Below are 64,208 nucleotides of genomic sequence, written 5' to 3'. Positions count from 1 at the left end.
ATTAGAGCAGCCCTGAGGAGAAGGACTTGGGGGTGTTGGTTGATGAGAAGCTCAACATGACTTGGCAATGTGTGCTTGCAGCCCAGAAAGCCAACTGCATCCTGGGCTGCATCAAAAGAAGCTTGGCCACCAGGTCAAGGGAGGTGATTCTGCCCCTCTACCCCGCATCCAGCTGTGGACCCCCTAACACAAGAAGGACATGAACCTGTTCGAGAGAGCTCAGAGGAAGGCCATGAAGCCAGGCTGAGAGAGTTGGGGTTGTTCAGCCTTGGAGAAGAGAAGGTTCCGGGGAGACCTTATAGCGGCCTTCCAGTACCTAAAAGGGGCCTACAGGAAAGATGGGGAGGGACTCATTATCAGGGAGTGTAGTGATAGGGCAAGGGGTAAGGGTTTTAAACTGAAAGAGGGTAGATTTAGATTAGATGTCAGGAAACACTGCGAGACACTGGCACAGGTTGCCTGGGAAAGCTGTGGATGCCCCATCCCTGGAGGTGTTCAAGGCCAGGCTGGACGGGGCATTGAGCAACCTGGTCTAGTGGGAGGTTTCCCTGTCTATGACAGGGGGGTTGGAACTAGGTGATCTTCAAGGTCCCTTCCAACTCTATATTTGCATATGCCATGTTGAAACACTTCTGCAGCCTTCTCCAAAATTGTGCTGGGCTTCCTGGGGAACAGAAAGGGCTGGGGCCCTCTGCAAATCCCTGCAACCCTGGCCTTGGGGCAGTTTCCCCTCTGCAGCAGCCGCTGATGAAGCTGGGGGACCCGCAAGCTGGAGTGGTGCTGCTGTGATGGCAGTGAAGCTCCGCTTCATGTTCAAGCGGTGGTTGTACTGCTGTGCCCAAGCTGCTGTAGCAAAGGGCTCCAGTTAATGAAGAAGACATGGGGTTTTTCTCTGCCTGGCCCTGAGTCCTCCCAGTACCTGATAATAACCTTCATATTTTGAAGATCCTAAACATCTGCCTAGGCACTGAATTATGTACTGCTGCTGCTATGCAAAAAAAAAAAAAGTCCCATATGTGTGAAATGTTTCTTAATTAGAGGAAGGTTTGGATCTGTCGCCTTTTGCAGAAGTAGTCTTGGTTCCCCTAAACAGCTTTGCTTTGAAGGAGGGAGAATGGAGAAAGGGGGAGGAAACAGCTGCTTGGGATGTTTCTGCAGCTGCTGTTCCCCAGTAAAATGGGGTTACCAACTCACTTTTAATAATGCTTCACCTACTGCTAACCTGATCTGCACACTTGATTCCTGTGATGGTTTGCCCATCCTCGAGCAGTCCAGGTACCAGTGTTATGCCGCTATGTTTTTTTATTTTATCTTCAACTGAGCTGAAGTTGTGTGTGGTATTTTTTTTTTTCCTCTCCCTCCCACATTGCCTGGGGAGTGATGGCATTGGCATCTTCTGCAAGCATAGCTCACTTCCCACCAGAGAAGCTCCCCTCGCCTCCATTCCTACTTTAATATCCTCCAGATGTTTCCCTGCAAAAATTTTTCATTGCTTGTACACAGCAGTGGTCGGTGCAGTGCTTCCCCCCATGCTGGCCCTGAGGGACATGTGAGACTGCTGGATTTCTAACCCATCCACTTGCTACGCCTGAGGCCAAACCCTCCTGATTTCTCAGCTCTGTGAGCTGGGTTAAATGATACTAAATCCTGCTCCCATTCCCTTGGGCATGAGCCTTTGGAAAGCCCAGCTGGGCTCAGCACCGGGGGCTCTTGTGTCCAGCTGGTGCTCTCCTGCCTGGGTCTGGTCCCCAGGAGGTGGGGAAGACCCTCTGTGGTCACCCCTTTCCCCTTCTCTGCTCTGCTACTTCTGGGTGGCTTTTGCCCATCTGGCCTTTTCATGGGGGTTTGCTGATGTACTCAAAGCTTTTGCCTGCTGAGAAATGGCATCCGTCTGTCTGTCCCTGGGCAGCTGTGGGCTCTCCTCCCTCTGTCTGGGTGCCACCATGGGAGGATGCTCGGTGCACCAGCCTCAGTGTTTTCCAGTTTTTCTGTGAATCATGAAGGAGTAGTGCAGAACATGATATCAATCCTGAAACATTTTTAAATCCAGTCATCTTCATCTCAGTGCCTGTGTGGATACATGCGTACACAGATTGTCTCCCAACGTGTATGAGCTTAACGGGGTCTGCTTGCTGAGGTGCATGGAAGAGGTGGGTATTCCTGGGTAGCACCTTGTGGTACCAATTTAAGATTTAGAGGCAATTTTCACCACTGGTTTTGCCTGTCTATAGGTGGCTGAATTAAAGGGGACCTCAGGGAGTTGGGTCCTGTGATCGGAATGAATGATAGCAGCAAAGCCAAGCCTCCCTGCATTAGTGTGCCGCAGTATAGTGTTGTGTTGGTAGAGTCCATTTAGAACATGATGCTGAATTCAGATTCAGCAATGATGACAATGTTGTGTGAGAAATGGGCTGGGACCTAGAAATCCTCAGCTTCCCTGTTTGCTCCCCCTTACCTGCTGAGGAAGGAGAATGAGTGGGCAGCTGAGTGGGAGTTTTTCTGTTAGGCAAGGCTAACTCACCACACTCCCTAGGGGAAAAGCTGTGCCTGAGCATCTCTGAGCTATAAAGCCTTGGCTGCAGATGAAACCAGGCTACCACCTGCCAAAAGACAAGCTGCTGCCTTGGTGCTTAGGCAAGTGGCAAGAAAAGCGTGACGGAGAGAAAAAAATCCCCACAGCTGTCAGGCCAGAGAGCTGATAACATTGCATGCAGCATGAATCAAAATAGGGGGATTACTCTTTATAGCTTTTTGGTGAGTACTTCATGTTTTTGTCGGGACATCACTGCTTTGAAGAGATGTGATTTAGAGATGCAGTGGGGTCAGGCTTCAAAGGTCCACATCTGACCTGCTTCGGTGGCAAGCAAAAGCACCTGATACATGATGATGAAGAGGGGTCCAAGCATGCTGGGGTGCAGAGAGGTTGGTGACCTTCTGCACCCATGGCCTACTAGGGTCAAGTCAGATGTTAGATCAAGTCTTAGTGCATCCTCACCAGCATGGAAGCCACTGTGGTACTTCTGGCGCTGGCAGAGTCCCTGCTTGACTGGCCATGCTGAGCAGCATGCTTCGTTGGGGTGGGATAAGCTGCAAAAATACCAGTCTCCATCACTGGGAAGTTTCTTTGGGCATGAGGAATGGCTGCCAGTTGTCTTCCTCACCTGGATTCATCAAAGAAGGTTTCTCAGTGTAGGTCTCAGCGGGTGCCTGTGCTGGTGCATCTCATGGCTTCTGTTTCTATGATGGCTGTTGTGGTGTGTGGACCCTTTTTTTACTTGATTTCTTTAGCTTAGATGTGCAGAGCACACCTCTCAGTACCTTGAAAGAAACCACAAATCCCTCCCCAAAACACTGGTTTGTTAGCTGGCATGAGGAAACCTCCCCCTGCCATGAGCAGTGCTGTGCAATGTTTCTCTCCTTGGAAAGCTTCATGTAAGCAACCTGAGAATACAAGCTCAAATGTTTCAAAGTTCTCATTTGGAAGGAACTTATTCTTCTCCCGGAGGGAAAAACTGATTTTTCTGCTTTGGAGAAGCCAAGGCCCCAGTATTATGGTACTGAATGCAAAATCAGTGTACTCTTTGCATGTACATAAGATATTTGGACCACTTTACTGCCTTTGTAAGCAAACCTATTTAGTGGCACCTACTATTTTCTGTTCATTGTGAGTATAGCAAACAGTTTATCTCACACCACGGCTGAGCACAGTATGAAAGATATGGTTGAACGGCATTCTTTACCCTAAGAGAAGTGTGCATGCTGGCATCCCTTTCACAGTTCATGTTTAGCCACACGCGTTTTGCAAAATTGCCCTTTTAAACTTTACTTTTTTTATTTTGTTGGGATTCCTGTTCATCAGTAATGCTGAGCAGATGCTCAATCTTTCCATTCTCTGGCCACTTAAACTAAAAATTGATGCCCATAAGACCTGCCTGTTTAAAAACATGCCTTTAGTGAGAAGAATAACAAAAGAATTAAGCTTAGATCTTTCCTTGTTTTTTACCAAAACCTTTTGGATGCAGCATTTGAGCTAGTGGCAACAGAAGATGTGAAAAATTTGCAATGCAGATGGCTTTTCTAGTCATATATGAATGCAAACCGTGCGCTGTGTGAGGTTACTAGGAGGGTCCCACAACACACCAGTAAGCTTTTCTTTTCTTTCCTTTCCCCTTGAAGTTACTCTGGGCCCCTGAGGAAGCTTTGGATGGATATAGTCTTTCAACAAATGTCGAGGGAGGAGGGGTGAAAAAAAAATAAATCAATGCTGAATTCTCAGGCAAGTACATATTGCAGTTCAATATAATAATACAAAAACAGGGATGAAACCAAACACTACTGAATGCTCCTATGAGTTTGTGAAGTTTAACTTCCAGTTCCATGTGAGTAACTGGTGAATAGGCTCAAAACTGAGGGAGCCAAATAATCATTTTGGTCAATATGAAGACCAACAGTTGGCATTTTTACACTCTTCACAACTGTTGTGCTCAAACAGAGGACCCCATTGTGAATTGGAGTCAGGGAAGAGAGTTGCCGCTGGTCTGCAGAAATCATTGTTTAGCTGATTCTGTCGCCCTCATATCCTGCAGCCTCTGAGCTTGCAGAAGACATTGATCAATGGGTGAACCTAATGTATTATAATTAGAGGTGAGCAAACCTTCAAAAGATTGATGAGCTAATGGGCAGTTGCGTGCTCCAGAGACAACAAAGTTCTTTGTAATGCTCAGTATTATTGCAGGTCTCAGGGGCCTGATTCAGAGAGCATTCAAATCCTGGAGTAGTTAATCAGTGTCCATCTAAGTCTGCTTCAGCTTCTCTGGTTTTGAAAAACCTTCTAGAGTTCTCTACGGCTTGTTCATAATATTTCTTATTGCCCTTATATTCCTTGTGCAAATAAATCAATCAATGTGTTTTCCACTCTTCCACATGCACACACGTATGCACATGCAAATGCAAGTTTCCAGCCCCTTCTGTTTTCTAGCAGAGGTGAGTGAGATCTGAAGCTGCATCTTCCCATTCCGAAATGTGCTTTAGTGTGAGATGAGGAGCTAAGAGGAGGGAAATCCTATTCCTCACTATGCAACCATTCCCTAAGACACCGGAATCTGCCGGGCAGACCAGCTAGGCTGAAATCGGGGTACTGTGTCATTTCTGCAACATCCTTCTGGATTAGCAGGCTGGCAGCACCTTCCCCAGCACTTTCTGACCAATATTTTCTATCGACACCCATGGAGAAGGATGTGGAACAACAGCTTTTGCCTCCTGAAAAAGGCTGCCTCATTTCTGACTTTTCTCAGTTAAAGGACTGTGTATCTCTGTGGACAGAGGTGGCAGGAGAGACAACTGCAGCTATGTTGCACCAGCAACTCTCTCATCAAAGAGGCAAGACATGACCTTATCTGTGAGACCCAGCTCAGAGAAGTGTCCTTCCAAGACCAGGAAATAAATCTGGTGAGCAGCTTCCCACATGAAGGCTCCTTGGGAGAATGAGCAACCCTGATAATTGCAGCATGCCTGGGAACAGCCAAACAGACTTTAAGCCACACGCCAGGGATAGCTTTTTCTACAAATAACTAATTGACTCTTCTGTATTTGAAAGCAAAATGCAATGTTTTAATTTTTAATGAAATTCTGAATTCTCCTTTTGGTTGACTCTCACTTGTATCTCCTAAGGTACTTCTCTGGGGCTCTGTTCTGTGTTATAAAGCACAGACATCAAAAACCAAGCTAGGTCTCTGTCTACAAATAAGCACAGCACAGTGTTTAAGCTCTTAATTCCAACAGGGAATTTTGTTGGTTCAGACTTGAAAAAGGGAATATTTTTCCCTATCTGCTTCACATCCTATCTAACTAGACCCCTTTGCCCAGCTCCTGCAAGGTGGACGTTCCTGCACTGAAGGTCAAATGCTCTGTGCTCTGTCAAGCCATAGAAGAGAAATAAGTTAATGAGTTTCTGGTGGGGAAAATTAATTTAGTAGGAAAGTTCAAGGTGAGAACCTTTTAACCCCAAATATCTCAGCTGTAGTGCAATTGTTACAAACTATATTTGCAGATTTGTTTTTACTAAAGAACATGAGTTTATTTTTTACAGAAAGTTTTATGAAGAACAACACATGTGAACCTCAAATCTAAGCTGGCTGGGATGGGATTGCGTCAACAACAGGAACTAACTGTTCGTGTAAAGGAGCAGGACAACCCAAAGAAGTCCTGCCATGGAATCCTGGGAAATCTTAGACCTTAGCTCTGTAGATGTGGAAGATATAATCCTTAAATTGCACCAGAAATTTCTAACTAGTTAAAATGGGAAAATAGGCCAAAGCACTTTTAGTTTCTCAATTGTGCTGGGTGGTGTTCCTGAATTAGAAGTTGCAGGGATTGAAATAATGGTTCAAGTGACTGTTAACAGGCTATGAAAAGAGGAGCAGAGCAGGAACCCAGGGAAAGCGGTGGTGAGATACACAGCAGGGTTGAAACAAAAAGATGAACGTCTGAAGGTAGTAGGCTGGAGGAAATACAGCTGACAAAACCTCCTCCTGTGCTGGCCTAGTAGGAGTCCTCTACTCCTAGTAACAGCTGCCATGCAGCTGGGAAGGGACACTTACTATTTTAAACAAATACTTAATTCCTCAGGTTAAGGGACAGAAAAAAAAAAACCAAAAAAAAAACAAAAAAAAAAACCCAAACCACCCCACCTTTGTTGAAATGATAGGTGAACTCACATTGCTTTTTATTAACTGAAGAAACCTTTGAAGGGAATGACAAGTGCTCATGCCACAGAGAAGGCTCACCGTGCTGCTGTTTGTGGCCACAGGGTTGTGCCCTGTATGTAGTAATTTAGCAATGCCAGATGATTTTCATCCTGACCTTCTCCTGTCTCCTTCATGATCAAAAATCAGCATGGCTATTAAGGGTTGCAACTCCAAAATATTTCTAAAAAACCTGATTTAGATAGAGCCAGCGTTGGACAGATGCAGCTCATCACGAGTGGATGACCAGAATACAGTAATCATTTCCTACTAAAACTGCGGCAGTTCATGCAGCACCTCTACTTTAATGTCAAAAAGGAGAAACATCACTGAGCTTTATTGAGCAGCATGTGAGTAGCCTGGCTGTCCTCTCCCTCTTCCAGGAACTGGTCCCATTGGGTGTCCTCTTGGCCTGGGCTGGCCAGGGTAAGGTGGCCGGACACCCAGTGTTGGTGGCTGCGTCACGAACACATGCGGCGGAGGGGTGAATGCTGCTCCTCTCCCACTAGTCATGGGGCTGCCATCCACAGCTGCTGGTTTGCCTTGTTTGCCGTCAGGGCTGATTTTATTAGGAGACTCTATTTTCTTGTCTAAAGCAAAGATTATGAGTGTTATTTTCCTGAGAGCAAACATTGTCTGCCTTCCTTTCCCCAGTGGCTGCTGTTTCTTCTGTGTGCAATAACCCAAGCATCTGGGTATTTGTGTTTGAGTGAAGAAACCATAAACAAGACCGTTAGCCACTGGCCAACAGCCGGTATGTGTCTCTGCTGCCTGAGGCCTCTTTGCAGGTTCTTACTGATGTGTTTATAAGAGGTGATAGTCCTACCATGCTGGTACACATATAGTCTTGTGCGGGTCATGGGTAATTGCTAATTTTAGTCTTTATTTTCAATGCACCCATAACGCTGCCATCACTATTTCCATTTAAATGAGTGCCGTGGGTCTGCTCTGGGGGGAACATGTATCAGGTTGGCCTGAACTTTCCAGCTCGTCTCAGCCTCTCTGACAGGCCCATATAAATGCAAGAGGGTTATTGTGGCACTAATTTGCTTTTCTCATCTGCATCAAGATAAATTCAAAATCTTCAGCACATGTGGCTCTGTTGCTCACAAATGAGAGCAGGAGGCTCTGGTGGTCAGGAAGGGGCTGGTTCAGACCGAGCCTGGAGGATGTATCTTCCTCAAGAGTGCCTGGGCCCTGGTGCCAATGACTCCTCCCACATGTTTCTGCCCATCCACAGACCCCCTCGGCAGAGCTTACTGCTTGTGTTTATTTGCCCTGAGACCAATGCAGTCCTGAAAAAAAAAAAAAAGCTGTCTCATTCATAATGAATTTTCCAATGAAACCTCAACTTGGAAAAAGTGTGTATCTGGCTTGACTCATCAAGCCAGAAAAGATGCTGCAGTTTCAGCACTGTTTCCGGAATAAATTGTTGGTTAAAACAATCATGATCAGCATGGTTGATAGCTGGGATTTGAGTCATAACTTTGGATTACAATTCCCACATTGTGATAAGCTTGTGTGAGACATAACCCAGTCTAAAAACACGCCCTTCCTACATGTCCATTGGTAGGTGGGCTTTTCTAAGCTCACATAATCTGTGCTAATTAGACTCATCTGATCCCTTGCAAATGTGTATTGCCCCAGTTTCTTAGCCCTTCCCAGTCATCATTTGCTGACAAAAGGAGCCTTTTCAGGAGGGTTGAGGGGTGGTTGTTTAGTTTTTACCTTCTCTTTGTTTGGGCTGACTTTCACTCTTCATACTTGGTGTAAGTAAATCCTCCAGATCTTGCAGCACGGGGTTAGTGCTGGCTTTGTTGTTTCTCTTGTTTTTCTCCTCTTCACGTTGCTGCATCAATAAGAAGCACCGGTTTTAGTTTGAAACTGCAGATGTAATCCATGAAACGGTGGCCTGGTGTCATGGTTGGCCTGGCGAGGTGTTTGTTGCTATGAATGTAATCTCTCTGCCAAGTTCAGTGTTACTGAATCTTGGTCTGGTGACCATGGGTTTTATGGAAAGAAAGCACATCCCAGATGGCACTGAGAGCCTGGGAAGTGACAGTTCTGTTCCTGTTAGGGCAAAACACTTGCTGATAACATGGTTTAGGTCTACCAGGCTGTCTCTGTGTTTCTGCTACTGCCAATCTGCCCTCCCCAGGGTTTTGGTTTGTTTTAAATGTGGACCTCTTGGGAGGAAGGATGCCAGTGATAAATGCCAGAGAAGGAAGGCATGGCAGGGCCGGGATGGGCTGTAGGGCTGTCTTTAGTTTTATTTGTGTGCATTTAGATCTTCAAGAGACTTCCTTTTGGATGGCAGAGAGAAGAAAATACCTGGGGGCTGTTTTTGCTCAGGACAAGCATGCTGGGTGGGGACGGGAGAGGCTGCCCTCTCCTATGCAGTAAGAAAGCTTAGATGGACTCTACTCCGGCTCTGTCCCCCCTCCCAAAAGGGTGATCTGCCAGTGGAGGGGAGCTCATGGCCTTGCTGCAGCTGAGAGGTCCAAACCTGCAAAGCAGCATCCATCTGTTTTCAGCAAACCTGGCAGACTTTGGGGGCAGTCACAGCATATGACTTTGAGCTCAACAGGTCATTGCGCAGGGGGCTCTGGTGGGCTTCAGCTGCTGAGTACCCCTGCCGTGACCAGGCAGCTCCCATCCCTCGCTCCCTAAGCAGCGGGGCTGTGCTGACACCCTCCCTTTCCCCCTGCCCTGCTGTGTACACCTCCTCTCGTTAGGCTTGGCTGCCTCAGCAAAGCTACAGGTGCCTGTGCGACAAAGATACGCAAGGTCTGTGCAAAGGCATGTGCTTGCCTGGAAATATTGCTGTTCCTTTGGGTAGTGCCTGGCCTGGCTTTGTGGCCCTTCCATGGGGGTTTGTGCTCCCTCAAACCCTGATTACAACCAGTGAAATAGATTACGTGCCCATAAGTCCAAGTGTGCTGTAGCATGTGTTCAACTCTCGCAATACTTGAGGATGCCCTAAGCACCAAGACCCCTTTTTTAAGCCATGTGCATGAGTGATCAGTTCTGAACTGGAGCATTCAGATGTAATTTATGGACTCTTATTTCTCAGTGCTCACATTCTTACTTCTAATGTTGCACCGATCTCTGCTTTATGCAATGTGTTGCTTGATGTGCCATTGCTTCCTTGGCTTGGATCCTGCCCTATACCAGTAAAATGGCTGATAGCAATCCTTTGATGGTATTATCCTCTCCTGATGCAATGCTAGATACTTTGGACACATCTACGTAGTACGAAACAGCACAGGGTTAGAGACCCACCAGAAAAACTCTGGGGGACACAGGGTTAGAGACCCACCAGAAAAACGGGGGGGAACTGGTGCTGCCAGACCAGCACAGGCCCTGGTAGCAGGACACCTTTGCTGTTTCTCATTGAGACTCATTATCTGAGCAGAGCTGCGCTTTTGCAGCAATTCTGCTGCCAGACCTAACTTATATTAGTTCAGGGGTCCCTGCTTTATGGTCCTCTGCATGTTGCAACCTCTCCCAGTTCTCAGTATCATGAGGTCCAAATCCTCCCCCTGCTAATTTGAATCATTGCATCACCTATATCTTGCTTTTCTCATCTGCGTGGCAGAGACAGACACTGGCCTCCCTTGTAAAGTGCTTTGAGAATTACTGGTAAAAATCGTTATTGCCATGTTGTTGTTTATGGCTCTTTGGTCTTCAGCTTGAACAAAATCTGGCTGTGGTTTCAACAGGCTTATCATTGTGCCTGGGAGATCTTAGGTTCCAAAACATTACTTGAACTTTAAGGTAACTTATTTTTGTAGGTGGAAAGTACAGTTTATGGGAAAACTCACTGTAGTTTTGATGTATGAAATAGCAGCCTATTATGGGATGCAACCACTCTACAGTTAGCCATTAAATGCCATCAGAGAGGAGTGAACAAACATAAAATGGGTCTTTTCCTTTTGTCACTAACGTGTTCGGAAGTGAAGAGCAATTTAAAAGTATATGTTGTACACTAAACTTGAAGTGCGTAGTGTTTCAAAGATGGCTTTGCCAGATCAGTACGTACCATTTGCATTTTCTTCTTCAGCTCTGCATTGGCGCGCTGGTACGCTTCAGCCACAGCGTTTAGATAATAGATGGCGAGGCTACAAAAACAAATGTGTGGCTGTAGTGATAAGATCAGGGGAGAGAGAAAGTTTCACAGGGAGCATTTCATTTTTGCCTACCTTCGCATACCTAGTTTTCCCACCAGCTGTCTCCAAACTTCCTTTAGAAGTTCAAGGCTGAGGAAAAATTCAGGCTGCCTTGTGGCACAGTCTGCTAAGATGGGCTGAGCCAACCCAGTAGCTCATTTCTGCTCAAATAGAAGAAAAATTATCATCCTTCCCTCCTGCCTCCACCTTGGCTGGCCATGGGCTCCCTCTGCTTCCTTTGCACCAGCTTTGGCCCTTGGATCTTTCCTTGGTGGTGGGCCCGTTCAACTCAATACATGGATGAAAACCAACTCAGCTCATAAAACACATGGCTTTCTCAATGACTCAAAGAAAAACCAAAACAGACACCAGGTCACACAGGGAACCAAAAAAAAACCCCAAAACAACCGACCTAGGAAACAAGGAAAACAGTGGCATGGAACAGTCCTCAAGGCACAGTCTGCCTTCTCCCTCGGCCAGTACTGGCTGCCTCCTGCATCCTGGGAAAGGGCCGTCAGGAGCGAGCAGAGATGAGAACTGAGAACAAGCAGGAGCCAGGTTGAAGCAGAGCCACTGGCTTTGGTTTCAATCCCTTCTTCTGCAAAAAGGGCATGCCAAAGCCAGGGGAAAACCGAGCCAAGCTGGAGGGAACTGAAAGGCGAGCGGGATGGGAGAGGGCGTGCTGGCAGTCAGCCTTTGGCGCACAGAGGGGCACGTGTTTTAAAACCTGCCCAAGCGTCTGGGGCTGTCTTGTCGCTGCTGCCACTCGCCAGCCAGTAATATTTTTGGTTGTCAAAAATGTCTCCTGCTTTTGTAGAGTGCTTTTATTCTTCTAAATTATAAACATCATCTGCTCGGTAACTCTGAGCCATTCCCAAGAAAAGCACCAGCTGTTCAGTTCATCACTATAGATTTATATTATTTTTTTTTTTTTAAGTAGAAAATTCTCTTGTAAGGGGGTGGGGGGGAGAAAAGGAAAAAAAAGACTGAATAGAAGGTTTCCTGACAGTTTGTAACATGCTTGTGGGGGTCCAGCCCAGTTTCAGCATCCTCAAACCAGGCTCAAGGATTTTGTCAGCAGAGTGCCTGACTCTAAGCCCAACAAGGCACCATGTACCAGCATATTGGTTTCCAGGCAGGAGATCAGGATGGGGTACTTTGGATGACCTTTCCTTGAGGTTTTTTTTCAAGGGTCTGTCTGGAGGACACACATTTGCTTCCCTTTGCCTAGTATTAACCCAAAACTCAGTGAGTTTGAAAATTCTTATTTTTGATCTTCTCTAAGGATGAAATAGTTTTATTACTTCTACATTGTCAAACTTACTGCACAGGAAATATATTGCTTTGTACTGCTTTCATAAAGATAACTGGATCTACCTGTTCAAAGCCATCTGGCATGCCATGGGTTCTGTTTCTGAGCTGCCTTTTCGAGTTCATTGAGTAACTGAACAAATCCATTCCAGTTCCTTTTTCAGTCCTTTCTCACCCTCCGCATTAGCGGACAGCACCATCTCCAACCACCACAGCTTCGTCCCCTGCTGACCTCTGTGTTTAATGGGAAGGCTGTCAACTCACCAGGTCCCTCTCCCAAACGTTGTGAGATATGAGCCTGCTTTGTCTGCAGGCTAAGCCTGAGTTTCCTCTGTCCTTGGTTTACTGCAGGTTTATTGCCCAAGGGAAGTTGACTGTGTCCAAGACTGAATTGCCCTTAAGAGGTCTTGGGAGGGAAAGAGGCAGTGCCACAAAAGGGGGATTTGGGGGGATGCCTTTGCTGCAGTTCAAATCTGCAGGTAGTCAGGCAGATTTGGACTGGGTTGTTCAAGCCAAGACTCAGCAATGCTGAAGCAACCTGGGTGGTCCTCCAAGGTGCATGCCAGTGTCCTGGTAAGGTCCTACAGGTGTACTGGATTTTCTATTGTGTTCCTGATTCACACTGCTAGTGCTGGCTCCCAGAAAAGGCAGAGCAAAGCCATGTCCTGGTCTGACTGTAACCAGCAGCATGAGGAGGTGTAAACTTTGCTGGGAACTCAAGTGAGCATTAGCAAATAGAGTTTACCCACTTCTAATGGGGGGCTTTACATCTCCTTGCCTCTAAAATGAGCCTGGGGATGCACCTTTATGCTTGAGCTGCTTAGCATGGATGCTGCGTGGCCCTGGCACCCCTCTTCTCTGATTTACTGCTCCCTGAGAGCTGGGGAGAGAGTGTGGGTCACTGTCCTTCTCTAGCCTGCACAGTAGTTCTGTATCTCTTTCTCCTTCCCCTTGATGCAGTAAAGCGCTTGTAGCTTCTGCCAGGAAGCTCTGCAAGCCATGGCTTGAAAACCTGCTCCTAACCCAAAGGCAACTAGGTTATACACCTATGCGCAGAGTGCCTCTGATGCTTCTTGCTCTGTTTCCTTTTTTTCTTGTCCTCAGGCAGCTAGAAACATGACAGTAAAAGTTTGACACCCATGTCATCTGCTGGACCCCATTGTTGTCTGGGACCAGAAACCAAGAACAAAAATAAATAGAAAAGGCATTTTGGATTGCACCTGGAAAAAGAGAGGGGGTTGTCATGGCTTGAGAAAATTACTTAATTTAGTCTATAGAAGCAGCAAACATGCTTTTTGAGTGTCAGCCATCAAAATCAACTGACTGTCCATTTACGATCCACCTGTTGCTCTTTGTAGATGCTATTTGTTATTTAGGCTGCATTGTAGATTGCCTTGCCTGCTACTTCAAGAGCTGCTGGCTCTCTGCTCATCAGGACCAAATGAAGCTCCAGCAGTTGCATTTCTGTGATTTTAATCTCTTGGCAAGCTGGATGAAGATCAGCATAAGGACTGGCTGCAGATTGACCCTGTCTACCTGTCTGCACCACGGCAGAAGTAGCGGCAGTAGCTGAAGACTTTCAAGGAGAGGTAGGAAACCGGGGGACTTGTTTCTGGTTTATAGTTATCTACTTTCTGGAGAAAATGGTGAAAGCAACGTAAATGAAAGTTTCTGGCCACTGGTAGCCATCAGTTACAGGACTGTAAACAAAACGAGTGTTGTCATGCTGTTCTGGCAAAATTTTAATTGGGGTGATTAGATTCTGTCTTCTTGTGTACTTAGGTCATTTTTGTAGGCGTACAAAGATGGTTTGCTAAATTTGAGTTCCTTAATTGTAAATTTTCTGAGACGACAAAACGAACCAAGCCCTAGGAAATGTCCTCGTAGGGTAGCTGTAATTTTGTCTGGGATTATCCCAGACATAGTGAGCACACATAGCGAGCAGTGCTTCTGCAAGACACCTGATGCTCTGGGGACATGTGAGAGTTACTGCCGAGGGGCTGTTGGTCTGATTTGTCCATGCAGCATGGGGACACCTACTTTTTTAGGCCTGTGACTCTCTCGGTAGCTGGATGACTGGAAATCGCATATATCTAATGTCGTCAAAGACCGCACAGGCAGTGTATCTGGACGTGAAACAAGGATGTTTCAGGTAATGTCGACATAGTGTACCTCTCAGTTTGCAGAGGTGATCAGGGCAGAGGCAAGATGGTTCCTCGAGGAGAGACGGATGGATGAGAAGGCTGTTGTGTGGGAATGGCCCAAACTGGGAAAGGGTGATAAAAGTTGTCTCTTCAGCAGATACACCGTTCTTGTGTTGTTCCCTGTCCTGGCTGTCAGTGGAGGAAAGGGCAGGAGACTGTCACTGAACAAAACATTATTTTCAAAGGTCTACTGCTCTCCTACCACCTTTTTTTTTTTTTTTTTTTTTAGTTACATCAAAGCCCCAGAAACCTGACCTGCAGACCTTTTGTAAAGGTCATCCATTTGGCTTGATTAGTTCTGTGGTCTTCATCTCGTGTTTTTGTTAGCATCTGCTAGTGCTACTGTGAAGCCCGCAGGGATAGAGCTAATAACTCAATAATATGCTTGGCTGTACTAGGGATGTAGCATGAGACTTCTTGTTTCCTGCATGTATCTGATCTGATTCTTCTAAGGGTAGGATCTGTCTGCGTGATTTATAGTATCTGATCATCTTTACTTAGGTTAAAATGAGTAAGTAGTTTGAGGCAGGTAGAGGGATGACAGGTCACTTTCAGTTTAATTGGAACTTTTCTCGGGCTGAGAAAAATTCAGGCTGAGAAACTTCATAACATGGGAACTTGTATTTGATTTAATTTAATACCATTATCTTTGGTGTAACCTATTCAGAATGAAGGATCACAGTGCCCAAGAGTGGCTGTACTGGATCAGCCCAGAGGTCCATCTCCAATGTGTGTGGATGCCCAAGGAAGAGTCTGAGCAGCCAAGCATATGTAATACGCTCCCCAGCTCTCTCCGAGTCTCCCACTGTTTAGTCTGGAGTGTTCAAAGCTGCCTGAAAATTTGGCCACAGCTCTCCCACTCATTTTGATAGCTATGGAAATCCTGAAAACAAAACCAAAAATATCTCTTTAAAAAGGAAAAAAAGATAACTGTCCTGGTCCTAGTGCTGCTGAAGGTGCTAGGAATTAAGTGTGGTTTCAAAGTTGAAATGATCAGATAGCACTGAAACAGATTCCAATGTATTATTCAGGGGAGGTGGGAAGGGGAGAACCAAAAACCCAAGCCAAAACCACATATCTTCATATTTTTTAACACCCTGGTTTGGCAGTGCTGTAAATACCACCAGCTGTGACAGAAATTGCTTCTCCACAAGGCACCAGGCTGAGACTGTCCATTTATTTCCTGCTGGCTACAGAAAACGTTTCATATGGAAGATGTGATGGCTTTGATATCCACGAGGCCTCTGTCAGTAATGTGCTTCATCTACAAGGTTGTGTTTAACTGGGTCAGCAAATTAAATTTTGGGAAACTGGGTTGGGCAAGGGGAGGGCATGAATGGGTTAGGGAGCATGTGTCTGCCCTCATCCAGGCAGTTACCTCAGCAGAAGATATAAGCAGACCTCGCTAACATCCCAGCAATTTTTTCCAACCTCTTCCTCCCAGCCAGGCACGTGATATTGCAAGGAAAACTTACATCATGAGCAGAATTGCAGGTATGATCAGTCCTGGATTTGCCACATAGCTGAAGATCTTGGCAACAAAAAGTGGGAAGTCAAGCTCGATGGTCTCTTGAATGACTTCATACATCCTTTTCTTTCCACTGGAAAGACAAATGTCCAGTTAAGGAGTGTAGGTATTTCCTGGGGGGACAAAATAGCTGCTAATTTAACAATGCTAAGTAGCATGTTTCCTCTCTCTTACAGTAAGTGTCAGCTTGCTGTCGGGCACCAAGGATTTTGACAAAAAATTCTACTGGAATGACTTCATTTTAAATTATCTATTGGTTCATCCATTTCCCACGTGCCCCCCATTGATTATAAGAATAATCTTTGCTAGGCCAACTTGCTCCTGGAGATAATACACTTATTTCCATGTGTGGCTCCTTTGAGTTCTATTTACTCCTCTGAAATATATTAAATACTACAGATTGCTGTAACCGTACATTTCTGATCAATATCTTGTTAAATATGGCCTTTTCATGGTAGAGAAAACTTTCCATACGCAAATTCTGGCTTTCTGAAATAACGAGTCAACTCGAAGAGCTGCTAAGTAATGACAAAAATAGCAAGCTGTGATTATTGCTTAATAGCAAACTCAGAGAAAGAGTAATTTCAAACCGGAATGATAAAACAGATGAGAGTATTCTGTATGAAAGGAGCATAAATCTGTAAAAGGCTGGATTATGTAATTGACCTTCTTCTCTCCCCAGCATCTCTGGCTCTGTGAATTCAACCCTAAGAGTGCCATTCCTCATCTTTAGGCTTGTTGCCTCCTGGGATCTCGCAGGATTCTGCTCAGGAAGGTGTTGGACTCTGTCCTGATGATAAGAGTCAATAAAGACAAACTTGGCTAAACGGTATCCCAACTTCATCAACTGCCTTAAGCCCAGGAGAGCTGAGCTTTCAGTTGAGCTGAGAGGTGTGCCAAGGGTCTGAATCAGGCTGAGTGGCTTTTGAAGGGTTGATTGAGAATTGAAATAGCTCTTTCACGTTGCAGATTAGTCATCTCCAAATGACAGGGTGTGTGCAACAAGTTTCTTGTCACATCTTCTGACATTGCTCGTTGACACCTGTCCTTGTTACAGAACTGAGGGAATTTTGGTCTCTTGCCTTCTCCCTGGAGTCTTTTAGCTTTCTATTGTCATTCTCCATTAGCAAGTGGATAACCTAAAACAGTGCATCTACAGGAACAATTTGTTCCAAGCTGGCTCCTTGCTGAGTCAGACTCAACGGGCACAGGAAATAGCGCTACTCAATCAAATTAGACTTTATTGGCATGTTAATCTGGTCCACTGAATGCTCTGTGCAGTGCTGATTCTGTCCTAATTTAAAAAAAAAAGCATTAAAAAAACCCCCAACAACACAGCTGCAACTCTTCAGGCTTAAACCTATCAATTTCCTGCTATTTTCTAATAAAATTCAACACATAAAATATATTTCGTGCTGTGGGAGTTCTTGGCTCTATGGAAGGTCTTAGAAGGAGGCTTTGTTCTTGAGAGCCTTAGGGGGTCCTACTGTTGCTTTTTTACTGGGGACTGCACCCTGCTGTCCCACCCCTGCTGTCCCCTAGTGCTTTCACAGGTGTGTGTTGCCCACGGCTGGGCACGGCCCGTCGCCTCACATTGCGAAGGATTTAACCAGATGGAGAACGGAGGCACTTCACCATCCCTACTGGAGTCCAGGCCTTCTAACTTCATGAAAATAATCCCATGTATCACAGCAGAAAACTGGTGTTTGGGGTGTTTTACTAGTACCTGAATGGTCCACAGTCAAAGGAGGGAGGCAGGGACATGATGGTATAAGCCACTGGCAGGAGGCTGAGGAACAGGATCAACAGCAAAAGTCCCATGTAAAAATTATTAGACTTGGATGCTTTGAAGACTCGTTCATGAGGGACATTGCTACTCATGACTGCCCAGCACTGAAAGTACATGGAGGTTAATAAGCGCAGCACGTTTATACCCACGAGCCCTGGTGCATAAAAGGATCCCATCCTGAAAAGAAAAGGAGAAGGACAGGTGCTATTTTTTGATGGACTGGAAGGGTTTTTTGCATTTTCAGAAGAAGGAAAAAAAGTGTTCATGTAGTGGGAAGTTTACCCATAAATAAGCATGAGCATGCTGGCTTGTGCTATCCCTGTGCTCCTGGAGGAGAAGCCACCTGCATCCACGTTGGGGTACAGTAATCATACATTGAGGAGCAGTGAGGTCTCAGATCCCTCAGTGCTTGGAAAATATCAGGCAAGTGTAACCAGCAGGGAGAGACCTCCCAGAGTCTGCAGAGATGATGTAGTAGGGGAATGGCCAGAAATCATTAGTCTGTGGTAAAAGAAACCTTGCTTCCAGAGGAGGTTTTGTGGTCTTGCCTATTGCTTCTTGTGCAGTTGTAGCAGGGCAAAACAGTTCCTGGTTGCGGTCACATAGAGCAGTTTTGGGACGTGTCTCTCCTGCCCAATCTGCTGAGCTGGCTCCATGCCCACCCTTGCACTGACATGTAAGCTCATGGTGCCCCCAAATCCCTTTCTGATCTCCTCCCACAGCAAGTGGACCATCTTAGTATGTTTTTACCACTGGGAAAAAAAAAAAAAAAAAAAAAGGACTCCTAAAAGTGAGAGTGGGGCAGGGATTGCAAGACTGTTCTATGGTGCAGTTCTGCCACTGCTAATGTTCTCGGATGAGCAACTTGGTGTTTTTAAATTTCCACTTCTATAGTCAAGCACAGAAAGCCAAACAATCAGAGAAACCAAAACCCAAAGGTTATTCTAGCTGGCATGGAAGATTTCTAACTCTGCTGGCAGGTTTTCTAAATAATGAAAAAAAAAACAAAACCCACAACCTCAAAAACCATGGAAATCTTACCAAATCATTCCCTGGTTGAAGACCAAACCCAAAACGTTGCCACTAATGTCGAACTCAGCATAGGATGGCTGCATGGGGAAAGAAAGGAGAGTTTGTTTTTGCTAGAGGTACCCGCTGTTGTTGGCTGCTGGGTATAAGGATGCTTGTTTAAAGCTGGTGTGAAGGGATTTCTGGGAGCGCTCCCGCTGTGTGCGTACGGCTTGAATGACCATCAGCAGTGCAGTGAAAGCAAAATTGGAGCTACTGCGCAGTGGGCTGCTGCTTCTCTTTTGGCTTGCTCAAAATTGGAAAGATGTATGGAGGTGCTTAGATTTGCTCTGTGTTTGTGTCTTCTCCCCACTAATATAAAGGCAGCTGTGAGCAAAGGAGCCATGGCGCAGCACTGGGTTTTACACTCCAGCTGGCGCATCTGGCTATGGACTTGCAGTTCTACCCTGGTAAAATATTGAATGTTTAAAAGGTGATGATGATGAGCTGGAGGGCAATTGCTATGCCAGATACATCCACATCCTCAGGTCTTGCAGCAGCACACTGCTGAACAACAGAAAGAAAGGGCAAAAGGAGAGAAATATGAAGGAATATATGACCTGATGGGTATCTGGTGGCTTTTTGCTCTGTACTAGCTAGTCATTAAAATACTGCTTTTTATGGAGTAACCTGTCTGTTGTGGGTGCTAATGGTGGTACATCCAGAACAGGCTGCTCTAATCCGTTGATAATATTTGTTATTTTATAAATTATTATTCCGGTAAATTTGCCTATGTTGAACCTGCTCTTTCTTCTACGTATTTTGTGCACGCAAAACTCAAATGAGTTTTTGGCAGCTTGAACTATGTGTAAAATTTTTCTTTTAAAATTTCTTGAAAAAAAAAAAAAAAAAAGGGCGGGTTTTTTTTTTTTACTGCAATGCAGAAAACATGGTTCTAAGAAATGATGGGTGATGCCTTTATATGTTTGAGTTGTCCTGTGCAGTATGTCTGTTTTTCACCCTATTTGCATGTACTTAATACTGTCAGCAGTTCATAAAGTTGAGGTTTAAGATGTTTGTCGCTTATGATGAAAACTTGAAAGGAGCCTACTCAGAGTCTTGCTTCGCTGACTGCTCACAGCTTTGGGAAGGGATGGGTGCAAACATTGTTTGCTTTGTTCTTTTGATTCCAGTCTATTTCTACCTCAAATCTTTAGCTAGAGGTTAACATTGCCTTCTTTTTCCCATCGAAACAAAGACAACTTTTAGTGCTTGCTGTCCTATGCCTCGAGTACTTCTGTGTGAGAAGGCTGGGTTAGACAAGAGACTTATTCACTAAATGCATTAGAAAAACACGTATACAATTGTGCTGGTGCCCATGGCTAGGTTGGGTTAGATGGCTGTTGCCAAACCATCTTTCACTCCTTTTTCATTCCTGGGCCAGGGGAAAAAAAACAACCAACCCCTATGTGAGCACCAGCGGAGTAATACACTGAATACATGAATCTCCCAAAGATGTAGGAGAAAAAGAGGAGGGAAGCCCATGGTGCTTTCTTCTTGCTGTTACTACTGTGGGAGCTGCTTGGCATGAAAGGAGAGTTATGCCTTTGCCCGATCACAGAGGGCGAACCCTGTAGTGCTGCCCCATGTTATGGGCTGTAACTTAACACTGCTAATAAACAGTAGTAATAAATAACAGTCCTAATAAATAAGGGCCTTGCTTAGCTCCTTGGGGGCTGGGTTGGACTGCTCGTTTGGAAATACCAACCTTTTGGAGCATGTTAGTCTGGTCATCCCCTGACAGATGCTGATTGCTGTTTGTTTCTCAGTGCAAAAATCACCTCACAGCCTGCCTGGGCTGATGCCGAATGCCACAGGAAGGGAGAGAGGGAAGTGTGGAATAAGCCCTAAAGCAGCTCTTTTAAATTTCACTGAGAAGTAGGGGATGGATTTCCAGGAAATGTACGAGGGCTTTTTTTTTTTTATACATCAAGGATCGCCTTCAGGACAGAAGATACTTCCACCTATTTGTGCAATGGAGATCTTAATAATGAAGAAAAACCCCATGTGGTATTTCTAAAGGTTGTTTTGAAGAAAACATCTAAAAAATCAAAAGAAATCAAAGGCGGCTAACAAAGTGAGAGGAGGACATGGCCAGGAGGAGGAGGAAACCAGCAGCTTCAACAAGACCGTGATCTGTCAGCACATGCAATGGGAGCAATTGTGTGCTGCTTGGCTGCCAGGGGGTTCCTCCAAGCTCCAAAATTCCTCGGCCACCCTGGGAATATCCTCTGCCTCCCTCAGAAGAAATGCAAAAATCTCCATGAGCAGCAAAATGCCTGCTGTGCCCTGCTTGCCCTTGCTTGACCAGGCCCCTGTAGGCACCTGCAAGGCCCACCTCTGCTCTTCTCCAGACCCCTCCTGGAAACCCCCCCAGTACGACGGCTAGGCAACTGGTGCACTGATATAATTGTATTCTTGCCAGGTATTTCCATCTCTGTCTGAATCCATCCGTTTTTGTCGCTTTTTATATGAAACAATGGAATATATATATATTTTTTTTTCATTGTTTTGTTTTGTATTTGTGCAGCTTCAGGACTGGCTGCTTTGGTAACATAGCCTGTATGAATACCAAAGAGTCCAGAGCTGTTGTGTTACGCATACGGGAGAGAGGAAGGAAACAGTCCTTGCTCCACTGCAGCAGAAGTAACACCAGCTTCCAGCATCGATCAGAAGACGATTCTGTGAGTAAAGCATGCTACTGTCTGCGGGGTGGGCAATGATCAGGAAGGTCTGAGGCTTTGAGAAGAGGTATAGAAGGGCCCAAAGGTTTGGGGTTCTAACAGCTGCATGAAGATCAGATTAATATTTTTTTTTAAACTCAACTTTGTGTTTTAAAGTCCTGAGGTGGGAGAGAGAACTGAATTTCTGTAGAGTTTTTTCTGGGATGAAACTGGCTGATCCAGAGAAGTGATGCACGGACTACCTACGCCAATTAAATTATCAGTCAAGACCAGAAGCCCAGTAGAATCATGCAAAACAAATCTGTAGCATTTGACCTAATGGCCCTAAATTACTTCTGTCTTCTCAGCTATAAGACATTAACTTACAAATCCAGCCTCTAGGTCCCAGCACCAACAGTAATTCACAAATCTGACGAAGCAAGCTCGGATGAAATCTCCCACCAGGATGGTTATGTAGGTCACCAGGATATCGGACACAGTAAGCCTTACAAACTCCTGCAATTTAAAACAAGGAAAAAATATTTAGCTCCTATAATTTCAGTAGCGCATTCGGGATTGTATTTTTTTATTAAGCCATTTGTCTTTATATGACAGTAACTTTCAGTAAGGCATGCCACGAGCAAACTCCCTGCCTGTTTTCAAAGACTCGTCGGTGCCTAAGCTTTACCTCTGTGCTTGGGAACCATGAGGTCTGTTAGAGCCATTAGCCCTGGTAATCACTGCTAGCATTACTGACTGCACCGTATGTTTTGGCAGCATGTAAAATGTAAGCAGAATGTTTATGCTGCAGTAATGCTGGTGTAAGACATACGTACACTAAGGGTAATTTTGGCTGTGGATAGCTCTGCTATGGCTCAGCTCCATAACCTTCCTGTGGACTCTAAGGAATTTGCTCATTTGTAAACAAGAGCTGTGAGGAAGTGTAGAGAGGGGAGATGTGCAAGACAAGAAGGGTAAAATTGCAGGTAGAAGTAAGACTTGTAGGATGGGGATAGCTGGTGCCCCAAGGGTTCAAAACGAAAAACAGACAAGAAAAGGTTTCAAAGTCTCAGAGAGAGGGGGTGACCGAAGGATTTGGAAGGTGATAGCTCAGTTGCACTGAGGATCAGCCCCTCCCAAGGAGCAATGGTGGCTGGTCTTTCCCCACTTGACTGAAAACTGCATGGCCAGCGAAGACCCTTTAGGTGTATACACTAATGCATAGCTTTGTTGCTTGGTTAAGCCCTAGCTAGCTATATCAGCCAATACATAATTGCTTTTACTTTTTAAGTTGTCTGACTGCAGAACTACTTGGTGAATGAAGAAAGTTGCTCGAAGTGGGAAGGTTGCATGGTGGGTTTGTGGGGTGAAACTCCAAGGACTTGAAGGCCACCCTGCATGCATTTCAGGGAGGTTATTTTTGCCTAGCTCTGCTCTGGTCCCATGACATCATGATGCATTAATGATTGGGACATGTCAGGAGTTCCCTTGAGGCATGTCTTGTGGTCAGGTTTTACCCATGTGCTCCAAAGCCTCCTTGCAACGTGAACTGAAGCGCAGCAGTAAATGGAGATGACAGGTTCCTTCAAAGGCACAGTCATGATCTGAACCAAAACATGATGCAGGCATGGCTGCAGACTACCTGGCCTCTTGTGCCCTTCATGGAAAGGGCTGCAGAGCAGTGTGTGCCGTGGGCACATCCAGCTGGGGATTTCACCACTACTGCTTGAGAACTGTGGCCAAAGATTTATACTGCCTTGGTGCTGCTATGTGAGGGTCGGGAAAGGAGATGCCATTTGCAAGGAAAACTTCAAGCCTGGAAATGCTGAAAACATCAACAACCACAAAAAAAACCCCCAAAACAAAACCAAAAAACGCCGCAAACCAGCCCAGAGACTTACTACATAATGAATTTCTTACAATGCCAACAGTTGTCTCCCAGCAGGGTCCCCTGGGCACGTCTGCGGGATCAAGGGGAGGTGGGGTGGCGGCACTGCCATTCCCCACTGATGAGTTGTAGTGGCCAAGCAGCGTCCAGCGCGTGATGTTCTTCACCACGTCCTCTTCAGCCAGCTGCAACAAAGAGACCTTGCAGCCAAAAATGTCAGGAAATGGGGCCCCCAGAGGATTTATTTGGAGAGATCCAAGGCATTGGGTTTCCACATCCTCCCTACCAGTTACCACCCTTTATAATAAGCGTTTACTTACAGGGAATTGCAGTGCTGGCACCGTAAAGGGAAATAGCACGGAAACTCCTACCCTTTTGCCAGGAGCAGGGGAGCAGCAGCCCCTCCAGACTGAAAGCAGCTTGGGGTGCTGTGAGTTTTGAGGAGCTAGCAGCCTGCTCCCCACATGTTGAGGAGCCAGACCTCCTGTCCTCCTTTCTCCATCGTTTTTCAGGGCAGAGTAAACTGCCCTGATTCCTCCAATTCTCAACTTAAAACAGGCTCATTTTTTCCTGCAGATCAGTTGGACGTTTATCCTTTCCTGCAGTTATCTGCCTGCAACACACTACCAGGATAATATTAAAGAGGGGAGGGTAGGGGAAAAGGATTATAAACTATATCCTTGGGGCCTGCATTAATAGAAATTGCAAACGGTGTCAGATGGAGAAAAAAATCAAATTATCCTAATACGCCATGATTATAGGAGACAATAACCACTCTCTTCTCAGGGCTGTAAGGAGAAGCTGGAGGCTCTCTGGAAACCCCTCTGAATTGCAAGTCTCTCCAGAGCACTGCAGCTGGTGCTCTTGGGGGTTGGGGAAGGGGGAAGCGCCTGCTGCAAAGGGGACGGGCTGCCCTCATCCTTGGCTCCGGACAACGCTAGTGAAGTTGAATGCTGAGTTTTGGCTCAGCTCTTACTTTTTCGTTGACGTCGTCCATCAAGGCCAACAAAAACGTGTAGAGGTTCCCAAGGAAAAGCGCAAAGATCCGTCCCAGCTGCCACTTCAGCCCAATGCGGGGATGGTAGTTTTCTAGCGCAGCGATGGTTTCAAACAGCGGAGGGCAAAACATGCCCAGCAAGGACATCACAATCTCAACCTGCCGCGTGAGGAAAACGAGATTACCGCCAGTAGTAACAACAGCGACTATCTTTCTTAGAGCAGAGCGAGGGCTGCCAGCAACTCATCAGCAACTGGTTGGAGCTTTCTGAAGGATTTATAAAGGGGAGGGAGCCAAAGCAAGCTCAGCTCCTGGCTCTGCTTAGCGCGCGGGCGGCATGCCGTCAGACTTCAGGGCTGGGTTGCACGGCTTGCTCTTGCAGGAGTGCTTTTGCTGTTATCTCAAAGGGGTGAGCTCTGAAGGATTTGTTCCCTGTCAGTCCAGACTCATGAATATTTAGGTTCCTCAAGTCCCTCGTAGTACTGCTTGCATCAGCTCCGAGGTTCTTATTTTAGGAGGAAGCGCAAGACTTGGCTTGTGTGCATAAAGATAATTAGTCGATGCTAATGTTTATTTTTGACATTCAGCACCTTTGCTTTTGCAATAAGCAATTACAGATTTGAATGGAAACAGATCAAGGACTCAGTTTTGCAGTTCAAGAAAATATGTCCTAGCGGTATTTTTCTTCCTATACATGGTGCGAGATGTTAAGTTGTACTGTGGTCAGTGAGGTCACTGGCAAGTCAATGTTAGCTCATGCATGAGTTGTAGGCTCTATCTTTTTTTACAGCCCTACAGTGCCCGTTGGCCTGCAGAGGACTGTATCTGCACAGCCACTGTCAGGCTGTGACTCACAGGTCTCTCTTCTGTGCTTGTCTTCCCAGTAGAGGGAACAGTACCCAGGACTGTATTAAGTCAGATCTCAAGTTATCACCAGCAAAATCTCAGACATTAAACTTTTTTTTTTAAATAGTATTTTTTTAATTGGGGAAAGTTCACTGAAATAATTCAAAGTATTTTGTGAGAAACTGTAGTATTGCTAATGTTTTCTGATGGAATTATGAAAATGCATGGCTTTGAATTTAATTTGTCTTTGATATATGAATACATAATAATGTAGTATACACTGAAATCAAGCCTTTCATTAGGTTAAAACAACTTTTTTTTTTTTTTTTTTTTTTTTGTGAAGAGCTTTAAGATTTTAGCTTCAGATTTCCAAAATCAGATACAGAAAAATTTTGGCAATTGAATTTTTTCTGCAGGTTGTAAAATCTTATTTCCATTATTCAAGATGGATGATAAAGATCTGAGTTTAGCTTTATGTTTGATCATGAACATTTCTAACACCCAGAGAGCTTTCTAGTACAACAGAATCTGCAAGCCTTAATATGCGACTTGAGGTAGATGCTTTAAAAAACGGTCAGTGATGTAAATGCTAAAAGCCCATTGACTTCTTGTGATTTATTGTAAGAGTATCTTCTTCTCTTTGCAGGAACCTTTAATTACCCTAGAAACTCTCACTGAGATCAAGATGCTTCCCAGCTAAAACAAGTACAAGGGTATTGAAGGGGTCTTCTCTACCCTGGTAGGGAATCCCTCTGCCTTGGCTGCTGCCCTGAAGATGTGGCAATGATTATCCTGATGTCCAAGGCAAATTATCACAGCAGAAAACTGGAAGCAGAGTTTCCTTACCTCATTTCTTTCATACCACCCGACGTTTTGCATTTTGGAAAATGTCTGGGAGCGTTTCACCACGAAATAAATGAGGTAGCCACTCCCGCACAAACAGCATATGATGAGGACATTGGCCAAAACCCGCAGGAACCTTCTCAGGTGAATGTTCTCATCCTTGTTACTTTCTTGCTCATCCACAATAGACTCCTGAAAAAACAGGGATGCTCACAGAATGGGAGCGTGCATCTTGCAGCACCGAGCCTAAGGCAACATTGGATGGCTTTCTACCCTGTGAAATGTAATCCCATGCTATTCTGGCTATATTGAACTTGGTAGTTTGTGTTAAACTCAAGCAAAGGTTCATACAGGTATCCTGGTTTGACTGGAAAACATCAAATAGCAAACAGCCAGCGGTGTCCCTGGGGAACATGGTGGGGAAATTGCACTCTGAAGTAAAACAGATTTTTTTTTTTTTTTTTTTCTTCAAATCCTAAAAAGGCTGCTGGGGTGACCTATGACACGGGAGCTGGAGCTGCTGTGATTCAGCTCCATACCCTGTTCGTATGGAGAGATGCTGTACAGGTGCCCAGATTTCCCCTTAAACCTCTACCATGGTAGGTGCTGGGAGCATCCCCAGAAGCAGACAGAGAAATGCAGCTTAGGGTTACCTTGAAGCTGGTGGTGATGGATGCAAATTTGTTGTCTGCTGTCTCTGGGTTGCCAATGAGGTAGTCCCAGCTGGTGAACATTTTCCAGCTAAAAATGAAGTTGTCATCGTCCCCGTCTGCTGTACTTTCGTTGGCATTGCGTGCCATCCTGTGCAAGGACAGGGAGTGTTTCACAGAGCCACCATGTGTCCTTCAGCTTTGCAAAACAGCACTGGTGGCTTGGGATTACTGGTGGGTAAGGAAGGAGCGCGGTGAGCATTCTTGGAGTTTGGATGCGACTGTCTATCGTGCCATGAGACTTTAGGTTTAAGGAAGACTGAACTGTCAAAAGGGGTCTTCAGGGATATGGAGGTCTTGTATTAAAAACAGTAATATAGAAAAAAAAAAAACCCTTGAAAGTTAATTAAAGCAGGTTAGGGATTGTTTCCACCAGGTAGTGCATGAAGAAAGTCTATTTACAGTGCTTCTGGGCCCTAGGGTAAAGTATATGATTATGGCTAACTTTAGTTAGTTAAATTTAGTCAAAAATAACTGGTGCTGTCCAATACACCCACTGCAACACAAAGTTTTTGTGAGATTTCAGTAGCTGCACAATGCTGGAGCCAAAGAGCTTGCAGCAAACCATGCAGAGAGAGAAAAAGGATTATTCTTGTTAATCAGCGTAGGAGCAGATATGGCTTCTGCTGTTCCCCCTCTATTATTTGATCCCTGAAATCCCTCTGTAACTCCCACTAGAGTTCCTAGCACCAGTCCCTCAAGGAAAGCAAGACAACAGATGCTGCAATTTCATGGCAAATGTATAGCAAATCCCCATGTCCCACTCCAGCCAAAGGCTCAAGAGGCTCTTTCTGCTGCACAGCAATAGGGTCTGTTTCGATAGTGATACAAATCCGTGGGCTTATTCTTTCTTGCAAAGGAAGGATAACCTTTACATAGTGTGGCCTCGAGAGAGAGACAGAGGGTTGTATTTTTGGCTTTGCAGAGACTGCCTCAGCAGCAAGAGGTGCCTTGGCTGCATCCTTGGTGCCCTGGGGATGCTGCAGTGGCCTCACTGGTGCCCAGGAATGGTGTACCAGGGACACGGAGATTGGGGCCCCACTTTAGAACTCCACTGATTGGTTTGGGGATGCATCAAAAGCAGTTTGGTATCATTTAGCTCTTTTCTATACCCCTTGCCCTACCAATGTGGCTCACGTTGGCTTTCAGGAATTTTTTTTTTTTTGCAATGTTAAGGATGGGAAAAGGAGCCTGTGAAATTTACTGTAAGTAAAATCCTCCTTCATGTACAAAATCCACCTGTTTGGTGGCCCTGTAGTAATGTTGGAGGAAGGGTTAAAGTGATCCAGAGAAGAGGAGGCGGAGGAATAGGAGCGCTGGAGAAGGAGGTGGGAGGGTTCAAAATAGTGTAGATGAGTACTGTGGGGTGGTGGATGATGAGGCTGAGTGTGTGACCACAACAGGCATGCAGCCCTCTTTGCCCCACACTCCCCCAGCCATCCAGCCAAGGCTGGACAGAGCTGTGAGCCATGCCCGTGGAGGCAACCCAGCTGCAAGACACATCTGGGTGGATTTTGCAGAGAGGGCAATGCCAGCCGTACTTACGATCTTATGACAACCATCAGGCTGTAGCCGAATACGCTGATCCCAACCATGAAATATGCCATCGGTAGCCTATATTTTAACCAGCCGATTGTCCTCTGGTTGTTGTAGTAGCCATAAAAGAGCGCTGAGTATTTGATGTAGCCCTGGAGGAAAAGCAAAAGCAAACCTGTGTGTAAGCTATGCAGTGTTTCTTCTGCAGGGAAGAGGTTTCTGGTGAGAAATGAAGATTTAAAACAAGGAAAATAAACTTGAAAAAATTTTTAGTGTCTCATTCTGAACTGTTTGCCATTCTGTCACCTTTGAGAGCCGTCCTCTTAAGAGCTTATCCTCCTAAGACAGGGAAAAAGAGGGAGAACACGTCAGAGGATACTGGCTGAAAACAAACATGTAGTATTTCTCCGTCGCTGTTTCATTCCTCCCAGAAAAACCTCCTTATTGCTCTTTGTGGCTGTAGCCCACCTGCTTTTCTAAGCCAGTATCAAACACTCTCATCTTGTAGAACTGCTGTAGCAAAGGGGTTTCCCACCATGATACGAAACTTTTCCTTTCAGCTAGGAGGCAGCTGATGTTTGGTACCCTGCAGATTTAGTTCCTTTTACTGGCTACCACCTGCAGAGCAAATATAACTAAAGAATAAGATCAAAGCATTACTTTCCTGTGGAAAGCAGAGCTCAGGCACAGTATCAACCATGTTGTCTCAAGTAGATATATTTTTTGCTGTACAAACTGTTGGGCTTTTGACGAGTGTGCAAATCTTGTAATCTGCATTAGCACTCTCTCCCTATTTTTCTGTCATACGTCATCCAAGTGGATGTGTATCATTGCATATTGTACTTCTCTATTTTTGCCTATTGTCTTTCAGCTCATAGGTTAAGTGTAGTTAATCAGTCTGGCCATGACAGTTGAGCAAGCTCTCCTCTGATCAAGCCTTTGGAAGGACCAAGATTGAGACATAACCTGAAGCTTGTATCAGAGTCTGTGTAATGGATCTTGTTTAGAGATATTGAATAATTTATATGGAAGGGACCTCTGGACGTCATCTAGTCAAGCCCCCTGCTCCAAGCAGAGACAATTTCAGAATTAAGTGCTGTGGCTCAGGGTCGAGCCCAGCTGAGTTATGAAAATCTCCAAGGATGGAGATCCCACAACTTTTCTGGGCCTCTCTTCCAGTGTTTGACCGCTTTCATTTAATCAATTAGACTAAGCTCCCCCAAAGCCCCAGGCTTTTCATTCCTAACCTAATACAAAACTTTGGGATCTCTGGGTGCCACATCAGCCGCGTGTTTGCCCTGGGCAAAGCACAGGGCCACAGGTACAGGATGACTTCGCACATATTTCTGCCAGTGTTGCTGAGCCACTGGGGGAAATGCAGCAAGCCCGTGGCTGGCACGCCACAGCACAGGTGCTTGGGGCTCGTAGCGTGTTATGTATCATGTGTGCTGGGGAGGTATAATGAAAAAAGCCTCGTAAAATATGAAGATGATGTTCCTGGAAGGTGCTAGTGAAGTGTTTTTCTCAGGTTGTAATCCCAAAACTTTGTCTTTTTGATTTGTCAAATGGTGGGGACTGAAAAATGAGTTTCTCTGCTCATATCATTCAGTATGTTCTTTAAGCTCCAATTGTGAGACATGGTGTCTGGTGTCCAAGTGAGATTTATTCCTTTCTACTCCCCTAGAAATCCATGATGTGACCTCCTTGCTGCCAAAGCATACATTTCCCTGGCTCCTCTCTCTTGAAATGTATTTTTCAGGATCACAGTATTGACTCTTCATTTTATGCTGGCTCTGAAATATGTTTCCCCATTGCACCTTTCCTGTGGAGCACACTGGAATAAACATCTATTCATTTTCAAAGGGCAAGCCCCTGTGAAGGGCTCAATTTGACACCATCTGGCTGCAGAGGGTGTAGGTGTACATTGTTGCCCCAGGGCTGGAGATTGCTTCTCAAGCTTGCGTGATTGCTCCCTGGTGTCAAGCAGCAAGGGAGTGAATACAGGATGGGGACCTGTATGGCAGAGGGGTTCAGAGGATCAAGCTCTCGGTGGCAGCAAGGGAATGTAGATGCACGTACCAAGCCACAGGCAGGAGACTGGCAGGTAATGGTAGCCAGCCCTTCATGCAATGGTACAGCCTCATCCAAGAGCAAGTTTCCTTACTGATACATGCGTAGTTTATGGTCTCCCAGACAAAAACAGCAGCTGCAGGGTATTTTTGTTGGGTTTTGTTTGGTTGGTTGTTTGGTTTTGGGTTTGGTTGTGGTGTTTTGGTTTTTTTTTTTTTCCCCTGGGATGAATGAGTATAAATGCTGCTGCTTGTATCTTTACGGTGTGATGCCCAAATGAGCTTTTCATTCAGTGCAATGTTATTGAAGGTGTCACCTCGGAATTTTGGATTCTGACAAGTAGGTGAAGGTGCTGGGAGAGCAAGAGCTAAAAGGAACTTCAGCAGAAAATGGGTGGTGAACGAAGGCCTGGCCCTGTCAGGATCCTGGACACACCAGTATTTTAAGCCTTATTATTGAATTAATTTAAATAATCTGTCTTACATTAAAGTAGTTGTTGGCGTTTTTTTAAGCTAAGGAAATTGTGGTGGGGTTTATTACAGAAGGACTGGGTCCCACACTTGTAACATATGAGTCATTGCCAACAAGCATTTAAAAAGTATTTCTAGAGGTAGCACCTTTGAAAGTCATATCCCAAGGTATTGGCCACAGCAGAATCTCTTCACACCCTGCATGCATCTTTTTCTTTTTTGGGCCATCCCCTAAAACCACTTAATCTCTTTGGCCTAAATCTTCAAAGGCAAAGAGTAAATGGGAGGGCGCCTGAGTTGGGGTTGCAGCCAAGTGCTCGCAGGCGGCTGAAAACTCAACCTTTCCCTTTGGGTGCAAGTGCTAAACTTTGGTTCCAGCTTCAGGCTCATGAATATTTCAGGGGAACAGGGATGGTAGCAACGTTGGAAGCGATCCCCTTCCCAAGGCTATGAGCAAATTCAGTGGTATGACAAGATGCTCCCTGCCTGCCAAGGGGTTCCGCTGCTTCTGGCTGCCTGGTTTGGAGTAGGTCTTGCATTTCACCTGTGTGCTGGCTGCCTTTCTAGTTGGAAGTAAAATGGCTCTTGTGCATACAAAATTTTCTGCTTTTTTCAGTATTTTTTCCTTTTTTTTTTCAGTATAAAACTCTACATTATGAATGTGAGATGATGATATATATTTCTATAGCTTGTTCTACATAGATTTAAAATATAGCAAAAATGTATTTATTGGGTATTTTTCCTTTGAAAAAGGATCTTTGTTTTGCCTGAGTTCATGAGGCAACTCTGTGAACGTGGTTTACCCGAGTTGTACTGAGCTCACTACTGGAAAGTTCACATAGTCACCAGGCTTCCACTAATGCTCATAGAAAAGCCTAACTTTGGTTTCTTGTGCTTCATGAATAAAAATACTGCGTACGTAAAATGACATGGGGTTCCTAAATCTGCTTTGACGTCCTTCAGTGTGAAACTGTATAACTCCACTAGGCCTTAGCGGATTTTACTTTGTCCTGTTTGCACTTCATTGACCCCAGACAGACACATTTCGGGTGGTGTTAGCCAGCTGTCTTGGGATGTGATATGTCTTTTGGAATAAAAGTGCACGTGCTTTGTTCCTGCCATACTGAGAAACCTATGTTGGTGCGGGGGTCCTGTTTTACCTCAAACCAGGTATTGGTTTGAGGTAAAACAGGACCGTGTGTTTGTGTGTATACATGCACATGCGTGACATACGCCAGCTAGCATATTTGGATATGGAAGTGGTTCAAATCCATATGCAAGCACCTGCGTGTCCACATGCTGTTTTGGCCAGAAATCTCTGGAGATCTACAAAAATTTCACGGCAGCAGGTGTCGTCATCTTCTGGAAGAAATAGGTACATTCATTGCTGGTTTATCTTGGAACAAATTCGTCCCAGTAGCGCCACCAAGTTCTGAACAGTTTTAGGAGGTATTCAACTGATCTCTTATGATTAATGCTCCTGTAGTTACCTCAAAATCCCAAAGAACTGAAAAATCCATAGCTGTTTCTTGTTCGGCCCGGGGTACGGTTTTTCTCGGCATGCTCCCATATGGCATTCCCATCAGGACCTGGTGAACGTTAATAACAGTGATGCACGTAGAGTATAACACACTGTACAGTTTTTAGCAGTTTTCTTCTTAATAAGTCTTTTAGTTTGCTTTTGGTTGGTTTTCCTTTTGGTTGATTGTAATATATATTTTATTTCTTAATATCAGAGCAGCAGTTTAATATATTTAAAATCAATTTCACCTGAATAACCAGAAGAGTTCCCTTTCCCTGGCAACATCCATTGCACAGAACTATTTTGCTAAGGAGCTGTATCCCTCAATGAAGAGCTCCAGTTTAAATGTCCTTAGTTTAACAAGAAGTTCTTTGCTTGAACTTCATGGGTCTAATGCAATAAAGGGATTAGCTTTATCTTTTTATGCAGGACTCCTCCTTTGAGAGAAGTCAAGAGCACTGGGTCGAGCTTGTGGTATATTTTGTATTATAAAATCTTGAACTGAAAAATGATCTCAAGGTGAGGTGAAGGGCAGTTAGGTTTGGGCAAAAAAAGCATATGACCTAAGGATGCAAAGAACAGTTTTCATGGCATAGTCTCTCCTGATGGCACCATGCAAAGCAGGACTTGCAGCAAGTCCAGCAGCTATTGCAGTCCAGACAGAGACCATCAAGGGCTATGGAGAATTAATAATACATATACAAGCAGACTCTGACTGGTGCCTATACCAAAACATCTCATTAGCATTCATAGTCTAGAAAGGTCCCAGCATTTTATCTATTACTTATTTTTTAGGGCTTGCTAATTAATTTCAAAATAATTTATGATTAAATGTTTGTTGCCCAGCTACTCTCCATATCGTAACAGCTCAGTAGGCAATGAGTAACAGTATGCATACTTTAAAGATGAAAGCTGTTTAGTCGTCTACCATATGCATAGTTCCTAACAAAATACATTTGTATTGTTCAGTGCTAATGGTTATGTCTCTTCATCCTGGGAGGAAACAGCGCTTTTACTTTCGATAGTGTGAACAACCACATTAAGGAGAACAAAAGCACATTCCTCAAGAGAGAGTCTGTGCTGCATTTTTGCTCCATAAAAATCTGCATTGAACAGAACAGATGCCACTGTCTGCGGATTGCACAGCCTTTAAAGACTGCACTGAGTAATTTAGCCAGAGCTGTAATGGCTACATTAAAAAATTATTGAATAAACGATCATATAAAGTTGACTATGAAATCCTTTTCATTCTCCAAGCATAGCGAGAAATAGAAAAACTAAAAATAAAGCTCTTCCTTGGGAATCATCTAAATTAGAAATACAGAAGAGAGATGTTTCCCAAACAAATGTTAGTTGGCAAAGTGCTTGGGAAATTGTTTCTTCCCTCAATGGCTCCTCCTGTGGGGCTCTGCCATGGCTGTTGCCCCAGGGCTGTGCCCCTCCGAGGGCCCAAAAGGGGCTCCTGAGCCTGAGGAGGGGTTCTGGCATTGGCATCATCCATCAGAAACCTGGGTTTTCCACCCTAACCTCACCATTGCATCTGTGAAAGCTCATGCAACCACACGTTTGTTGAAACTGGACTCAATGCACCCAGTGAGGATTGCATTGCAGCTGATGGCCCTGGTCCTTGGTAATTGTGTAGGAATAACTGATCCTACTTCATCATCTGTATTGTGATTTTTGCAATGCAGGCAGGTGAAGGAAGTGTTTGGAGAGATTCCATAATGTCATGGGGGTTTTCTTAATCAGTTTCAGAGCACAGTCCTTTTCTTATGGCTCTTACGGACCTGAGCTTGTACCTAGGAGGATTGCTAGATCATGTTTTACACTTTAGTCAAAACATAAAAATAGCCTCAAGTTAGGTTTTTGAGGTCCTGTTTTAGCTGCTGGGTGGGCAGGATCTTTGATAGCATTTTACGTCTCCTGATTTCAAACCGAATTTTGGTCCTGTGTCAGTAACAGCCTTGTAAGTTGGTCTGTGTAAGTAATCATCCTTATACATTTCATTTTTCTAAAGGACTGACTGTTATAAGATTCTTGTTTGTGTTAACAATCTCAAGTTCATGTTAAGCAACAGGCAAGCTATTATTGAAAGGAGAATTAAGCACTTACCTCTGGAATTATAACCAGTCCAAATATTAACCCAAAAAGGACAAGATTTACACCGTACATCCATCGCAGAAATATGAAGTAGGAAGCAACTGAGGAGCCAAAGTGACCTTGAACCAGAAGACACTTAGTGGGTAGGAGCTTAGGAGGGTTAAACTATCCTCAACAAGACCTGGACCCCTTTGCCTTCAGGTCTCCCCAGCGTGTTGCCCAAGACCCTCCCGGCAGTCCCCACCACTGATGGAGATGACAAAGCCCAGAGCTGCCCGGGACGCATCCTCCTAGATTGGCAGCGGTGCCCCGGGCCAGTGCACACTGGGGACCAGGAACATTGTTTGGATGAAGTCAAAGCTGTCTTACAAAATGTCTCACTGCCACTGCGCAGCAACTTCCACTTACTCTCCACTTCTTTTATCTTCATCTCCCAAGGTATGCACTGGGTTTTAAAATTGTCAAAGTCTCTTTTAAATTTCACCCATTTCTGAAAGAAGACAACATTGCTGTGAGCAGAGAGGAGCTAAGAGGGAGGCTGTAGGGCTTTCTAATGTCAGTGTTTGGTAGCACTACTAGAAATGGCTGTAAAGTCCAAAGCAAAAATTTGGGTCTGGGTCTGACCTTTTTGACTATTTCAGAAACTACCTTCAATCCAAAAGGCCCCCACCCTCAGGTATTCACATTCATTATCTGAATTTTAACCTTCCCAGGCTTTTGGAAAGCTGCAGTTGTGCTATGAGTTTGCCATATTTTATAGGGGTGGAAAATTCAGACCTAGCTCTGGGTTGAAAGAATTGATGCAGAACCAACTCTATTTAAAATTTAATCTGATAAAATACTGAGCTTGAATCCTTCCTCATCAGACCAATGGCTAAACTCCCATTGATTTCATCATCTCAGGCCTGGCTGTGTTTTTCTATATAATCTCCATGACAACATGCAACTTGGCTACTAACTTCAAACTTACAACACAGCCATCATCCACTTTGTTGTCTCATTAATGGGGAAGATGAAATTTTACAGAAGTCCATGGGACGATGCAAGAGTTTAGTATGGCCTCTCTCCTCTGTAGGGGTACCTTACCCCACAGTTCAAGGCTTTGGAGGGTGCAACCAGAAAGCAATGTTTTTGCCTGCTCCTGCAAACCCTCACTTGATTCAAGGCAGGTCGCAATGAGATGCAGTTGGGGGAAAAATTCCCCCTGTTCTTTCTGTAATTGTCATGATTTGAAGCTGGCTAGTATTTTTTTGAATGTGGGCAGGAAGTTCTATTCTGATTTCCTGGTGTCTTTTTTACCAAATATGGGTTAATAAACTCTACCAATAATGGGATGAATGCACAACCAGGTACCCAGGCTTTTTCCTGACATTGTGGCAGCACTTACCTTTGCCATCATCATCTTATACGCATACAACTTTTTGCCTTTTCCTTTTCCTAGAGCTCCTTCAAACTTCTCTACAAAAGCTTGTGCCTCCCTAATTGGAAAAAGAGACAAGCGAGTTATTGAAACAGCAAAGGGGTCTTTAGCTTTTCACCTCTTGCCTGCACGGTGGGAAAGCAGCCATGCTGCCCTCCTTATGTGAGGGCAGGGGTTTGAGCTCTCCGTGCCCTGTGCTGCATCTGGGTGCCAGCTTCTATCTGCTGGTGGCGTTGCTGTGCCATGCAGAGGTCACACACCCACCCAGGGCTAGCTAACAGGTCCCCACAGCACTCATGCTTATGCAGAGATGTGTCCCAAATCTTGCTCCCTGCTTTTCCCTGGGTGTAGACCAGAAGCCTCCCTGTTGATCTTGCTCCAGAGGTCTCCCACCCGGGCATGCCTGCTATAACTTCTCTCATGGTGCGTTGGTTGAAAAAAAAAAAAAAAAATTCTAGTGAAAAAGACTCTAAGAGGAAGCAGAATTTCCTTCCATGAACACTTCCCCTGGATCTGGATAAGCTGAGAGAGGGTCCAGAGAAGTGCAACAAAACTGGTGAAGGGTCTTGAGAATAAGTTTTATGAGGAGCGGCTGAGGGACTTGGGGTTGTTTAGTCTAAAGAAAAGGAGGCTGAGGGGAGACCTTATTGGTCTCTACAACTACCTGAAAGGAGGTTGTAGAGAGGTGGGCATTGGTCTCTTCTGACAAGTTGCAACCGACCGGACAAGAGGAAATGGTGTCAACTTGTGCCAGGGGAGGTTTAGATTAGACATTAGGAAAAACTTCTACACTGAAAGGGTTATCAAAGACTGGAACGGGCTGCCCAGGGAAGTGGTTGAATTGCCATCCTTGGATGTAGTTAAAAGCTGTCTAGATATGGTGCTCAGGGATGTGGTTTAGAGTATGCTGAGTTTGTGAATAAGGTTATATCGTATATTGATGTTGCTGATACAGCATGAGAAGAGATTAAATTTAAGGAGTTGGGAGGTCCTTTGTAATCCTAAGCCTGTGGAAAGATGGACATCTGCTTGGTAGAAATAATGGACTAGTTCAGCCTGTTACCTTGGGAAAATCACCTGTAACTTTATTTGCAAACTTAAAGTGAGATTTCTAAGTCTTGAACATATTGTTTCATTCTCCATGTGTTTCACATTCCTCATCTGTGCAATAGGGCTAATCCTTTCTTGTCTCGGGGTTGAGTTGAGCAGCCAAAATTACTAATGAATGTACAGCACTCTGAGAGCCTTTCTGCAGACCCCTGCACAATCAATGCAACAATTTCATTTAGGTTCCTTAGAGGGTGGTAAGGATTGTCATGGCTCAGGGATAAGATGAAAGGATGAAGATATGTTATTAAACATGGTCCTAGGCAGAATTATAGCCAGGATTCCACAGCAAAGGGAAAATATGTCAGAAATAATACTGCTTTCTTTTTTTTTTTCTTTTCTTGCAGAACTTTGCACTTTTAGGGTCATAAGATTTTGTTTGTAATGAGCTCAGGCTTATAGCATGCCTGTGAGTTAGCAAAGCTACTTTAATACAGTTTTCCTGCATAGATCTTTCCCAATATTTTTAGAAATAATTGGCAGTGTTCAAGGCTCCTGATTTTAATGGAAAATGGAGCAGGTCTTGGCCTTCAGAGTGTAAAAGAGAGAAGCAGAGACACACAGTGACTGTCAGCCTTCACAGCCTGGTCACTGCAGCTCAAAACAGCCTCTTGGCAAAGACGGATGGGGGACATCACCACTCCCCCTGGGACTGTGCACACCTTGCAACACTATTTTGAAAGCTCTGCTGGTAGATAGGGGTTTCAGATGATTTTTAACCAATACAGCTGGGATTCGAAACAATTTGTCGACATGAGAATGGTCCTGGTCAACCCTGCCCTGCTGCCCCCCATTGCTCTGCAGTAAAGGATCTCTGCAGCTGCCTGAGTTGTTCCCACATTCAGTGAGGACTGGGTGGCGATATTATCTCTGCTCCATAAACCTCTGCCAATAATACAGGGGTTTTTTTCCAAGTAGCACTGTCTCAGGAAGCGTGAAGTAATGTGGCACTTTGCCACTCTGATTTCTGTCTGGCAGTGGGCAGGAATAAGCAAACCAGGGCACAGAGTTTGCGTTAACAAGTAGCCTGACAGTAGTGAGTCATTTGGTTTTAAATACAAGGGTAGAATGACCTGGCTGTGGGTATCAGTTGAACAGATTTGCGCCTTGTCCATTCTCTGGTTACAGAGCCTGAAAATCAAATTCCACATTTCAACTGTGATCATTTAAACCCAGACAGGCAGGCCAGGCTCTGCCGGTCGCTTTTTCTGAGACTGGGGTGTTACAGTAGCAGCAGCAAAAATGCAATTTCTAGGAAAGGCAAAGTGCATCTGACATTCAGCAAAGACCCCAGGGGTGTGAGTCCCAGGTGTGACGGGTACCTGAGCACTGAAAGCTTCTTCACCATCCTCCAGGGTTTGTTCCTCATGGTGGAAATCAGTTTTTTCTTTTGCTCCACTTGCTCCATCAACATCGCAAGCTCTTCCTCTGACAGCGACTCCTCATCGGATGAGTGGGAAAAAGCAGAAGTAGTACTGGGGGAGATACAAAATAAAGGGTGCAAAATGGAAAACCTTGCAGGAGTTAGAGGGAAGGTCTTGCTTGGGGTGGGCACAGTGCTGTTGGTCCCCAGAGGTCCCACTCTGATGTGGGCACAATGCCTCATCGTCCCCTGGCTCGGTGTGATGCCAGTGCAGCTCCTTAACGCTCAGGGCAAGGCTGCTTTCAGCCAGGGTAATGAAGAGGTGATGGCACCCCACCATAACTCACCCAACATTGTGCTTTAGACTATGCTTCAGCTATAGAAGCACTGCCAAGGCTATAGCTGGCTCTGGAGAAATGTTTTTCACACCTTCAGAGGGTAATGGAAGATATGGGGAGAAGCAGCAGGCTGGGACAAGCAAGATTTGGAAGAGGAAGAGACCTGAAAACATGGGAGATCCCTTTTATCCTGAACATTTCCATAGACCAACCAAAAAAATGTGCCCAGATCTGAGTCGCTCCAGCTGTCTTCTTTAAGAGTGCTTTTCTACCCTCAGATGCAGGCACTATGACTCTGCTACATGCCTGGATATCATCCTGGCTGAGAAACGATAATGATGGAAGACCCTGGAAACAGTTTGGCTGCATGGCATTTTACAGAACTGCTTTCCACTGTTGTATCTCTTTTGGGAGAGCAGCAGCTTACTTGTAGTCTACTGGTTTTGCAGTTCTGACCCATACACCACTGGCATGTTGATACTGCTGCCAGACTGACACAAAGCACTCAGGGATTGTTTAATTACCTGTTTTTCCTGTCTTTCTTCTGTTTGTTCTCCCCCTCCTTTCCTTTCTTATTTGTTTTTCTTCCCTTGTTTTCTGACTCTTTTTGATCTTTGGTAGGAGTCTTTTTGCCTCTCTCTCTCTGCCGACTTCCTTCCTCTCCTGCCTTTTTTCTGTCACTGTTTTTTCTTTGGTAGCTTTTTCTCTTAGAAGCTCTGTTTTGTTGGCTACAACTGTCATCTTCTTTGTTCTCATCGTCTTCTTTGTCTTTCTCTTGCTTTTTCCCTTCAAGTCTGCTTGCTCTGCTGGTTTCCCTACGGACATGTTTCTTAGGTGTCTTGTCCTTTACTTCATCTTCTGCAAGGGATAAAAAACAAGTACTTTGGGAAACGCTTAGCTTTCCATGCTGGCAAAATAAGGATTCATCAGAAAAGGATGCCTGATGCAAATGCTAGCAAAGTCAATGAGCAGATGCCCGTTGACCTTGGTGGGCTTTGCATTGTGCCCCGTCCAAGAACCACTTCCAACTCTTTGCTTATGCAACTCCTGTTTAAGACTACAACTCATTTTAGCACAGCAGTGACTGATATGTGGCCATAAGAAAATGGCAAATTAGTTACAAATGCAAAAGCCCATCCATCAGAGAGCACAGGCAGATATCTTCCTGACCTGTAAACACACCAGAGAAACGGAAACAGAAATTATAGCCAGTTAAACAGCTTGCTGGTGCAATGTCCTTGAAAGCTGTTTACTTTTCAAGGCTGGGGATGGAGGTATTCTATTTATATAGAGAAAAGGTACAGCTTAGGCAGCACCAGGTCTTGTTTCTCTGAGTTTTCTTTTCTATAAAAATGTCTATATCCAGAGAAGAAAAAAAAGCAAAAAACAGGTAGTCTTTGATGCGCATTTAATTCTTATTGGCATTGCAAGCTAAAAAACTCATTTGTTCAGAAGTGCTTCACATTTGAAGGATTGAAACGGAGCATGATTTAATTGCAGAATATTATGGAAAGGGGGGAAAAAACATTCAAAAAACCTCAAGCCCCTCCATCCCTTTTGCCACCAAGTACATTAAAATCAATAGTAAGTTTTCCAGATTCTTTTGGCTTCTAATTTTCCAAAATTTCTTACTGATGAAAACAAAGTGTTCAAACAAACAACAAAAAAAAGAAACATGTAATTCTGGCATTTTCCCCAGGGTTGGAGAAATTGTAATGGAAGAAGGAAATAGTGCTGCAGTGGGATCCAGAGTGAAAAATGAACGGCCTAAAAGGCAAGGAAAATAGAAGCAAAAAGAATTTGAGTATTTGCATTTTTGATTTGGTGAAAAGTTAGAAATTAAAAATAAACAAATAGCTTTTGCTTGCTAGTGGTAAAAATTTAGTAGGTGGTGGTATTCTATTCACACTTGTCACTGGGAATGAAAGGAACTTTCAACTTATTTCTAATTAGGTAGGTTTGAGTCACTATGTCACGGTGCATCTCAGCTAAATTTCAGTTAGTGATCTAGGTCAAAGGACCACCTACCCTCTTTGGGAAAATGTTCATTTTGGGCAGATAACTACCACGGTTTCCATTTGCAACCTATCAAATATTAGGTTAAATGTGGAGCATTCATTTGTTACTTTTATCTTATTTCCTCGTTTGCCTGTATGGGAAAGGTGGATACCATTAAAAAAATCAATCCCAGCCATTTGCTAATTACTTTCTCATATTTTATGGATTGTACAGACATGGTTGTGAACCGTTTTTGCAGTAGCGTCTACATTCTTATCACCTATCCAGTGCTGTTATGATCTTACCTCTTACCTAGTGATCTTTATTTGGTGTTATAATCCTACCCCTTAGCTATTTCTCTTTATTTACTATATACCCAGGGTTAAAGCTGTTTTTAATCCTGTCACTGTCTCTTCCCAATTTTCCTAACAGCCATCAGTCTGCCTCCAATCCATCTTCATTTTTATCTTCTCATGGTCACGATTAATCAAGATACCAGTGTGTTAAGGTCTAAGCAAGCAGTACAAGGAGGGCAAGCAGGACCTCGGTGCAGTACAAAGCAGTCCCAGCCCTGCACAGGGTGGTGCTTTACTGCGATGCCTGGTTTTCTAGGGATGACTGCCAAGGGACGTGGGCTCTGACAGCCTCCTACTCTAGGAGCATGGATGAATGGGGACAGACTGCTTAAGAATGGTGGTTTAGATATTGCTATTATAAGGAAAACCTCAAGGGAAAAATCTACTTGCTTACAAGTAGCTCATGAAATGGTTCCTGTTGTAGAGCAAGTCACAAACCAGAAAGAAAAACAAAAGGTATCACCTCCTGTATTTCAAACAAGACTGCATTTTTTAATCTCTACGTTACCTTCACTTTCTGTGTCACTTTCGATTTGTCCATCAATCTCTATTCCAGCTGCAAGACAAAGAACAAAGAGTAATTGCATTTGTTGCTGGGATTTACACAAGCAATGCTTTACACAGCTAGTCCTTGAGTGCCAGCTGAGCTTGGCAGAATGTCCCTTATTGATTATATATTATATTCTTTTCCTACAGCGGTGCTCATAATATTTACTTTAGTTTGGCAAAATCGACAAAAGTTCCCTGCATGAACAAACCAAAATTGCATGATCTTTGAGAGATGCAAAATGATGTGCTTGGAAAGTCATAAGACATTTTCTCAAGTATTTGGCAGCATCCAAAGTGAAAGCGATCCATCTTATAGTGATACCAACCATCTTCCATGATGACCTGTAAAGCACATTTCTTTTTCTTCCCCATGACAGCCTCCCGTCTTTTGCACAGACACCGTAGCTGCTATGCTGCACTCGTGCACCCCAATCATAGACGGGTTACTCTCTCTTCCAGTGCCCGTGTGATTATCTCCTTGGCACTGCAGACAGACGGGCACATCCAGCCGCTGGTGACCTCCTGCTCACGAGCCATGCAGGCAGGGGAGGGCAGAAAGGGGTGGGAGAGGCAGGGAAGACCTGGGCTCTGCCTCAGCCCACCCAAACACTTTCCTTTCGGCTCCCTTCTCCCTGTGAAAAAGCACCTGTCGGCATTACGTTGCATTTCATTATTTAAACATGAAGGAAAGCCCTTTGGTGGATACTTGGTGGTATCGTATGAAACACAGACACAAGTCACGTCTGGTTCTGACATAAGCATATGGCTGGAGGCTTTGAAAGGATCAATTTTCTTAATGCCATATTCTTTACTGACCTGCGTCAATCTGTGTAACCCCGTTAGTCGTTCTCCCGCACCTTATTAAACCTCTCAGTGAGGTGCCCCGCAGGGCACAGCTGTGCGTCACCTTTTGTCCTCCATGTGTGTCCTCTGAACGGGACTCATGATCTAATAGATGCAGCAAGGAGTCAGGAGTCAGAACACCAGGATCTCTCTTTCCTTTGCTCCTCTATTCTGTGTGACCTTTGCATACTCATTGCACTTGCTGGTAAAATAGGATAGATTTTCCTTCTAGGTGCTCTGAGGCTTAATTAATTAATGCGAGACCCTCATTCGGAAGGTCCTTTAGTACTGCAAAGTATTGTATTGCATGCTGCAGCTTGCAGTCTTTCGATGGGCCAAGGATAGATTTGTCTGAGCAATCTCCAGTGTAAAACCTGCAGCATCTGCCCCAGCTGTGGCTTTCTCAAGGAGCCGGTGCATCCCCAGCACAGGGTTTCTCCTGCAGGCATGCAGATTGCACAGGAACGGTTCCCAAAGAGGAAAGCTTACCCTCATGCCATCCATGAAGTCTGCTGTGGACCCCCAGCTCATGCTGGCGTCCCTTGGGGGACCTGGTGTGGTGACAGTGCACAAAGATCTTTTTTCCAAGTGTTGGCAGAGACAGTGTTAATTCTCCCCTTCCCTCCCAAAAGGGAGGAATATTGAGATCAACTTGAGGCTGCCACCACCACTGACTCTTGCAGATGACTCCTGCTCTGGGTCTGATGCACCACCCAAGGAGGTGCAGGCCTGAATGGGAGACTCTCTGCTGCTTTTTGATCACTGAATTTTGGTCCAAAGGCACCTTTCAAGTATTTTAAGTCCAATCCCATGGATTGTTTGATCTGCCTTTGACTTTAGCTCAGCTCGCCTGAGCTAAATACATAATGTATGGTATATGCCCATACATTATTAACAGCTCTAACCCTACAAGTTCATTACACAGGGCATTTCCACTGGGTGGTCTCCACACCAGTGGGTCTGACTGGGGCTGAAGACAGCAGTAGTGGTCTTTGAAGGTCTTTCCAGTGAACAAGTTTCACTTACAACCCTACGTGTTGATGTGGAAGGTTGAAAAGTTGTTCCAAATATGATCCCTATGTCATTGCATTAATACTGCTTCAGGCAAAACTGAGCAATCTGCACTTGCTGGAGGCTACTGGAATGGATTTTCTGCAGACTACTTCAGTTGCCTCAAGCCTCAGCCCTAAGCATTTCTTTCCCAAACAGAGGATCTAGGCATTTCATTTTCCTTGTTAAATGAAAGCAAAGTTTCTGGAGGATCAGGTGGTAAGAGGCAAAAGGGTTGTGGATGCCCATCACACACCTGCAAGTACTGTGCTCGGTGCTGGCGCTGCTTCTGCCTCAGGACACCCTTCTTCTCCACCAAGGCATACTAAGGCACTGTTTGCATGCTCAGGGTATGCTCATGTGAGCGTCTCATTGCCAGAGGTATGCAAAATGCTTCAGGAAGGAGCGAGTTGAGTGTCCTGGTTTCTACCCTGCCACATGGTCACTAATTCACCCATCATCTGCACTGCAGCTGGGGCAGCTGCAGGCTCCAGACCTGCTTGTGCCACTTGGCATACCCACAGGTACATGATTTTGAAAAGTGATGGGGACTGCAGGTTCATTTTGCTGCAGTTTGTTGCATCTTTGAGACCTTTGTAACCCCTTTCTGAGAAATACTCTGCCTCCTAGAATGGCAGCTCACGGGATGCCAACGTACCAAAATGTGCGGCTGGATAATATCTCTGCTCCCTACTTCGAGCCAAAACTCCCATCCTTTGATTTTACAGTCTGCACTCCAGTTCAGGGAGGTGGTGTCAAGGTTGTGATGGTTGGTCATGCACTCACAGGGGCCCAAGGTACAACAAACTCTGAGGACATCTGTGGCCCCCACATGGCCCCCATCACCGCACAGGGTGAAGATCACCCTGCACTGTAGGAAGGGGTGATAGCTGAGGGGACAGAGCAGGAACAGTGGCTGTACTGTACAATGTTTGTGAGGCGACGCATTGATACGGCTGTTCGGTGGCCGTGGGCATTTGCAGCAAGCTCTGTTTGGATGTTGCTTCCCCTCCCGTACCTACACTGTCAAACGTAGTGAGCTTGACCCTGACAAGCCTGCACTCTTACAGGCTGGGTGGCAGCATTTTAGCCTTGCACGGGTAGGGATCATTATCTTTCACACTGCCAGCTTCACTGGACTCCGTCACACAGAAAGCGGGGCAGTGCATAATGGCTGGCAATTAATTCCTAATGAAGAGTGTTATTAAAGTGGATGCCCAAGTGCTTACCCTTAAGGAGAACCCCCCACATTGCCCTTCAGACTTGGCCTATGGTACAACAAACCACTTTGTGTATGATCTGCTGCTCCCTTTGCCTTAGAGCCTCCAGATCAGCATAAACCAAACAGCCCACCCCGGCTGATGCTGTCCTCCTCTGGAAGCGAGGGTCCACCTGTGGCTGATGTGCAGCCACACAAGGATGATGAGAAACCTCGGGGTCTTTGTCCATTGTGGCACGTGTCCTCGGGGAGAGAGGCAGAGCCACCATCACTTTTGAGGTGGGCCAAGCAGTGCCAGAGGGTGTGATGCAGAAGACAGTCTGGGCAGGTGAGCCTGGGGAGCCTCCACGAGCAGGGATCAGTGCAACAAATTGTTGTCGTACAAGATGAGACCAAGAAAAAATGCAGCATGGTTAGGCCAAACCACACACTTGCCAGCCTTGTTTGCCTATTGTGATTTTTGGTAAGTGCTTAGAGATCTTTAATTTCCCCCCAGAATCAGGCTGGTGAAGATCTCACTATACTTCTGGTCTGGTTTTGCCTGTGTGATACTGTGTTTGTAGTGGACTTCAGGTGGGCTGGATGCTGAAGACTGTTGGTCAAAAAGAGAAAGTTTTAAGAAAAAGACATATAGCTGTTTATATGCAACATTGAAATATTATGGAAAACACTTAAGGTGGGATATTCTCTAAAATGTTGTGTTTGAAGTCCTGATCTAGTTGGAGACGTCTGTACTCATTGCAGGGGGATCGGACAAGATGACCTTTAAAGGTCCCTTCCAACCAAAACTATTCTATGATTCTAAGTACGAAAAGTATACTTCTTTTCATGTCCTTTTGACACCCATCATTCTTTGAAGGTAGAAGGTCCTTAGTTAAAAGAAACATAAACAAAAACTTTGCAACAACCGCCAAAGGTGGCAGGCCTGGGAGAGCAATGAGACGTCTTGTGTGCTGTGAGAAGAGGTCGCACACAAGGACTCCAGATCTCTCTGCATGTGCACCAAACAGACGATGGATCCCGAAATAGCTCTGTGTAGGGTTGACCTGAGCTTCCATAGCTGTACAATGGGGAAATACTGCCATTCTTCAGCACCGTGCGTACTGCCATCCTCAGCTTATGAGCCTGATTTTCCTAAGAGGATAGTGTCTTGCAGGGTTTATGATTTCTTAGGATTATGGATCGGGGAGGATTAATGGATTAGTTTTTTACCTTGAGTTATTCCACACAAGTCATGAATAAGTAATGCATGACCATGAATCCAGCTATTACTTATGTAAATGTCAGACTTTGTATGCAGAATGTGAGCAATTTGTGGAGTGGTAGCGCTAATTTTTTGTCCTATACTGCTTAGCTTGTTTCTCCTCACATTGGTGACTAACACTATATAATTTTACAGTTTTGAGTTTTAACATACGAGGACATTGGACTTCTCACACACCTCCAAGTGTTAAATAAAAAGCAGTTGTGTTATGGAGAGAGGGTAACTGAATCCTGGAAGCACACACAACATGCTGCTAAATGCTTAATGAGCTAGTGTTTCTCCCTTTCTTGCTTTCTGATTAACATAGGTCTTTAGCTAATTAATCCATGGATTACATTTATTCAATATTCATCTCATCTATAAGTAATCTTTACTTGAGAAGGTTTTTCAATAATAGCTATAATACCTGATCCGTGTGTGGATATTTTGATGAGGGCCTAAAACTAGCAAATTGCTGGAGACAACTCTACTGATACATCTGAGACAGACATTTAAAAGTTAGATATCGCTTGCCAACACTAACTCAGTTCTGTCTGACTATTAAAGAAAACTACATTTTTTTTAAAAAAAAGAACATAGTTGTATTTTCCAGGGTCTCTCAGGCACGCTTCATAAAACTGGATTCAGCTCAGCTGTGATCTGGTCTGGCTTTTGACCAAAATCTGGGGTTTACTTTGCAAAAAAAGATTTCTGACTAAGCCACGGAAATCCAGCATGGACTACATATTAAGCTGAGCATATAAGTATGCAGAGGTCATCCTCGCCCTCACGTAATCTCTGCAATGCTGTAGTGTTTCTCTGTACTTTGGTACAAGGGTCTACAGTGACTTCTAACAGAGCAGCATGGAGATGGTCAGAAAGTCAGGACTCGTCAGCAGTGTTCACTGCAAACACAAGGGTAGATAGTCTCATTAATTTAACATACTCTGGCAAAGAGATTTCTCAGCTTTTTGCAGTCTCTGAAAATAATCCTCTGGCTGCCATACAGAACAGTGGGTCTGGACTATGGCTGGAGGCAGTAAAATGGTGCCAAATACATGTCCTATGTTGTTTGTGCAGTATGGGCATTAGTTACTTGTAAGGACGATGAAGTCCCACTGGAAGAAATTGTGCGAGACTAATCTCGTGTTCGGGATGCTCAACTCAGTGCCTTGCCAGCTCATGCTCTGCCCGTGGAAATAACCTTTATTTGGGTAATCCCAACCCAGGGTGGGGAGCACGAGGTCATTGGAGGCAGAACCATTGCTTTTTTAATTTCCTTCTTGTTGTTATTTCATAGTGTTCTCTCTTTGTCTTTTCCCTCACCTCATGCCTCAAGGCACAGCTGGGAGTTTCCCGGGAAGGAGCGCAACAAGCTCTGTACATGCTGTTAGTCTGTGTTTTCGCTGAAGAACAATTACTGCCGGAGGGCTGCTAATTCAGGTGGCCTGTCAGGAAGAATTAAACCACAAAAGGGGGAGGATGTGCACTGGCAGGTCCTGGAGCTGTGCCAGCTTGGAGAGATATCTTTCAACATCAGATCAATCATGGGATACAGCCCCTCAGTCTTCCATTACTTCTTATGATGTAGAAGCCAGTAATAATTTTTTTTTTTTTTTTAATGGTGATTATATTTCCCAACTGTGTGAGAGTAGAGTGCTCCTTTAGCAGCAGCCTTATGGGAAACAATGCCATTATTAAGACCCCAGCCTCGGGCAAAACCCAGGCCCATGTCTGTCAGCTCACTACCGTCTTCACCAACTTCACGTCTCAGGCTAAGCACATGCTTAGAGCCATCCTGGATCCATGCGAGTCCATCAGTGCTCCCCAAACATGGCATGTAGGTGTTTGGCAGAGGTGCTGGTCTGATTATTTATGCTGCTCCTGCATCATCCCTCCCCATTGCTGGCCTTGACAGGTTTGAGGGGAGGAGGCTCTTGTTCATCCAAAAAGTGGTGTGCACCACAGCCCTGTGGTGCTGGCACTGCATGAGTAACTAAGTGGCGTTGGGAAAACCATTTTTATTTGTAACCAGAGACAACAACCTTCACCCATGCCTCCTACTCTTTGTAGGGAACAGACACTGCACAACATTTTTTTCAACCCATCACTCCCTATCTGAAGAGTTAATGAAGTGCAAAAACAAAGATTGTGACGTTTCCAAGGGCAAGAAGAGAAAATAGGGGAGAATGTACGTAGAAAATCAAGAGGAGAGAAGGTTTTTTGCATAAATTCTGGAGTAGGAGAGGAATATTTTCTTGGGGAGGCACATTTTTGGTGAGTTCCATTCCTATGTTACACACCTGCTCACCCCTGGTCTGGAGGAGAAATTCCAGCATGGTCCTCTCAGCTTCATAAGAGGTGCCAGAAAAGCCAGCAATAAAGGGCACAGTATGAGAAGATCAGGAGAAGAACATCCTTCACTGAAGTTGAACATTTTTGCTGTCTCATGTCCAGCCCCTCCAGACAGAGGGGATGCTGCTGCTGCTGGATTTCCTCCTCTTTCATTCTGGGTTCTAGAGGTTCTAGATTTCTGTGTGGAAATGTTGTTTCACTTTTGTCTAGAATCTCTTTTCCTGAAAAACAAGGCGGATTTTTTTTTTAAATATAGAAAGACAGAGGGAAAACTGCCTGACAATCCAATCATGTATTCTATGGCTTCCAGTCATGGACTCCATTCCTGACAATCCAATCAGGATCTTGCATGCTTTTAACCTCTTCCTAAAATGCGCAAAGCTCCCAGAGGAGCTGCCTGCATCTGCACAAGCCAGACCCTCCACAGCTACAAGGTCTTAAAACTTTAATGACTTCCATGAGACTCTGAGAAGCTACACTAGTCATGGGTTTGTGTCAAATAACCCCAATGCTTCTGCGAGATCATGGGCTCAGTGACCAGGACTTTGGGGGATCTCCCCATAAAGCACTTGCAGAGTCAGAAGATCCTTGTGAAGGTGCCTGTCTATGTCAGAAGACAAGAGGTGAGAGGGTGACTGGAAGTCAGAACTAGAAAAATTTAAAATTATCTCAAGGCCCTACACACAGTTGATTTCTATTGGAAAAAAAAACAACCAAAACATGCTCCTGTGCCATTGTTAGGAATGTAAAGCCATATTAATGAAATACTTTGCATTATTTTTTTCTTAGGCTTTCCAAGTGAGCTTTTAAAAAGAATAAAATGCAGCATTAAAACAGCATCATGATAGTGCACAAAACTCACAGAGCATGAGAGTGAGCTAAGACAGAACAGAAGCAGTTTGTTTGGGGAAGAGAAATACAATGATTAGGCATCTTAAGAGATTCTTTAATAAATTGAAGTTGTGCCACAGTAGCCTGCTTCCCCCTTAGCCTCAGTCTCTGTTACTCCCAAAGTGATGAACAGATACTACTCACAAGAGTTGTCCCTCCCTTCTGCTCCCAAGAAGGTGGCATCGCTTGCCTGTGATGTGCTCCTACTGTACTCCTACTTAGCTGACACTTGGCCCAGGTCAGGAGTGACCTACAATCAAAATGCCTTTTTGCCCTTGGCCCCAGATGGCTTCTCCAGAGGCAGGGAGGAGATGTGGTGAGGGAAGGGAGAAGGTTTCAGGGGCACGGTATCCTTCATGTGTAATATGGGCTCGAGAAACAGCTGGTGGCACCAGAGAAGCTGGTGGCTACCAGGCTTTCATGGCAGGAGGATGGAAGATGTCAGGGATGCTCCATGCAGCTGAGATGAGCTAGCCCAGCTGTGGTGCAGTGGGACCTCCCTCTTGTGGCAGCCACTTTGCATAGCAAATTGCTCCTTTTCAGCAGATTTACCATCTCCTCTGGCAGAGGTGGCACACTTGATAAAGGAATGGGGGCTTGCACTAGGTGAAACTCGCATTAATTTTTTTCCCTCTCACTGTGTCTGCTTTCTCTCTCATTACTGAGTCAGCAGAGGTTTCATTAGCATCTGATTCAGAAAGAATTCTGGTGTGGCAGACCAGACCGGTACTGAGTTAAAATATTACATTTAATAAAAGTCCTTTTTATGCTTGCCATAACCCCCATGCGTGTTTCTAGAGAGCAGTCTCCGTGTTTGTAAAGCACCACTGCATTTCACACCCTGATGACTCCAGCGGTGCCATACCTGTTGTGTTAAGAGAAGATGCTCACCGTGCCCACCTCTGGGCTTCACGGGTGTTGTGGTTTGGGCCAGACTGGCTGCTGAGATGAACAGCAGATGGTCTCCCCCACCTCTCTCTTCAAGGAGAGGAGGGAGAGAGAGAAAGAGACTTCTGAGTTTAGAAGAAACTGAACTACTTTAATGAAAATATTAATAATAAAATAAAAAGAAAATAATGAAATATATACAAAATCAATATTGAGCTCCTGAGATGACAATCACATCACCAGCAGGCACTGGGAAAGCGGTGCTGGATCTGGATTCAGGAACACATGGATCGGAATCAAAAGCAGATGAACCGAGTCCTCCTCGGACACCAGACATTGAAGAAAAGAGAGCTGACCCTTTGATCCCTCAGCTTTTTTGCTGAGCATGATGCAGATGGGATGGAATACTCTGTTTGTCAGTTTTGGGTCACCTGTCCTGTCCACTCCTCCCCACAAGTGTCACCCCTCTACACTTCTGACCCTCCAACGGGGCAAATAACAAAGTGATCTGGCCTTGGGTGTTACAGCAATAAGTATGACAAGAGCCTCTCTGCATACCATTCCTTGGCATAAATTACAGCAAATCAGATCTTATCATTCTGAGAATCAACAGTATCTTCACAATATGCTGTTAATTTCAAAGAGTTTCAGAGAGTTCAGTTAGTTAGAAGAGGCTTAGCTGCAAAGTAAAAGTACTGAACAGAAGATTAGTTCTGTTTTACCTAAAACCAGGACAACGGGTCTTGCGGGGCTGGAGCTATAACCAGGGCTGAGTGATAACTGGCTCTTTAATGTTACTGCCAAACTGAAAAACTTAATGGAAAAAAGGACACAGGTTAAACACAATCTGCATTTTAAACCCAAAGATTTTCTTACTGAAATATAAAAAAAAACCCAAACAAACAGAACTTCAAAACTCCAAACCAAGGTTTTGCCTTTTTTTTTTTTCTTATATGAAATATCATTCAATTAAAATGATGTCCAGTTTAGAAGTGAAGGGCCAAACTGGCAGAAGTGAAGACGAAGGAGAGGCACGTCCCTTCCATCGGGTGATGCCCTTCTCTCCACACAGCTCCCTGGGTCAGCCAATAGTTTCTTTTACAAGAGCCAAGTATGATTTTGCCTTCTGCCTGAAACTTTTTAGGACTTTAATTCTCAGATGTACCACCACACGGCACTCTGCAGGGGGAACGCCCGTGTCAGTAGCTTCTCTTCAAGCCAGGTGACTTTCCGTAGGAGGTGGGAGTGCTTCTGGGAAAACCGGGGAAAATTCTGGTTGAGGATGGCAGTGGAAATGTTTTCCAAAAGTATCATGGGAGAGGACTAATCAGAGCGGATTTATGGTTTCTGGGACTGCCTTTGGATTCAAAGCTTTCAGGTTTTCAGCCTCTGGAAAATGTCATGGTGCAGCTCCTTGGCCCCAAAGCCCTCCCCTTCTCTGCCCTTCTGGGTGCTAAGATCCTGCTTGCTGGATGGGAGATGGATGCCCAGGGCAGATGGGTGCTAAACATTTCCTAGCATGCTAATCAGCCAACGGCCAAAGGATTTCACACTTCAGCCTCATCTAAATGGTGACCAAGTGCAGCGTGCCAGTTCCAGCTGTAGCCAGCACCCCAGCTTCACCAGAGCATCCCTGGGGCTGGCAACAGCAGAAATAACCAGTGCTGGGATGAGCGCAGTACTCAGGGATAATTTTCTTAGGGTGCACAGTGAAGAGAGTCCGTGATGAATTTTTACCTCCTGTTTTCTTTCCTCTCTGGTTGCTGCCACTTTTCCCATTTTTAGTTTTCCACCTTTCTGGATGGGGTCCAGCAAGTTGCTGAGGTGCCCCGGGGTGGCTGTAGTGGAGTCTGGGCTCTCCTCCTTCTATTGTGTTAAATCAAGAGAAAATATGGTGTGTATTAAAACCTGCAATCTTTATCTTCTGCTCTCTTCAGCAGAATTGGAGCTACAGCCTCAAAAAGCAGAACAGAAGTAAAGAAAGCAAGAGAAGGTTTTGTGGCTTACATATTCATCATATCCTAAATCAGATGTATACTGGCATGGCGGGCCTTTTGTAACATTAGCTTCATATTGTGTAAGTCCTTAATAGAAGACTTTCTCTATTCTGTCTCTTTTTTTTTAAGGAATATTACTAAACACTTTGCTATTGAAGGGTATGGTTTTTTTTCTTTTTTTCTAATTTGTGTCCCCTGGGTTTAACAGAATAGAGGTGGGGTTGGAATTCCCACTTGGTAACAAAAACAGATTGGAAAAATCTCTTAGGAGTATTAGCCTGTGGAATTTTACAATCACTTGTCACAAATATCTTCAGGAAAAGCCCCCAACTACTGGGAGAGGAGCTGGAAGGAAATAAACTCGTTATTTCCCAACAGGGTGAGATAATGAGGCAGTTGTCACAGCTGAGCTCTGCAAGTCAGCCAGTCTGCGCAGAAGGGCTGAGACTGCGATGTGAGGTCAGTAATTCAACGTAATAATAGAAAAGTATATAGATATGGAGCTAAAGTTATGTGAGTGTGTAGGAATTTATTTTCAAGCAGCTAATAATCCAACTGACTTCAGCCTTGCCGTGTAAATGCTTTATGTTAGGCATAATTTCAGAAACTTTGTGAGTCTGGGTCTCTTCCGGCACCCAAGGTATGAAATGATACCCTGGTGGTTTCTAGTGTAATTCTACTGATGCTGGAAAAATCTATTTTAGGGGTACCTGGAGTCCTTGTTGCTCCACGGAAAAACTTCTGGGCTCTGTCTCTAAATTGTTTTAATCTGTTTTCATGATGTTTCTTTCCTTAAATGTACTACCAGTGCACTTTATTATCAAATCTCAAGGCAACAGGCCAGCCTGTCTTGAGAAAATCTGGTTAAATTGTCATTCATAACAAAACATTGCCTGAGTTCAGTGGCAACTTTTGCCCTTTTGTCTCATGAACAAATTAATACCTACTAAGTGGCAAAGGAAGTAAATCCCCAACAAGTTATATGCTTTGAAGTGTTAGTTATTTCCATACTTATCATTAAAAATGACTGTGTATTATTAAATACTGACTGAAAAAAATGTAATAATAGATAAAGGCCTATCCTTTACCAGTCCAGGGTGTGTTGCTGATGTAATTGGCTTGTGAAAAGTTATTGCTTTTATTTGAGCTTTATTTAAATATTTTCTGGTTCATTTATTCCCTTTAGGTGATTTGTGAGAAGGCTCCCTTTGTTTAGAGATGTAAGAAGAGGGTCATTGTTACTATTATTAATTTGTATGTGTATCTGTATACACCTATGAGTGTGTATATACACATAAGTATTTATATCTTCTTTTGTTCAAAGTATCACAGATGCAGTAGGTTCTGGTAGGGCTGGGTGCGCTGAAACTTAATGTCCAGCATTAAGTGTATAACATAAAACATATCGGCATGCCTCTTCTCTACCATATGACCAGGACAGTAGCTCATTAGTATTCTTTCACACTTACAGATATTTACATTGACTTAATCTCCTGGAGGATTCAAATTTTGAGTTGGGTAAATCCAGTGTTAAAACTAAAACTGAGCTGGTATGGATGATTTTTTCTGTATTGCAATGAAACTGGATTTTTTTGTGAAACTTTGAAACAAAAATTGAACGCAGGTGTGTCCAAGCAACCTTTTCCATCCTCTCGGGCTGAGTTCCCACCTGGGGCAAATCATGATTTTCCAGCAGCTGAAGCAGGCTGGGGTTAGGCTGGCAAAACTTCTGTTTCTGGCAAATACCTAAAAATGTAGGAACTAGGGACTTCATTTGTTAAATCACTGTTAAGGTCAGGTGAAGTACATTGCCATGAAGATCCAAATGCAAAACATAGAGAGGTTATTTAAGGAAGACAAAATACTGTTGATTAATATACTAACTTTCTGCATGGAATGCAGAATAGATTTTTGAGTTTGTTGTTGCTTTTTCCTCTAACTTTATTGGTCTGTTCCTGGGGTTGATTTTTACAAGGTGCTTATTTATAGTGTCACTACACAGTCACACTTTTGGCTTAATATCCCTTCTGGTTTGTAGTTGCTTGCTATGACTGCAGCACTGTCATCAAACCTAATATTAACTTGCTTCAGCCATTGAAGAGAGAGAAAAAGCAATCTGTTTGTCTTTATTAAGACCAAATGGACAAAGTCCTAAGCAAGCTAGTCTGAACTTGGTTTGGACCCCATTTTGAGCAGAGGGTTGGACTAGAGACATCCTGAGGTGTCCCTTCAGCCTGAATGATCTTATGATTACTGAAAAATATCACACACTTGTGAGTTAATGGGAACTGTTCTGTAGGGCAAGAGGGAGGGGCTGTTTAGACTATTTAATCTAGACCATATAGTCTAAGCCTTTAGTTTGTGCTGGAGTTACCAATCTCTCCTTTTCTTTGCAAAAAGGATGTCAGTGTTCTGTCTATGACAGAGAAATGCTGATTGCACCCGCTGTTTCCAACCTGAACACTATCCCTGTCTCCCCAAGCACCAGACTGTTTGTTTTCTTCGGCTTTATGGAATTTTAAAGAGCTTTCTCTGAACCTCATGCCTTTATGAATACAAAAGGGATTTGAAAGGCCTTCCTTTTGACCTGCTAAACTCAGTATCCCTCTGGGGTTTGCCTAAGACTCAAGCTTTTATCATGTTAACTTATGCTAAAATAGCTTCCAGTGTGTGGTATTTCAAGTTACCGCAATAATGCTGCTCATCTATTTTGTATTTCTATAGGGGAATATAAGCAAACTGTGCCCCAGGAGAAATCCAGCTTTACTCTTGGTTTGCTACAGGGAAACTGAGTCTTAAGGGTGTTAAACCGTGAGCTCAAGAAGGTCAATGAAGGTCTTCAACTTTGGTCTTCTCATTCCCAGATTTGTGCTTTACCCACATTCATTTGCAGTTTTTGCCTCCCACCTTTGATTCCATGAGCATGTCTTTCTAGAAAGACTTGCACAGTGTGGCATGCTTAAGACTAATAGCAACACATTGCCTTCACATAGCATCTCACCAGTTACATTATGTATTCCTTTTGGTGGCACGGGTTGAATGAGAACGTGTTCCTCCTGCTAGAGGTTTCTAAGCAGGACTGAATTCCTGTTTTTATTAAATTGCAATGTCTTAACCCAGAAATTCATAACACCGTTATTAAGATATTTTCCCTGCTGAAAAGGCCAGGGTGAGAATGCAAATTGGGTAGAATGAAAACTTCTTTCGGAAACAGCAATATTAGCAGTCTCTGACCATGGCCAGAGAGGGATCTGGAGAAGCAAATGGAAGCATTGCCTCATGCCAGGGCCAGGAGTGACACGATCTGTTCCTACCTCTGCTCCCAAAGCCTTTATGGGGGACAGCATCTTCAGCGACAACAGTGCTGTCCAAAAGTAGATATTTAGGTAGAGTAAGCTAAAAATGCAAGTGCCTCAGGCATGTTGTAGCTCTTGGCTGTATCCTGGGTGGATCAAGTGCAGGGGTAGTTGAGTAACAGCTGATGGATCCCTCATTGTCTTTGGGCAGACAAGGTATCTGAAGATTGCTGCAGCTCAAACAGTGATCTAGGAGGACAAGTTACTGCCTCCTCGACCAAGACTGGCTCTTGAAAGAGGACCCTGAGGATGTGCCTGGCAGTTTAAGCACAGACCTGAGCCTGTCCCTGTCATGGGGCCTGCCCAGGGACTTAGCAAGCCCTTGTGCCCCTCCAGTTTGTGTGTGCACCTTACAGGCCCAGCTAGTAGCCAAAATCACAGAGAGGGTTCAAAGCTCCTCCATGAGCAGCTGTGGAGATAGGCAGGGCACGGATGAGAAGACAGCAGGTGGTGGGCTCACTGATGCAAAGCCTCTGCTTAGGCTTGTAATGCTGATACCACCAGAACATGGAGGGCTGGTAAAAGAGAGTCTGCTTTTTTTTTTTTTTAAGTTGACATTTTGAAATTTTTTTTTTAATGCATTGCAATGAAAACAAGCACCTCTGAAATTTTTGTTCTGAAGATTTTTGCCTTTCTAATGTAGTCAGTATTTGAGTGGCTGGGACACTTGTCTGGGGTTTGGGAAATCCAGGCTGAGGGACCTGCTCTGAATTGTGTAGATCTGGAACTTACAGACACCTCTGGTAATTCTCTCTGAGGCAAATGCCCTGATCTCTTGTCTAAGAGCTTTGGTCCCTCAGTCTTGTGTGGCGGCTGCTCTGCTTCTGCTAAGTGAATCTGAATTGAATTAGACACGTATTCGTACGCCCAGGATGGGGGAAGTTGCCCAATGCAGGCAGACATGAACCCAGGTGCCTGGGGTGCTTCACCCACTTCTGCAGTCAGCAAGAGCTAAGAAACTTGTATAGCATCAGTTTTATTGCAATTTCCAGTGCCTCTGTAAAGAGATGAGATTTTGTTGTTGTTGTTGTAAGATTCCTATCTGTTCTAAAAGTCTGTGTCTCAAAGTTGGGGCTCAGAGATGAGGAGGGGACCTGGATGCAGGCAAAATCAAGGACCTGCTGTGAGTTAATCATAGCAGTTTAATGACTTAACTATGTTGTATTTATCACTTATTCCTCTGTGGCCTCCGATTTTACATTGAATTCGAAGTGTGCTTTAAGTGGATTTGCTTAAAGAATATCTACACCTAATGTTTCAGCAGACAGCAAGGTGCTGTGGGTTGTATTTTGTTCTTTTTTAAAAATACGCAATGACTTATGGACTAGTAGTTAGTCTCAGGAAAGCACCTCTGAAACCGATGGAGCCATGCTGATTTATGCTGCCTAAAGATTTGGTCCACCATTTTGACAAGCCTGTGCAAAATGGTGCTTTGTGCTCATGCTTAGAATCATAGAATACCAGGTTGGAAGGGACCTCAAGGATCATCTAGACAAGATGGTCCAGTTCCCTGTCCAGCCAAAACTTAAAAGTGTCCAGTAATGGGGAATCCACCACTTCCCTGGGGAGATTATTCCAATAGCTGATGGATTTCATTGTGAAAAAATTTCCTCTTGTGTCCAATCAGAATCTCCCCTGGAGTAAGTTGTACAAATGACCCAATGTCTTTTCCATATATATCAAATATAATTCTAGGGTTGACCACACTGTATTGGTTGGCATCTGCTGACTGCCTCAGCATTTGAGAAGAGCAAGGACTCTTGATGTATGGAAAGACCCTTGAGAAGGGAATGGCTCATGATACAAATACAGTGGATGAGGCACAAGTATGGCTGAGAGATGGCTCAGGAAGCTGCTCCTTGCTTACTTTCAGCAAGAAGCCATTGGTGCCTTTCCAAAAGCTGTTACCATGCAGTGTCTGTATACTGCCTGAGGAGAGTCCAAAACTGTTGCTTTCATCACCCACTCCCCCTCTTGGATACCATAGCAAGCACCCAAGAGGTGGCACCTTTCTTGACCACCTTTTCATGGCAGCAGATTTTGAGTGCGCTTAAGAATAGAGTCAGCCAGATTAACTTTGCCTGTATTCACTATTCACCATGTATGTGGGTACATACACATCTCTTCGGGCTCAGTGGGATGCAGAAACCCTTCACTTCTCAGCTGTGAGGCACCTGACCCCAAGGACGTGGCTAGAGCTGGCCTGTGCCACCTATGTGTCTGTGCAGGATTTGCACGTCCTCAGGCATGGTTGGGTGTTCAACTGCAAAACCATCCACATGAACCCAGAGATCTTGCTGGTCCACCAGGAAGAGGATGCAGCTGAAGCTGGCACCCTCCAGCCCCATCCAGCAGCACATCTCTGCTCGTTCACAGATGACAGAGGAGTGGTGTTTTACTGAGGGAAAGCAGCTTTGCTAAAAGCTGCTTTTAATGAGAGCAAAATTATTTACCAGCATATGTTGAATTTGGCAAGTAACTTTAGATAGAAAGAAAACATGCAGGGAGAACAGTATAGTTAACAACCTCCCCATGTCCACCCTCCCCCCTAAAAAACCCACCCCAAAACCAAAACAACAGGCCTTTCATTTCTGGACAAAATAAACCCCAAAATTTGTATTTCAATTCAGTTCAAAATGTTTATGTTCACCTTCAAAAATGTTCGGTTCATTGTAAGTCTTTCTTTCACCCATCTGTAATTTTAGGCAGTACTGAAGGGAAACATGCATCCAGGTTTCAGTATTAAATCTCCTTACAGCTTTAAAGAATGTAATAATCAATAATGCAACAAAAACTAATTCTGTGTGCTTATTTGAGCCAAATTACTTTGCTATAATTAACACGATATATACTGAAGTATGGATCTGAGAAATATTTACCACAAAGCCTTTACTATTTGACACTGAAGGCACTGCACCATTCCAGTAGGCTTTCACTTTTGACCCCTGCCTCCCCCAGATGCTGCAAATCGGTGCTGCCTCAAGAATTTTTATGTGACTTCTTGACATCACATGGGTTTTATTACATTGTCAAGTAAAAGGAGGATTCTTGCTGCTTCTCAGTGAATAGTGTTGAGCTCTATTACTGCACTCGCTGATAACAACAAACTGGTAATTTACTGGGAGTGAAATGTTGCTACTACAAAAAAATATAAATTATAAAAATTAGATTGCTCTGTCAAGAAATTCAGAGATTGAAGAGCCTATTTGAATATATATATACAGACCTAATGGATGCAAGGCTAAAAATGCAGAGGAGATGGAATGATTACAGCAGTAGACATGTGTAGTTATCAATCTATAAAAATAAAACAGCCAAGACATTTTTAAAGGAAAATCAGGATATCGTTAACAGAAGGGTAAGATTTCAGACAAGATAAATGGAAGATACTTAAACTGTGATATACTAAACTGATATTTACCAGCTAAAAGGAGGATGCTTATGTTCAAAACTTCAGGCTCCTCCAGAGTTGCTTGGACAGATTTATATGTTTTAAAAGCATCTGTGTCTGTCTGTCAGAGAGGCCCTTCCAAGTCCCTAAAGATGAAGTCCATTCTTTTCTCTACAGTCCATTCTTTCCTTTACATAGCAAGCTTCATTGCTGGGTTTATCACCAGCAGCAGCTCCCAGGATGGAGTTCAGGCTGCTCCTCTTCACTCTCTTAAGTTTCTTACTAGTCCCACCCAGCTGGCTCCATTTTTATTACTACTTCTTGCAATTTTGAGGAACAAAAGCAAAGACATCCATTTCAAACAGCGTTAAAACAATCCTTATTTTTGATAGTTTTGTTCATGCATGGCTTTAGCAGAATGATGGGCAGAATTTAGCAGAATGATATTGTGAACAGAAGTTGCAAAAGCGAAAACCAGCAGGAGAAGTAGAAAGCACAAGGAAGATCCTGTGTGAAATTAGAAAACTGATCTGTAAAAGGATATTTTTAAAAGAATCTATTTCTAAATGTCAGCTTTGTGAAAGATACCTGGCAGGATGAAAAGGAGATTGCCTTGAGGAGACTGGCCACCCGACTTTCAAAACATGTAATGTCACATTTAATTAAAAGGTAACTGTTATACATGTATATTTTTGTATCAACTAACAAAAGACAAAATTTTAATGTATGTAAGACTGAAGAAAAAGACCATTATATCCCAAGTCATGAGAAAAATGAGTAGAAGAAACCTTCCCCGGCAGTCAGCAATACTTTTCCATCACAAGCAACTCCATTGATAATAAATTACAAGTTTTCAATCCCTGTGCCAAAAAGAAATATGTGCCACAAAAGCCTCTGGATCATGCCATTGTACTGGAGTGCAGGCAAGAGTACATTGGAGCACCTATTGGCTTTTCAGTATCATTTTGAGGAAATAAGCATATTATGATGTATTGTGTCTTGTTAATCTGCTCTCAAAAAAGTATTATGCTAGAGTGAAAGCAGTCAGTACAAAACAATCATGTGAAATTACACCAGCACGAGGACCGCTGTGGTTACCTTCACAGTGAGCATGAAGCGCTCTGCAATTCAGAGTGTAAAGCGTGAACATTAATAGGGACATGTACAATATGCAATAGGAACGTGTGTGGATGTAAGGCTCCCTTGTGAGCTGGCCAAAAAGCTCTTGGCATTTTTAATTTTGGTTTTCATAGTGGTGGGACATATTGTCCTTTTATCTGCATTTATTTCTTCCTAAGCTGCTTGTCATGAGTTCTTGTACACATACAATGAACTCGCTGTGATGTGAAATGCTTTGGAAGTTCTCCTCAAGACTCGCAGAAATGCATAACAGTCATTTTGAGCTCTTGAAAATTCCTTGCTGTGCATATATAAGTGTGTGCATGTATAGACCTCTACTATACATATGAAAATAATGTGATTTGTACATAGGTCTGAGGACCTAAATGATGCCTAAAGGTTCAAATACTATAAGTGAGCTTGCTGGACTGAACAGCAGCAGACCATTATTGTTCCTAGTCAGTGTTGGAAACATGGTTGTAACCGTATCCACAGATGTCCATGCTGTCTCTCTGTGTTAGTTGTGTGTTTCCCCAGACAACTGTCCTTTAGAAATACTGTCCAGAGCTGGGTTGGAGTTAATGTTGGTTTGAGCGCAGGGTAACATCAGTGTTTTTAAGAGATATCATTAATAAACCACTTAATGAATATATTATTAATTGATTTATATTAAGTCCGTAGTTCAGCTAGGCCCTTTCATTAATATTAGGGAAAACTATGGTCAAGCTTCCCAGACTGAAATTAAACATGCCAGAGAGGTGGTGGGGTCTCCCACTCTGGAGACATTCAAAACCCGCCTGGACGCTGTCCTGTGTAACGTGCTGTAGGTGACCCTGCTCTGGCAGGAGGGTTGGACTAGATGATCTCCAGAGGTCCCTTCCAACCCTAACAATTCTGTGAATTCTGTGAATTCTGTAATGAATATATTATTAATTGATTTATATTAAGTCTGTAGTTCAGCTAGGCCCTTTCATTAATATTAGGGAAAACTATGGTCAAGCTTCCCAGACTGAAATTAAACATGAGGGTAACGCAAAAAGAATCAGCTTCGTATCCAGTCTACAAAGCTGAGGGTATTAGTTCTCTCTCTCTAGGGAGTGTAACACCACTGCAATACTTACACACTTACAAGTATCGATAAATGCACTTCCCAGGACCATACGAAGCAGAGAAGTTACTTTATTCCCCAGAAGGAAAGAAAGCTGAACACGGGTTTGCTGTCGTCATGGCGGTTGGGTAGAGGGTGAGGTGCAGGCTGTTGCTGGGGCTGAGACCCCGCAGCCAGAGAGGATGAGGGTTTCTGTGAGATGGCTGGGCAGGATTCGCTCTGGGTCATCGCTGTCACCTCTGATGTGGCCTGAGTCTGACTTCTGTCTTGTTTTGAGACAGTTAGCAGAAATGCACAGCCTTTTCTCTCTGGCTGCATTTTTTTTTTTTTCTGGCTGACGTGTTGAATTTTAAATAAGCTATCTGGCTCTTCCTCCAGTGGGCCATGGAGGGAGTATTTGCTGCTTGACTATTGGTGCTGTATTCTTAAAATGGAAGAGAAATAATTCAGGTATGCCATATCTCAAAATGCATGCCCTGTGAGGCACTTCCTTATTCTTAGTAGGGGAAAAACGGAACCTCTGATGGTAGTTAAATGCATTTAGTGCACACGCATCTCTCTCTCAGGAGAAGTTTCCACATGGCAGGTTAGAGAGAGAAAACAGGAAATTGTTGGAAAGACTCCTTCTACATCCTGGTTTTCTTTCTTTCCCTCCCCAAATGTTTGAAAACAATTTATGGGGTGAAAAGGTGCACAAATTATTTTCTATTGTCTGTAGGTTCTTCCATATTAGGCCACAGAAAGATAACATACTGTGTATATGTACCCATGTTCACATCTGTGCATGGAGCTTTAAAAAAAAAAAAAAAAGAGGCATAAGTGACATGGTGAAGAATGGACCTTAATGCGCAGACTTTTTATACTTTGTAATAGTACTAGTACTATCAATACTTTTCTATTGTAATAGTACTGAGAAACCAAGCTGGTTGGAAGTGTGCTCTGCCAGGAGCAGAACAAAAACGTCTCTTCCCCAAAGAGAATCAAGTCTTCTAGTGTGTCCTGCTTGCTTGAAAAACCCAGACTGGGTTTTCCAGGTTTTGCCTGGGAGCGGTTCCTGCTTGCAGGAGGGAGAGCTGCTGGCAGAAGGGAGGATGGGCTCAGCCTGGGCAGCCGCTTGTGACACAAAAAGCAGAATAGGGTTGTTATATTCGATGCGCTGAGAGAGGAGGAGGATTTGGGACCTGCAGGGAAGATGACAATAATCTCGTAGTAGCCAAAGCATGTGAAAATTAACATCGTGGTTAATGGTCAGGCCTGCTGATTTAAGCTAGAGAGACTGGTCAAAATGTGAGGCAAGACATCCTCAAAAACAAAACTAACCTAAGTCAAGACTTCTTTCAGCCACCAGCTGTTTTCCTGTACCGTGCGTCTTAGTCCACCACGACACCTTGGAAAGACTAGATTTCTTTAAAATCCTGCTTCATCCTTCTTATCCCAGCCATACAAATGCTATGGTCTGATCTAAACTGGCCTGTGAAGCCTGGGCAGAGAGGTGTGCTTCCATCACCGCCAGTGGTTGAGGCTGAGTTGCACAAGGGCAGGACGTGCCCCATATCTGCAGGGGCATAGGAGGAAGATTGCGGGCTGCTCTTCTGCAGTACGCGCATTTCCCGTGAGGACTGACTATATCCCGGCCTTTGTCCGGATGCTGAGCTCAGGGCTAAGCTACGGACTGCTTGCAATTAAACCTCCAAGGTCATGTACAGCAGAAGCAAGCGGTGCAGATTTTGAAACACGATGTTGATCGTGCGCGGGGACAAAAATCATCAAAGAAAATGACAGAGTGAGTGAAGTGTTAGCTCCTGGTATTGGAGAGTGATGGCCTGCAGGGAGCTCGCTCAGCTCAAGGGGTTGCGCACGTGATGCTGCCAGCACAGGTTTGGGGGCTCTTCCCAGAGGGAAGGGGGCAGCACAAAAGTCACTCCCTCTCTCTCTCTCTCTATATATATATTTTTTTTTTTTTTCCCCCTCCTCCCAAACACAGGTCGCTACAGACCCACCTCCTCTGGTTCTGCCTGTGCTCAGGCAGAGGAGATCCAGAATTATTCGCTTGGTTATTGCATAAATACTCGCAGAGTGGCAATGTCCCTGTATATGGAGTGGTATCATCTGTGCCTGCAACTGACCAGCTGCGTCAAAAATAAACATCTGCAATAGGTGGAAACAGATCGAAACTGAAAATTAAAATAAAACAAAGGCAGCAAAAGCCTTGAAGCACATTTGAGAAGCACTGGTGTGTTTGATATTACACTGCGGTACCTATTGGCCACATCAGCAGTGTGCTTGCAGTGCCTGCTTGTGATAGCCTGGCTTTTGTGGGGTTTTTCATAGGCCCATAAAGGATATAGGCTTCTTGTTAGCTAACAAAACATGCTGTGTAGTTTAATTAGCTTCCTGGGGAGGGAAAATCCCCATGGATTTAAATTATGAGAAGACTCATGGATTTAAATGAATTCTGCAAACACAAAGCACGTTTCTGGCAGGTCTCCCGACTTCCAGTTACACGGGATTGTTTTTGTCCCTCTTGCCAGAACTCTGTGCTGCCTCTCTGTGTTTTATAATGTGAAGGAAATGATGTTTTCACCTGTACTGGGGTGGGTTTTGTTACTTCGTGGTTTGTTGGGTTTTTTTTTTTCTTCTTTATTTAATCAGTGTTCTTGACTGCAGTTAGCAGAAGCCTCCAACTTTCTGCCCCACTGTTTTCAATTTCTGTCTCCTGGGAGGAGGCTGCTACTCTGCTGACCCTGGCACCTCACCCCTGAAGCTGCGTGCTGATTCTCCTCCACGGGAACCCTTTACTGAGAATCCCCCTCAATTCTTAAACATCTGGCATCAGATTATGGTTAAGTGCTTTTTTAGCAGTTAAATCCAAAGTTGCCTGCCACAGGAGACTCGGAAAAAGCAGAGAGAGCATCTGTTAATTTGTCTTGGGCCATATTGTTGCACCTTTATGGCAATCTGTTTCTTAAGTATGAAATGCAACATCAAATATCGCCGCACACAGTGTAGGGACTATGGAAGCCAGAGGTGTGTCCATCCCCATCATCCTTTTCCTTTTGTGGTTCGTGCCAGAAACCATTCTTCAGTCTTGGATTTTGAGTGTTACTTCTTGTAATCTGGCCTCTGCTTCCAGATGAAGTGCCAGATGATGTTTTTTTAA

The 64,208-nt window shown here is 44.3% G+C and overlaps 1 protein-coding gene across 1 annotated transcript; it reads right to left on the bottom strand.

The window, feature by feature from the left end:
- Positions 1–7,079: 7,079 nt before the first annotated feature.
- Positions 7,080–41,960, bottom strand: TMC2 (transmembrane channel-like 2). The gene is made up of 20 exons (XM_009895028.1): positions 41,915–41,960; positions 41,548–41,595; positions 39,210–39,543; positions 38,307–38,459; positions 35,845–35,935; positions 34,866–34,947; positions 34,470–34,576; positions 32,326–32,424; positions 28,305–28,447; positions 26,703–26,850; positions 26,053–26,241; positions 24,340–24,519; positions 23,396–23,548; positions 21,863–21,991; positions 18,786–18,853; positions 17,682–17,921; positions 15,903–16,028; positions 10,786–10,864; positions 8,472–8,592; positions 7,080–7,333 (listed from the first exon to the last, which is right to left on the bottom strand). Exons 1-20 carry the CDS (start codon positions 41,958–41,960, stop codon positions 7,080–7,082), a joined length of 2,790 nt encoding a protein of 929 aa, XP_009893330.1.
- Positions 41,961–64,208: the final 22,248 nt, after the last annotated feature.

This window comes from Charadrius vociferus, unplaced genomic scaffold (assembly GCF_000708025.1).
Source record: "Charadrius vociferus isolate BGI_N301 unplaced genomic scaffold, ASM70802v2 scaffold51, whole genome shotgun sequence".
Lineage (NCBI taxonomy): Eukaryota > Metazoa > Chordata > Aves > Charadriiformes > Charadriidae > Charadrius > Charadrius vociferus.
This window is presented reverse-complemented; position numbering and strand designations above follow the sequence as displayed.

Bases quoted from the DNA above. Each gene is read 5' to 3' on its own strand.
- TMC2 (XM_009895028.1), bottom strand. From the start codon at position 41,960: ATGGGGAAGAAAAAGAAATGTGCTTTACAGGTCATCATGGAAGATG. The intron at 34,948-35,844 runs GTAAGTGCTGCC...GTCTTCTTTCAG, and splicing joins ATAAGATGATGATGGCAAAG to AAATGGGTGAAATTTAAAAG. The intron at 10,865-15,902 runs GTAAGTTTTCCT...TTGTTTTTGTAG, and splicing joins CCTGCAATTCTGCTCATGAT to CCTCGCCATCTATTATCTAA.